At 45.6% G+C, this 72,089-nt stretch overlaps 3 pseudogenes; 1 reads left to right on the top strand and 2 right to left on the bottom strand.

Annotated features, from left to right (window-relative positions):
* Positions 1 to 20,451: 20,451 nt before the first annotated feature.
* On the bottom strand, positions 20,452 to 21,126 carry LOC148121826 (glutathione S-transferase Mu 4 pseudogene; annotated as a pseudogene).
* Positions 21,127 to 26,845: 5,719 nt separating this feature from the next.
* On the bottom strand, positions 26,846 to 27,262 carry LOC125403915 (mitochondrial import receptor subunit TOM22 homolog pseudogene; annotated as a pseudogene).
* Positions 27,263 to 30,953: 3,691 nt separating this feature from the next.
* On the top strand, positions 30,954 to 31,136 carry LOC148121825 (Nuclear RNase P; annotated as a pseudogene).
* Positions 31,137 to 72,089: the final 40,953 nt, after the last annotated feature.

Genomic DNA, 72,089 nt, shown 5'->3' with positions numbered 1-72,089 from the left:
AAATTAGTGTTGTTCTTGGGTCCTAAACAGAAGACCCCTAACACTTACATTAGCAGATACAGGAAACGAGCACCCCAAAACACTCACAAGCCCCCCCCCCAGGCAAAGTAAGCATCCACCACAATTTACACACGTCTGGATTCAAATTCCACCTATGCAGCCTCTGTAGACTGAGATCCTTAGGTTTGACTCTCTAGGAAGAAATGGCCCAGGGTATTGCTATTGGTAATGAAATTAAAGAGCACTGTAATAACGCACACTTTCTGGCCTATCAGGTGCATCGATTCTAGAGACAGAAGAGCTAAACTCGGAACACAATGTAGACAGTGGAATATTCACTGCAGAATTGAGAGTGGGCTCTGCAGCCCACCTAGAAAGGCAAGAACGTGAAGGCGTCTTTGCTCCTGGAGCTAAAGAAATTGGCATTGCCTTTCCAAGGCTGTGTGCAGGGAGATGAGTAAGGCCAAGCAATGTGTTACTGTCCCTGAGCATCTGTGTGTTGAGACTTCCCATCACACCTGCACCGTCAGTGATGCACAGAGCCCAGAAGCAAAGATAAGTGGCAAGGTTGAAGGGCACTGCCAAAGGACAGAAATGTGATGTGTCCAGCCGCAGCATGGCAAATGGCCAAGTCTTCCCTGGGCTCCCGGGCTCTTCTTCTCCACTGTGCATGTAAACCCTCATCCTGAAGGGAGTAGGCTGTCAAGAGAATGTGTCTCCCATTAGACAAGAGAATCTGCTCTGGAAGGCAGGGGCAGAGATGGCGAGGCTGCCAGAAAGAGACGAGGGAGATTTAGGCAAGTCTTGCCATAGGATCTGGGCAGTGGTGTGGGAGGGAGACAGAGTCATGTTTTCCTGGAACATGAATTAATGCACCCTACCCTTGAATTCACCACAGTTCTCTCACCTCAGCCTCCTGAGTGCTGGGACTATTGGAATATGTGGCGAAGACAGGCTTCCTGTCAGTTTTTATTAGTTTTACGTGTGTGTGTGTGTGTGTGTGTGTGTGTGTGTGTGTGTGTGTGTGTGAGAGAGAGAGAGAGAGAGAGAGAGAGAGAGAGCATGTGAATGGTCTTCCTATTGTTCTCAGACTGGCCTCTGATTTGCCATCCTCCTACCTCAGCCTCCAGAATGCTGCAATTCCAGCTGTGCTCTGCTAGGCCTAGTTTTTCATTTGTTTTTAAAGTAAAAGCAGCCAGAAGTCAGGTCAAGAACAATACACCGGAACGAATAAACTAGCTTAGATTTAAATAACTGCTTTTCAGAGCTCCTACACCAGAATTGCCCAGGATCATGGGTGGAAATGAAGGTGCTCAACCTCCCTCTTGTCTTGATTTGAAATGTGAGCTGGGAGTCAGTATTTTTATGAGTCTCACACACCCAGGACAGTCCCTTCTAACTTTATATCCAAGGAGATGGTGCAAGGATGGGTCGTCATACCATGTGAAAAAAGAAAAATTAAGACAGGTATCTCAAAGGATAATCGCCAGACAGTGAACTCCAGAGTGTGAATTACTTTGACGTGTGAGAGAAGGGACATGAATCAGGCGTCTCCAAAGGGACTGCTTGCTCCCTGTGTCAAATCCCTGTGCAAGAAGAGAAACCAGAGCTTAGCCTCCTCCCAGTTCTAAATAGGTAGAAATTGGAAACAGGGAAACCTATGCATCTGGATCAAGGAGCGGCAAGCTGGGTGGAGATGGCTGAGGCAGAGGAGTAGCCCTTGTCACTCCAGAAGATCTCAGAATGTACCACCAAGTGGTAAGTTTGGATTTGAGGACGTAGGATATGCGCAGTGCAAGCCCTGAATATCGTTTCTCTCTGCTCACTGTTTTCACATTCCTTTCCTTGTCTCTCATTCACTAGATGCCTTTCTACAGCTGCGTGGACTCATAGAGGACTTTCATGTCTTCTACCTGATGCATCCTTTTAGCACACATATGCTGCAAGTCTGTTATGAGCAGGTATTTTTTTTAAAGGCAATTTGTGGTTTCAGAAAACTTCAAAAAACACAAAACCTTCCTGTGTGCCTAGAACTTAGGTTCTGATGCTGAAAGATGCACATTATACAAGCAAACTAGCCAACTGGATATATCTAGTATATCCAGTTATGTCCGGTCATTGAACTGCTGAGTTATGCACACAGACGAAAGGGTCCGCTGATGAGGAAAGTGTGAGAGAGAACTCCAGAAATCATAGAAGACAGTGACCTGAAGGGAGGACTCTGCCTGGTCTGCTTGAAGATGAAGAAGGTGATTTGGGCTGTGGAAGAGGGACCTGCTTAGGAGGAGAGGCATAAGGCAGAACTATGCAGATGGGCAGATGCCTGCAGCACAGAACTATGCCCCGTTCCGTGTAGGTCTGGAATCTGAGGGTGATGGTGTGATGTAGGAGGGTCATCTGTCTATTTTCTTTCATTGATTAATTATTTACTTTCATTGGTTAATAAAGAAACTGCCTTGGCTTTTGATAGGACAGCAGCCTGACTTCTTGTTCTATTCTTGCCTCTAGATTCCTGCCTTGACTTCCCTTCACGGTAGACTATCAGATGTAATAAACCCTTTCCTCTCTGAGTTGCTTTTGGCCCCGGAGTTTTATCAAAACAAGAGAAAAACAAACTAACACTTATTTCATTTCATGTCTGTAGATGGAGTCCAGTGTCGAGAAATCAGTTTGAGATTGGTTTCTTTGTATATAACATTTAAAATCCTGAGAATAAGTGAGACCAAGAGAATGAGTTGGAAGAAAATAAGTCCAAGGATTAAGTTTTTGAATATTTCAAATGTTCAGGCTCAGAGCAATGCAGAGAAACTACTAAAGAGAACTCAGAAGGAATGGAAGGGGCGGGAGGTCCAGCAGACTTGCCTGCCTGGATGGTACAGCAACAGAAGCCCTGGGCTGATGGCTGTGTGCAGCTCAAGTTGCTAACCACTGCCATCTTCGCTTCCCTTTTCCTTCATTCCACGTGTCTGTTTGTTCTTGACAAGGAACATGTTTTCTTGTGTCCTGCTGAGGATGCTTAGCATATTTTTTTAAATTTTACTAATATTTCTTCCCAATTATTAATGATAATGCCTCCTTTTCCTGGATCTTTATTCTTCCCCCAAACCCAATTCATGTATTCTGCCAACTTTGAGCATTAGCTGTGCCTCAGACTTGGGCCACAGTCTTCTTGGTTTCACAGACCCACAGTTGCATGTGAGTTAATAACATCTGGTTCAATTTTGAAGGGTCTAGCAAGATTTCCCCTGGTGAACCGCCATTCTACTGAGGTGAAATTTTCCAGTTCGTGTTGCCTCGCTCTACGGTATGGATGGTAAATTAAATTTAATCTCTGTGGACAAGTCTGATTTGTTGGTTAGTCTCTGCCTGCGGTAGACACATAAGAGATGTGTGATGCTGTGAGTGAAGGCCAGCAGTATAGTGTGAAAACAGTTAGGACAACTGCCATTGGTAAGAGGAGGCATCCGCTGACCTTGCTATGGCCAGCAGAGGATATGAAGATGTCCCAGCCATACGGTGCATTTTCTCCAGCTTCTTTCTGCTCCTGGCTGGTTGTAGGTGCCCCGTGTGGAAGTAGAAATGGGAAGAATTTAGGGGAAGGACCACCTGCAGGCAGGTCACCAAGAAGTCATTTCTTTTCTTGTCCTCCTCTGAGATTTAGTCTCTGTTTATTAATGCGTGTGTCCGCATGCATGTGTCCACATGTGTCTACAGGCCCTTGGAGACCTTGTGAGCCACCTGACATGGGCGCTGGGGATCAAACTTGGGTCCTCAGGAAGAGCAAGAAATGTTCTTGCCTGCTGAGCCTCCTCTCAAGGGCCAACCCTGAATCTCAAGATTGTGGCAACTGCTCTGGTCACGTGACTCCTTTCTTCCCTCCACTCTAATGCTATCTCCCTTTTACCCCAGGTAGGAACTTCAGGCCTGAGAATACATGTGTGCAGAAGGGAAAAATAAGCATGTCAACGACCTTGCCTATACTTAAGAATGGCAGACTTTCTGGGGATGTCCTTAAATAAAGTCGGCCAAGGACGCTTGCTCTGCCCACTTCCACTGCACTATTAGACTCAGAGAACTTCTGCATGATGCTTTGGATCACTCTTTCTTCCTCTTCAGCATGTTTGTAAATTTTCATTATGTAATAGGAATTCTTTTCCTCTAGCTTCCAGCTACCAAAGCACACTAAGTTTTCTCTGGATGCCCCACCAGCCACAACTACTCCCCTGCCATGCCATTATCTTGAGCTGACATCAGATCTGCCCTGTTTCTGTCCTCACTTCTATCCATTCTTCTCAATGACCATCTGCCAGAGAGACTTTTTAAAAACAGAGAGCACATAATACCCTCTCTGCACACACACACATGCATGTACACACATGAATATGTGCACACAAACATTGCATTAGTCACACTTCCACGAATAAAAAGGCCGATAAGACTCACATATGTAAGAGGAGATTTATTGTGGTAATTGATTTCTGGAAATGTTGATGATTGGCTGTGAAGGAGCTGAATAATCTAGCAAGCTGGTGGGGTAAATCAGTATATGTCTAAGACTGAGAACCAAGGAAACCAATGGTGTTGAGTGGCAGACCAAGGGCAGAGGCCCAAACGCTGGAGATAGTAAGTCTGTGAGCAGAAAGATTTGAACGTTCTTACGCAGACTAGCGAGTAGAAATTTACCCTCCTCTGTCCTTCTGTTCTGATTAGATGGGTCCATCCCTACTGGGAAGGCAAACATCCCAAAGCCATGTCCCAGAAGACTGGCTTCTTGCATCTTTTAATGCAATTGAAGTGGCAAATGCACTCAGCCGGCATATGCACACACCCTGCGTCACATTTGAAATCTTCCATTTTTCCACCCTTCTTGAACAAAATTCAGGCTTCTTAACCTGGCACATAAAACTCATACTGCTGAGGTCTGATCACATGCCCAGAGCTCATCAGCACCGCCCGCCCTCTCCAGTTTTCCATCTTCATGCCCTCTGCCTTATCCTCTCTTGTATGAAATCCCCAACCCATTCTCTCCTCAAGACATTTTGCTTGTTGTTGTCATTATGTCTGAGACAGAAGAGTCTGTGGTCGGCATGATTATTGTCCTCGTTTTGGCTTAACTGTCAGTTCCCCAGAGAAGACGTCTCATTCCACTGTGCTGATAGAGGTCCCCGTCACCAAAGCATATGTCCTGTTGGCATCAGCATCTGCAGAGAGTGCTTGTCACCAGACATTTTTCTTGTATGCTTACATGGGTTGGTTTGGTTTTATTCTCTATCTTAGCACATTGGATTTTTTTTCTTGATTAAAACATTGTGTGTCTTCTTCATCACTTAATTTCCAGAATTTATAGCCCATCAGGAATAAAATATCATTCAATCAAATATTTGATGAATGTCATGAGAGATAAAAGAAATGGATGATAGGTAGATGGAGAAAGGGATAGAATTGTGATAAATGAGTGGAGGTGTATGTAAATGGATACTTATATGACTTATGGTAGATGGATGGATGGATGGATGGATGGATGGATGGATGGATGGATGGATGGATGGAGAAATGGGTGGGTGGGAGGGCAGATGGATGGATGGATGGATGGATGGATGGATGGATGGATGATGGATGACTGGTGGTACATGTGGGTATGGTATATTTGTGTATGGATGGATATATAGGAGGTAAATGATCAGATAGATGAATGGGTGAAGACTGATAGATTTGGCAACATCTATCTCACAGCACTTTGTCCAGGTGCCATTTCAAAGCAAATCTATTAGTCAAAATTTTTTAAGCTGAGTTATTATTCTATTGTGATAGTTTGGATACTTTGTGTTTCTAGTATATAGTATACTGCATTTCCTTTTATTTAGATTACACCTGATGCTTAAACCCCAGTATCGTTTAAATTTTAACAAATATTGTTCTCACCATTTTGATATTATCATCAGACAAAGCGACTGGTACTTTGTAGGGGATGATGACCAGGGATTTAAGCTTGAGTAACATTAACTAGTCAGTTCGTCTTTATTAAACATCTACAAGGATCTCAGTACTATGAAAAAAATCATCAGATTCAAAAGAAGTTAAAAATACATGCACTTACACTGATCCATCCAGCCTAATTGTGTGGAGTTAGAAGGTCAATGAGGAAAAAATGTACAAACTACCAAAATTTGGAAGACAGATTAGTGTGAAGGTACATGTCGGCCTCAAAGATGATCCAGTGTGGGCTGAATAGGCTGGGAAAGGAGCCAGTGCAACTGGACTTAGAAGATGAGAAATTAGGAAGGAAGGAAATGTATCCAAGGGCAACCATTCAAGTACAAAGACAAATATCTTCTCCCTATCACTGATTGCCTATACCAGCAGTCGCTGATAAAAGATTACTCTGCTGTCCTTCAGTTAATTCCATTCTACAAAGATATTCCACAGCCCAGGGCATGAAGTTACAGAGAAACACCGTGACTGGATCACCCCTGAGCCTGGCATGCTGCCACTCAAAGGTCAGTTTCTCAGCTTAGTTTCTGGCATCAGGTAAGGGCTATGTGTATTAACCCAACCTCTCAGGGATGTCACAGACGGACCAGTGAAGCTCCCAAGAGTCTCCACAGCAGAATAGGAGTTAACCACCTGTACCTAGAGGCTGATAGCCCTGTCCTGATTCTCTGTGTGGTTGGGGCTTTGTAGATCTGTGCTTAAGAAAAAGTCACGTGCTATGTGGAACATCTCAGACACACACCCAAGGTCTAATGCTCTTTCTACCTGCCTCATTTTCTTCCATGCCTGAGCTAGGTCACATCTCCTAACTGAAACTCTCATGTGTGGGGAGTATACAGTTTATACCTCTGAATACACAGAATACACATCTCATCCAGTGTTTGATCAGGTGTCTACTCTTAACTACATTACTGAGGCTTTTACTCGGCTCACTAGTCACCCGCTGAACTTCAGGCTCTGTCAAGTAAAGCCAAATGCTACTCATGTTAATTTACATGACAAGTTAGCACATGCAGAGGGTCAGCCGCCCCTGTGGTCTGTCTGCACAGTCCTGTCTGGGCACTGGCCATGCCCTGTCAGTAGGCTTTCGGAGAATGGAAGTGGTATGTGACTTATTTCCCTGGTGTGTCTGGCATGTGTCCTCAGATGCCTGGAATTCGGAGAGCGGGGTGATTATGGTGCAACCGGTTCACTCCTCCAAGGAAACCCTACTGGACACAGAGACACACCCAGAGACAGCTGTGTACACAGGGCACAGAAGTTCATGGACAGAGGCACACATTAAGAATCACACCACCTCCAAAGAGCAACAGAGGTGCTTTCAGAGGGACTTGACGAGATAATGTTCTGATTTTGACAGCCCAACAGAAGTCCTGTTTTAGCTGAACAGGCATCCCAGTTACTCAGGAGGTTGAGTCAAGAGACTTGGGAGTTAAAAGTCAACCTTGGCTACAGAGTGAGTTCAAATCCACTCTGTGCAATTTAGTGAGACCGTGTTTTATAATTTAAATAAATAAAAAGATGACTGGGGGTGTCCAGGTCGAGTGCTCTAGGTTCAACACCTAGCACCAAAATGTAAAGGTACGTACCTCGCGATCACAACGCCTGGTGAAATTCCTCCTGAGAAACATTTTTATAAGTATAAGCTGCAAACAAAAGGTAAGTGAAAAGCCTGGCTCCACAGCACAGCTAAGAACCTGCATCCCTGAAGTCCGAGGCATCAAATGATAGGCAGTGAGTTTAACCCTTTCCTTTCCTAAAGGAGAACTGTTGTGTGGGAGTCAGGTAGAAGGAAGAGCTACATGAACATTTGTGAGCACAGAGTGCTCACAAGTGAGCTTCATAGGACAAATGAGAAAATGTCCTCCTGGGTCTTGGGGATGCTGCATAGGTGGGAGCCTGTCTCACAGAGGGGAACTGAGAACTAAAACAAGCTCCGACGCTCCCTTCACCTCCTCTTTCACAGGTCTCCTGAGCTCCACCACATGTTTGGCTGTGAGTCTATGCATCTGCCTCCATCAGTTGCTGGATGGTACCTCTCAGATGGTGATCGGACCAGGTACTAACCTGGTCACGGGAGTTGACCAACTCGGGCTACTTATCTGCTATTGCTAGGAGTCTCAACTGTAGATTCCTGCACTGGGTTTCCACCTGACCCCAACATGTACCCGCAGCAGACCCCCTCAGCACTCTCCTCTTCTGTGCCCCACAACCTGATCACTCATGTTTCCATCTCTACCTGCCCTCAATCCACTCAAGAAATTGATTCATCTAGAAATTGATGGAAATAGAAGCAGACCCAGAGCCAAATATTAGGCAGAGTTTAGGGAATCATGCAGAAGAGGGAGAAAAGCGATTGTTGGAGCAAGTGTGCTCAAGGAATCCATAAGAAAACTCACAGACTTGACTAACCCGGATTGGATAGAAGGTAGTAATCAACAAATTCTTTGAGGATTATTATCTACATCCTTTGATTTTTCTGTTTTTTGCTTTGTCTGTGTTGCATGTTATACACTCATGTGGGTTTGAGGGTGTGCGTACTCACATGCATGAGTGTAGAAGCCATAGAAGAATGCTGGATGGCTTTCCTCTATTGCTCCCTACAATTTTTTTTTTAAAGATCTGGTCTCTCTTACTGACCTAGAAGCTCTCCATTTGGCCCATGCTGACTGGCCTATGAGCTTTGGGGATCTGTCAATCTCCACCCTCCAACTCTGGAATTACAGACATGTACAGCCACGCCCAACTTCTACATGGTGCTAGAGATTGAACCCAATTACTCATGCTGGCTTACACAGTGAGTACTCTTATCTACTGAGTCATCTCCTCATCCACATCCTTGGAAATGTCTTAAGAACCCAAGTAAATGTCACACCACATTCAGAGAAAGCTGCTTTTCTACCCAAGGGCTTTTTTTTTCTTATTTTTTTCTGAGAACTTACCATGCATTGCTTTTCCTAGAATTCAGATCATTCTTTGGGGAAGAGGAAAAAAAAAAAGAAAGAGAGCCTTATGAAACAGCTAAAGAACGCATCACCACCTGAAGAACCACTCAAGCTGCTCCCCCATTCTCCAAACTCTTAAGACCATATCAGGCCTCACTCTGAACCAGGCAGACCCCCAGAGGATTCCCCCCCGCGCTCACCTGGGTTTGTTCAGTCCTCCACTGGGAGACAGATGGTTAGGATAGCTAGGGAGCTTTCTGCACAGACCTGTCCACACCGCCTCCTCTGTAATTGCTTCTTCCGTCGGATTCTCACTTTATTTTCAGGGGCTGCTTGCCATCTCCAGATGTCAGATTTACGGAGCATCTCAGCACCATAATTGGTCATGGTGGCTCTGTTCACGCACCCAGTCTCAGAATTTTCTAGGGACATTCTTTCCAATGAAATGAAGCTGAAATATGTTGGGTGGCACAAGGGGCTTCTTGAATGGATGGCGTGAGGCAGGTTTCCTGCTCAGGTAAAAGATAACAAGGTGGCCTTCCCCACCTGTACGCCCCGAGTGGTTTTTATGATTTTTCCCTTCGTCTTTTTTTCCCCCCACTTTATTAACCACTAAAGCACTTGACAAAACACCCAATTACTAAGCCGTGCTGACAACGCGGTGTGGTACAAAAATCACCTGTCATTTAAGGGCTCCTTGTTTGGTGTGTGCCTACAGGGACCACGACCTCGTACAGGTGTTGAAAGCTAGAGCTTGAAGCTGTAATCCATGTTACCTTTTATGTTTCTTTCTTAACAGCCTCGGCTATCATAAAAATCTATCTCCCAGGGATTGCACATCCCAGTCCCCTGGGCTCTTGCAGGAACACAGGCTGCTTCTGTGCTTCCAAAGGCTGGACCACCTGTGCGCTAGGACATCTTGACCTTGGCCCTGACGGTTCGTCCAGCAGCATCCAGCCACAGCCTCCTCTGCCTTGGTTGCATAGAACTTCCCGAGGGTCTCTGAATATTCAGGGGAGCTAGCATTTCGTGATTGCGCATGCCCGGTTCTTCCTAAAGATATTTTTGCTCTAGCATTCCTTGCACCTCCTGTGTCTCTTTCAGAACCAATCACCACCTGTGAAGCACCTGTAACAGGCTGTGACTCGGGGCTCAGTCATCCTGCTTGTAGACCTTAGCTCTGCGTAAGGTCTCTGAGACTGAGGTCTCATTCACTGCCTCTTGTCTGATCCCTAAACGGGACCTCATGTCTGCAGATGGTAACCGCAGAAGTAGCTCCGAGACCAATTAGAGTCCCTGCCATGGGAGAGGAGCATTCATTGACAGAATCTCCAGCCTTCATTTGGGAAGGGCCATCTCCAGCAGAGGCACAGGCCACTTCTCAATGCCAGTGAAAGGATACGATTTGCCTCAAACCTATCGGTCACGGCCCTCCTCTAGTAGAGCTTGAACCCAGGCACCATGGACGTCTACTCTGATGACCTGACCTGGGTTGAGTTCTATCCCTAACGCTATCTCTAAACTACACATACAGCCGACAAACAGATTTTTTTTTTTTTTTGAGAATGAAGAGAGTGAGTGAATTCATGCTGGGCAGAGAGGACAGAATGCTGTTGATAAAGAAAGAGCGGCCTCCTCCATCCACGAAAGAAGGGCCATGTGAAGAATTAAAGGCTTCACTTAGTTGATCTTTGCTACCCATAACTTGGACTACCATGGTCAACCAACTCTATCTCCGGTTCTTTGAAAATGATCTCTACTGTGAATTTTTTCTTAGTTTTACAGGCCAGTCTGTGAAGCCTAAGAATGGTGCAGACTTGAACATGGGCTGAGACTGAAATGTCTTTCTGTGATGTGCAGAGTCCATATCCCACCTCCCTTTATACCTGGCTTGCTCTATGTCAGCTCAGAACATCTCTCTTCCGCTTCCCACTAGTGCCCAGCATATCCTACCACCTTGGTCCTGTAAAATCCCCTGGCCTTCCTCAGCTTTTCCCATGTGTCATTTTTCCTCCCTTGTGACGGAACTAACTGATTTCCTTTAACATCTTATTCAGTGAGGCCAGAACTTTTCAAGGGGTCATTCTGGAATCTCAACCAGAAATCTATGACTCTGACTACCATACTATTGGACACATTCGTCCCCTCAGGGGTCTTGAATAGTTAGGAGAACACAAACATGACCTTCAGAGCTGTGGCATTCCTAAACATATTTAGTATGAGTAAGTCACTTATAACAGATAATAATAAACCATAAAACTGAAGAGAGACATACTTTCGGCAAAAGTGATGTTTGAATAACTGACCCCTGGGAACTGATAAAGTGACATGATGTTAGGATTTGGGCACAGACCACAGCGGGAGTCCTGTCAGCCTCCTGAATCTTGTCTTCACAAAGGGATCCAAGCCACACAGAGTCTGATTTCCTCTGTAAACTGGGAAAACAAATTACTATTATAGTAAGCCCATTAACTTTCTTGATAGTTGGAAGAATGAGCAAAAATCCCACATCTGTATAACCTGTTGGACACTCAGATATTGTGCATGATCCAGAAGTGTTAGTTGAGTGAATGTGTTTTATCTATTTTGGAGAAATTATTACTCCTAATTTATATCTTATAAGTCACCAGTAATATCAGTTTTTGATAAACTGCCATAAGTTCCTTTATCTGACACAAAGAATTGAGATTTGCTCCCCTACTCCCTGCCCTGCTGACATGCCGCCAGCACCCCCACACTCTGATTTTCTGCACAAGTGCTTAGTGATCGTAAAACATGTTCTTAGCTTACTAATGACATCTGGAACTCGGGAAAAGCCCCGGCTCATCCCTCCGTGGGCTATCTAGTAGACTCCCAGATCTATGCAGCTTTTGGAAATCCCATTTCACCTAGATCAACCTCTACATTTACTGGAAGTATATTGGAGAGAAATGGTCCACGCATAACTGAGAGCCTGAGGGCATCTGGTAAGCGCTCTATTGATTCTGCCTGAATGTCCTGTGGTTTGACCATCTCCTCCTAGGTGATCAGAAAGCCTGACTACCTGGCACTGCTTGATTCTCCCTTTATGCAGTTTTACCCATAAAGAGCTAAGAGTGGCCCCATGACAAGTTTTAAGATATATTATGTCTTCCCTACACACAAGGGCGGGCCCTGCAAACCAACAGATAAAAGGCTGGATGCCTTCCCTCACACAGGACAGGAAATTGGAAGTACCTACCTGTTTCCATGTGGTTGTGATTGTCTTGAGGTCGACAACTCACTTGGTTAGTTTTTGCATTCCCCTAACTTAGCTAGTGATACTGTGTGAGCAAGAAAAAACAATAATTTGTCTTCGAATCTAATTGATATTTGATATGCATGTAGTGTATTCCAGAATTAGTAAGGCACAAAGTCATGTGATTATTCCATTCAAACATTTCAGAACCTATAGAAGGTAGAGTAAGTGTTCTCCATTGACTGAGCACAACCTGGAAATAGTAAGAAGTTCCCATATCATCGCATCGAAATGCCTTAGGTTCAACCTCTCCTCGTTCACACACAGGTGTGGTGGTTCTAAGTGTCCCTCGTGGACATCAACACTGATTTGACTATATGGAAAACTAAACTCTCTTCCATTTTATTTCAGATCTTTCATCTCTAAATAACAAAGTAATGAGTTAGGATTTCTCTTATTTCTCTGGTTCTTGTCTCGGGAGCTTCTACAGAGCCGAGGGATACTAAATTATTAACAAGAATTATTGGCCTACTTTTTTTTCTTTATTTCATTGTGTCTTTGCAGCCAGTGCTTATACAAAGGAACTCTTTTTTCCTTGTTTCCCTCACCACAGGCGGACTATTTGCTCTGCTGCTTAACTCGGGCCACAAGCATTCCAAGTTCGTTCCCAGGGGTGATCTCTGGTCACATCATTCCTGGGGAGATTTGCATCCTCCACCTACATATTCCCTCCTGTGAGTCAGTGTGGGGCTGTACACTTGGTGAAGAGTGGTGGGAACAGCTTTGCCCTAGACAGACATCACCGAGACGGATGTCCTCTGACCCTGCATGATGGTGAACTGTTCTCCACAGATCTCTCACCTAGGAGAAGCAGTGATGAGGTTGTGGTCTCTCAGGACCCTTCTGCTCTGTGATCCCATGGTGTTTGCCTGATCCTTTAGCCTCCACCTGTGCTCACTGGAAAGGTTTCCGGAGTCATCCCTGGGGCGTGACCTCAGCCTGAACCTGGGCCACAACCACTACCCTCTAACCGTAGCCACAGAATGAGCCCTCTTCTGCCCAGGTCTGCATGCTAAGTAGAGACTTCTTCCACTTCAGTGCGATGCAACCGTTTCCTCACCTGAATGCATCACTATTTGTATTTTTCTGAGATGATCACATTTGATTGACACAAGGAGAAGAACCTTAGCAATTGTCAACCTAGAATTTTCCCATTTCCTGTCTTCCGGTCTCCTCCAGCCTCTAGCTAAGCATGTTCTCATGTTGTTTCGTCCCTCCTGTCCTCCTTTCTTCCTCTCCTCCCCTCTGGTTACACCATTCATCCTTCCTCCCATTCCTCTTAAGTAGAGGGCTCCCTCTTTTCCAATGGGCAAGTTCATTGGTCGGGAACCTATGCTGTTATAGATGCCTTATATTCAAGTATAAGTATACTTATGCAACTTAAAGATAATATATTATATATATGTATGATAGATATAGATTTTCCTTATGCCCACATCTACAAGTTCAGCTACCTCTGTCATTCCTTTCAGAGTTCCAACTACTTAGACCACTACTTTCTAGCTTGGTATCATTCTTTCAGCCCCTCCCTGTGCATTTAAGAAATTCTAGAGGAGCAGAAAAGTGGGATTAGAAATTGTTCTTATCCAGCCTGCAGGCGGAACCTGCTGCCACAGAGGGAAATAAATGCAGGGCATTAATTTGTCTACACAATCTAGTTGACTGACGTGTACAAGAATGAATTCAAGAACACACACACAAAGCAAACATTGGAAATGTCCTGGGCTTTGTCTGATTTCTGTACCCCAGTGCTAACTTCCCCATGGTTGACAGGGACAGAATCACACAAATTTACAAAGCAGTAGAGATTAGCTAGTTCAAGGAGAAAAATAAAGTTTCCCTTATTAGTTAGTTTGTTTGTTTTAAAATTTCGTTCTGAACGAATGAAGGCCAAAAAGCCAGGGTGGAGGGACAGAGCCTGGTTCCCTCCAGCTCTGCTGAGAGCTGTGCCGCTTCCTGCCGATCAGCAGTGGGAGGGGATGGAAATGGTATGGCAAGCTCTGCCTCTTGAACGCTTTGATCTGAAAGAAAGACACCTGCTTCTAGGAGGGTCCGACAGGAGACCTCACAGTTCCGTGGTCACAGGCAGCTGCCACAGGCTCCGGGGCATAGTGAGCCTGCCCAACAATCAGAGAAACCAAGCTCAGGGAGAACTCTTTGGCCCTCTGCCAACAGGCATTGTTGGGTGTGTACACAGATACAACCAAATAAATGTCATTGGCGATCCCCAATGGCCAGTGCGCAATGGTGAAGCGGAATTAGAATAAGACCCAGGCATCTGCCCTTTGAAGTGGGAATGGTCTTGAAATGCTGTTGTCAACTGTAAGAATATCAGGTTTCAGGATTGAAGCCTGGTTTTTATTACAACAATTTTCCATACCTAAGCCCTGCCTTGTCATTTATCCAGAATCTTTTTTATGTATTCTGTTTTGTCCTCCTTCATTGGGTGTATTGGAGGGAATCCATACATTCACACAACTGGACACCCATGGTCCCCCCGGGCTCCCTCCTGGCTCCCAGATCAGTGCTGAGGTCACACCCAAGCTAGGCAGCTGCGCATCTTTGGTGTGAAATATGAAGAGAGAAAGGAGGAGATGAAAGAATAAAAGAAGGAGAAAATGTGTAATTATGAAACCTTGGAATCCATGGCGACCAGGGAAGCGCACCGCTGAGAGGAGTCTGTGAACTGGCAGCGCTATCGAAACCACACATTATCTGTTAGGATTTTAAACACTGAAGCCCTGACAAAATGTCATTTTTATTCTTCTTTACAAATGGGGAAAGATTTTTTTTAGGGATTCTTTAAGTGGCAGAAATAGCAGGAGGGACTGGGGAGGGGGGAACCAGCAGCAAATGGACTGCAGGTTAATGAAGAGAAAGCTGGCGCCCCACCAGCTGGTTGCCAAGGCAACCATGAGCTGGACAGCACCGGCTCCTCTTTCTCCCTCATCACAGCCTAGAAGAGGAGGGCAAGGATGATGGAAACCCGCCTCGCTCCATATTGTCAGCGCTGTTCACAAGTACAAGGAAGGGTGCTTTGTAGCTGGCTCCCTCTGCCACCAGGCTGGGCCTCCTGGGATGTTTGGGACCCATGAGATTGAAGGAAAGAGTTCCAGCTAGAGACAGGAAGCGCTAGGAGCACTGTCAGGAAAGCAACACAGCTAGAGATAGGCCAGAAGTGGCCATCATCATGTCATTGTTTACAACCTTTCATGAGTCATCAAGGTCAAAGCAGGGGTCTGGTCTTGAGTCTATGGCTGAGAACCCAAAGCAGGGTCAAAGTTAGGAGTTTAAAAGCAACTTATGGGAAACCTAGGTGGGAACTGACAGCCAAGGTAGGAGATCTTAGAGAAAGCAGAGGGACCAAAGACAGGATAAGCAATTAAAAGCATAAAAATCCTACAGATAAAACATGCCAAGGTTGTGAAACAGAGCTGTGACCCCGAGAATAGAAAAGGGTGGGGCTAAGGAAATCTACAGAACTATCTATCATGTGTCTGGCAGTCACAACAGCTTTGGAGACTGTTGATTAAAAAAAATATTTTTTAAGTTTAAGACTCATGACACCCAGAATTGATCTCTGACTACTACACGCTTGTGCACTTACACACACACACACACACACACACACACACACACACACAGAGTAGAGTTAAGGTAATGTGACAAATGATTTTGCACAAGGAACATTTTTGGTGTCGGCACTAGGAAGCCAGTTTTAAGGAAAGAGTCTTAGTTTCCTCAAAGATGGGAGGCTCTGACTCCTGATTCCAACCTCTGCTTTCCAGTGTCTTTGTCAAAAGGCTCTCAAAGAAGCCAGCAGGCTCAAGCCAGGATGGCAAACACCTGTCTATAACCCCAGGCCTCTAGAGGGAATTCTGAGTTCAAGACCAGCCTGAACATAGTAGTTTTAGTACATAGTAGTTTTAGGGCAACCACAGGCTGCAGAGTGAGATCCCCTCTAAAGAAAATAAAGAAAGCAGGAGACTAAGAAAAGTTCTCACAGAAGCAAGATCCATGTTTGTATGAAGTTTGGTGACCTGGCACAAATTTGCCAAAGCTCAACCTAAATATGCCCTCTATCTTTTCCCGTGGAACATATCTCTGTGCTGAGAGTTTCTCTGTTTGAGTTTTTGGTTTGTTCCCTTTCTTTTCCAAGAAGTTCCAATCTGTCCAAATTCAATCACAGATTTGATCTTTAAAAATGCTGGGGTGGAAGGCAAATATGCTCTGAAAAGATGGACCAGAGAAGGGCGTGCTTGCCCAGCAAGCATAAGAATCAGAGTTCAAACTCCAGCATCCTTGTTAAATCTGGGCCTGGTTACACTGGCCTTCAAACCCAGGGTGAGGAGGTGGAGGCAGAAGTTCCCTAGGGGTTGCTGGCCTATGGCCTTATCTAAATCAGTAAGAAGAGGTCCAAAGGAGACTCTGTCTCAAAAAACAAAGAGAAGGACTAAGGAAGACATGCAGAGTTGACCTCTGACACGTGTGTGCGCTCACAAACAACACCACACATACAGGTATGCACATACACACGCACATATGAGAGAGAGAGACAAAAGGCGCAATGATCAAGGGCTTGATATTTGAATAATTTTGACGTTCTTCTGGTTGTTAGCTTTTGGTTGCTTAAAAAGGACTTACAGATATGAGGAAAGGCTTCAATGACTCTCTGTGTCCCCCGCTCACCTCTGTAAGGATTTCTGCAACCACTTGAGAGACTGTGATTACAAAGGACGATATTGCTGGGCCCCATCTTTGAACATACGCTAATTAACAGGATGGGACCTCACAAGGCTGCGCTGAGATTCAAACATCCATTGATGATCTTAAGGTTTCAATTCTCCTAGTAGGTAGCCCCAAATCCTGTGGGAAAACACCATCATCTTCCACAACTCTACCAAGCATGTAGGGAGTGCAGCTGTCAGCTCCAGCTGAGACCCAGAGAGTTTTACAATCTTCTCTTGCTAAAGGGCATCAGCGCTCCAGCCTACAACCATTGGCATGTCTTCCCTAAGCTGACAAAGGTGTGCTGGGCTCTTTAGCTCCTCTGGTCATCAGACCAGAATGTGATATAATTCCATCCGCTGTGCTCGGACGTTGTGTCTGTACCCCCAAACAGGGCACTTTTGAAAGTGGCCCCCTATCCCCATAACCTTTGTTTCAGAACAAATTACCTGTTTCAAAAATAAAATTATATAAATATCATCTTGTTGGGCTTTTTTTTTTTACAGTTTTGTTTAATTATGCTTTCTGGATATAAATATCCAATACACTGTAGGCATTACAAATTAAAATTGAAATAAATATTTAATTAAAAGGAAGGAAGAAATAAAGGAAGGAAGGAAAAGGAAGGGAGGGAGACAGAAGAGAAGGAAGAGAGGGTAGGAGGGACAGAGGAAGAAGGGAGAGCTGGGAAAACGGCTCAAACTGTGAACTATTTTGAAAACCTCGCTTCCAATCCCCAGCTCCCACAGAAAAAGCCGGGTGTGACAGTCACACCCGGACATGGGGAGACCGAGACAGGGGGTTTCTTGGGACACGTTGGCTTAGCTGGATCCGTGAGTTTAATGAGGGACCCTGTCTCCAAAAAACAAGAGTAAAGTAACTGAGAAAGGTAATTCACACATGTGCACCCCGCAGGCACAGGCAATGAAGAAAAATAGAAGGAGGGAGAGAGGAGGAGGGAGGAAGGGAGGGATGGATAGAGGGAAGGAGGGAGGGAGGAAGGGAGGAAGGGAGGGAAGGAGGGTGGAGGGAGGGAGGAAAAGGAGTCCTCTAGAGAAAGTGCTGTTAAAGTCCTTCCTTCCTGGGTGACCTGTTGGAGGGCTGGCCTCAGCTTCTCCTGTCGCCAACACACATCTCATCAGGACAACTCAGTAGCCAAGACTGACACCTGGCTGAGCGGCAGATCATTGAGGAGGAAGAGACAGAGCTTCCTGGAAAAGATGCGGTGTCCACTGCGGTGACCAGCCTGGTCTGGGAACTGCAATGATTAGAATCCCAACATGAGCACTATGGCTCCTATCCACCTCATCCACAAGCTCCATCCGAGTAGAGATCATGGCACCCAACATTTTTTTTTTTACCACAACAGTGTGGCCCCTCTGTATAGAGAAAGCTCACAGGCTGTGTTTCCCAAGGCAGTGCGCTTTGATGACATTCTTTTTTAATGAATATAACATTTAATGCATTTAATTTTTCACTTCATTTGTGCCTTTATTTCTTGGTACCTATTATAGTTCCCCTGACAAAACACTCAGTGTAATAAGCTAGGAAAATAAAGAAAAGCATGAAGAAGAAATTTCTAACCCCCTGCAATTGCACATTCTGAAAACAACGGCCATTGACATTTGTGGCTGCCTTTCAGAGTTATTGACACCTAACGGGAACCGTCAGACTAGGATTTTGCCTCCTACCCTTTTATTTTTATTTTAGTATAAATTCTTCCATGTTATTATTATAAACTCATTAAAGGTATTACTTTAATGGCCACACAAATGTGTTCCATCATTTACTCAGCTAATACCCTATTGGTATGCTCTTAAACTATCTCAGATTTCTCCTTTTATAGAAAATATAGCAATGGGTTATAGAGAAGATGGTGATAAATATTTATATGGTGTCTTCAGTAGTGCAGATTCTTAGGATGATTCCAGGTCCTGACACTAACTGCCAAAATGCCGTCCACCATGACTGCATCATGAACGCAGTTCGTGTAAAGAATTTCTGTATCTAAAATATATAACTTTGAATATTCATTCTGGGTCAAATGTGAATCCTGATTATTATTGTGGAGATTGTTTGCTTCCAGCATTTCACGGATTGGATTTATTGTATGCCTTTTCCAAAGAAAAAGACTTTCATGTGTTCCTGAATGTATAAATGCTTCCAACAGAAAAAATATTAGTGGGTCATTCATATTATCCTGACTAAAGGCACAACTCTGCACCTAACATAATTAGGTATCAGAATCCTATTAGATCAAGTGCCCCGCTTTGAGGAAAGCCACTCAGGGGTTCACCTACTTACCTGCTCAGTCATTAGACTGATGTAGCTAGCTGCTACAAGAAATGATCTACGGGCGGATATGAAGACAGCCAGACCATAGCCTCCAGGGCAGCCGCACCAGAAGTTCATTGAGTGACTGTAGCATCCATCTGTGGGAGCAGAGTGACAGCTTCTACAGAGAGGCTCCTAACAAAGGGGATGGGCTCACCGGGTTCTACAGGTGGGATCCGCACAAGCTTCCAGTGAAAGGGGTCAGTGTGCAGGGAAGAATCTCAAATCTACATAAAACTGACCAGGAAAAATGCAAACAGGCTTAAAAATTAGAGGGACTGGTTATGTGACAGTAGGAGAATGCTTGTTTAGTATAGCGCTTATGTATATTTGGTAATGCCTTAGGTTTGATTCTTGGCACAGTGAAATATTAATTAATTAATAGATGCCAGCAGGTAGAATCCAATTTAGGAATAACAGGAATAGTAAGATTACCAGACAAAGCTTTTATTTTTTTTTTTTAAAGCATGAAGAAATTTATTTCACAGGGGCTCACAGAGAGGTGGGATTAACCAGGTTGGTTCCCATCCCTGGTGACCCAGACAGGAAACTCCAGAGGCATCAGGGACAGAGGGGTCAAGATCCTGGTGACACATAGATATTATTGTGACATACTAATGGGGGGCAGAGAGGATTGCGGCTTACTGCTGGATATTCCCCCCAGCCTGGGTCCTCACCTCTGAAACCTTTATGAAGCCCAAGTAGTGCTAGAGTACAGGCGATCCCAAGCCCCTAAAGGCTCCTTTTGAGCTCCAGAGCCTCCTGCAGCTGCCTGGTGAGAGGCTCTCAGATGGCCTCAGGAAGTCCAACCCCTGCTTATCCAACCAGAGTCCCTGCAAACTCTGCCAGGTCGAGAGGCAGTCTATGGAGGCAGCAGGGAAAGCTGGCAGTGCAACCCAGGGCCAGGGTGGATCAGGCCTAACAGTGGTACCCAACATAGACCAGCACAGACCTCAGACATCAAGCATCTCTAGACTACTAGCACCCTAGGAAGCCCAGGCTGAGCTCTGAGGGAAGAGTCCCAACTCTCATGACATCACAACTGATAGGCAAGACAGTCTGTCAAGTGGGTGCAGAGAGCCACACTAGAAGGGCACTTTGCTGAATAAAACTTAAGACCCAGGCTTTAAAGGCTAGAAAGAGCCGAGAATGGGTAAAAGAAAAGAGGACCCAAGACATTCTGAGGTCAACAAGGGAACAGAAAGAAGGAAATGCCAGGGCTACAGGAAGTTCAACTGCTGCCAGAGCCCCAGGTCCCTCATTTCCACCTCCTGCCCTGTCAAGGCCCTACTTATTCCCCCACGTGGCCACCTTTGTATACAGAGGTGTTGGGAGGAAGCGGCTACTCTTCATGTAGGCAGAGATCTTCTTCAGTCCCTCGAAGCGGGCCACGAAGTTCTTCAGGTTTGGGAATGCGTCCAGGCACTTGGGTTCGAATATACGGTGTAGGTCCAGGATATCATAAGCAAGGAAATCCACAAAAGTTATCTTTTCACCGACAAACCATGTCTGCTTCCCCAGGAACTGTGAGAAGAGCTTCATCATCCCTGGGAGCTGCTCCAAGTATTCTCCCTTCAGTTTCTCAAAGTCTGGGCTGTAGCAGACTCTAGCCAGCTCATTGGAGACATCCATAGCCTGGTTCTCCAAAATGTCCACACGAATCTTTTCTTCCTCTGTCTCTCCACACAGGTTGTGCTTGCGGCCAAGGTAGCGCAGGATGGCGTTGCTCTGAGTGATCTTGTGGGGCCCGTCAATTAAGTAGGGCAGCGTCGCCCATGACGTATCTCTTCTCCTCATAGCTTGAGTCTGTGTATTCCAGGAGCAGGCGAATAGCATGAGCCAGCTGTAGAGATAGGTCAGGAAAGGGGCCCTGGGATTTCCATGTGACCTCACCTCCCGCCAAGTAAGTACACACAGGCACACATAGCAGCAGCCATGTGCAAAGGCCAGAAAAGGTTTTAAAAGTTACAAATATACACCACGGTTTAGAATGACACAGAAACATGAAAAAATGACTTGAAGACACCAAGAAGAAAAGTATGAAGTTCTTTCAAATAAAATAGCCCCTTTCTGGAATAAATATCAGAAGAAAGACAGTAAAACAAATAATCAGTGGGATTGAATTCACTGAAAGGAAAAGACGCAAATGCCAGCGAGCAAAGCTCTCACATTCCATAGGATTATATCAAACAAATGCTGAGCATCTATACTGAGCCCCAAAATTCAGGCATTCATCTCGAGATGCCTGGGGTCCAGTTGCTTAGAGTCACTGGGATAAAACATTTTCTTGAGAAACTGATGGTTACAACTGTCTGTATCTGTAAGTAAGCTGATCGAGTCAGGAAACACATGCTACACAAAGAGAAGCTACAGGTAATAACCCTCTATGACAGGTGGACTAGGTACCAATCTGGCCTCAGGAGACAGCTCGTTCAGGCTACTTACCTGCCATTGCTAGGAACCTACAGGGGTCACCTTGGCAGATTCCTGGGAGAATCCCTTGTACCAGATTTTTACCTGACCCCGAAATACCCCCTTTCCAGCAGTCCCTTTCAGTACTCTCCTCCCCAGCCCCCTCCCCCAATCTGATCGCTCATTTCCCATCTCCATCTGCCCTCAGTCCACTCGAGAAATCAATCCAGCCAGCAACTGACAGAAATGTGCCGACCGACAACCAAAGATCATGTGGAGTTTGAGAATCCTGCAGAAGAGGGGGAGAAATGCTTGTAGGAGCCAAAGGGGTCAAGGACACCACAAGAAAACTCATAGAATAAACCAATCTGGGTTCATAGGGGCTCATGGAGACTCAACCACATGGGACTGACCTAGGCCTTCTGCATATATGTGACAGTTGTGTAGCTTTGTCTTCTTGTGGAACTCCTAACAGTGGAATGGGGCTGTCTCTGACTCTTTTACTGTTTTGGGGGGAGGGACGCTATTAAGACCTTGCCCAGCCTTAATACAGGGGTAGGTTCTTAGTCCTACTATAACTTGGTATGCCATATTTTTCAATATCCATGGTAGGTATTCTATTTTCTGAATAGAAATGGAGGATAGAAGGGGGGGTGTCACAAAGGGGAAAGGGGAGGAACTGGGAAGGGGGGGGACTGTGGCTGTGTTGTAAAATTAATTAATTTATTATAAAAGTAAATAAATAAAAGTAAAAATTTCTACAAAATTAAAAAGAGAAAACCCCAACAAGTCAAGCCATAATCAAATTGATCAAAGGAGGTGATTGAAAAGGATCTGAAAAGCAATCCAAACAGAAAGTAAGAGAATCAACAGGCAAAGAAAAGAGAAAGTTCATCACAGGCTTCTACACTGGTTAGCTCTGATATGACCTTGAGTTATCTGAGAGGAAACCCCTTATTGAGGAAGTGATCAGACCAGATTGGGCTGTGGGCATGTCTGTGTGTGACTGCCTTAATTGTTAATGGATACAGGAAGAAACAGCCACTGTAGAGGGCATCACCTCCAGGAGGGTTGTTTCAGGCTGAGTAAGAAAGCTAGAAGCTGGGCGGTGGTGGCACACGCCTTTAATCCCAGCACTTAGGATTGTGCTGGGTCTCTGTGGGTGGGTCTCTGTGAGTTCAATGCCAGTCTGGTCTACAGGGTGAGTGCCAGGACAGTCTTCAAAGCTACAAAAAAAAAAAAAAACCTGTCTTACGAAAACAAAACAAAAACAAAAAGAAAGGAAGGAAGGAAGGAAGGAAGGAAGAAAAGAAGCTAAGTGTGAGCATGCAAATGAGTCACCAAGCAGTATTCCTTAATGACACCCACCTCCAGGCTCCTCTTCCATTAGTGATGGATGTTGACCTGGAAGTATAATTCAATCATGACCTTTTGGTTCTGGTGTGTGTCCACACCAACAGGAGATAAGAGCCACATTTTCAGAGGAATAATACAAGCCAGACAATAATAGGCTGACATCTCTTAAGTATAGAAGAGGAATATCCCATAACTCTCGAGTTCTGCATCTCCTGAAATTGATGACAAAATAAAACTCTCCTGAATCAGGCAACTATGAAGCAAACCATTACTATGAGATCTGCCCCATACAAAACCTCTACTTTTCTAAAGCCAAGCAGGCAATGATACCAGAGAGAAAAATTGATTCATACAGGGAAATAAAATGCAATAGAGATGGTAGATAAGTAGGTAATAATAATCTCATTTTTAATATATTTGAAGAGCTCACTTAAACTTGGAAGTCATCAGAGAAATTGTACTGATGTGTGCGTTTGTAAGAGAGTAACAAAATGGGTGAGGACAGCAGAGTGGGAGGGAAGACAGAGAGGAACGTGGTATGGTCCTCACACTGTAAGAGAAGGGGTGTATTAAATGGAAGCACATCACGAGTCTGCTGAAGCAGGGTCAATCACTTGTTCTCAACGTGCAAGCATGCACGTCTGAGTTTGAGCCCCAGAATGCACATGAGGACAGATGTGGTGGCCTGTATCTATAATAACCGCACCACCTATAGAAAGATGGTCTGTGCAATCTCAAAGACCAGCTAGCCCAGGGAAAGACAAGACTGGCACCTGATATTGGCACACATATGTCCACAACCACACACACACAATCATGCACACATAGCAAACCCATACTATACACATGTATGCAGATAAATAAGCATTATTTTTTTCAAAAAGAAAATAGATAAAGCCAAGGTCAGGAAAGGGATGCTCCACAGCTTTCAGTGGGAGGAGGGATGATTCCCTCAGGGTTCATTCACATCTCCTCCCCCTCCATGGCAGTCACAGTGGAATGAAAGCAGGCACAAAGTGCAGAGCAGCCATGCAGACTGCCTGCAGTGGACAAAAAGGCATGGAGCGGATGCTGCTGTCACTTGCATTGAGCAAACACTGTGATGATCAGGGCCCTTTTGCAGACAAAACTATGGCCTTAAAGTCATTTGACAGTTCTAACAAGTAGGTGTGAAAGGCCGTGGCTGTCCCCACTGTGTTAGAGGTAAGGAAGCTACATGGCCGGTGGGTGGCTGAAATGAGATTCAGACCCACCTGCTCATCCTGGACCAGGTCTGATGGTTATCTGATTAGTGTATGAAACTCATGCATTGAACAAGGTCTTTAAGAAATTTTGACAGGAGGTCAGGTGTCTCCAAAGCAACACATGCTATTATGGAACGTGTCAAGGTATTGCTTTCTTGGCCTTCTTCACAATGTAGCAAAGAAAATCTTTGGCAAAAGCCCAATTCAGCAAGAAAGGAAGATCCGCTAAAAGACCATTCCAGAAACGAAAGAAAAATTTGTGTACACACACACAAAGTGTATAGAAGTGTTGCTGACAGCATTGTTCATAGTCAAACCATGGGACAATTCTAATACCATTAATCAGTTGTTGAGAAAATAAGATGAAGGTCTATCCACAGAATGGAATATCATCTCCCTACAGAAAAAGAGGTAGGCCATTGATACATGTGACTACATGAATTGACCTTGAAAATTGACCCTAAGTTATATGACCAAGGTCAGTCTCCAAAGGGCACATGTTGTATGTCATTTGTTTAAAAAGTGTCCAGCATGTCCAAGTCCATAGAAATAGAAAGTAAATAAGCATTTTCCTAGGACTGGGGCTTTGGGGAAGCCCTAATGGGTACATGGCTTCTTCCTGGAGATTCTCAAGTCAGACTTGAGGCATTAAGTTGTTCATTTAACGGAGTGAAGTCCAGGGCATGCAACTTACAACTCAATAAAGCTCTAGTTTTAACATAAAAGAGTCCATTCTGGGAGAGGATGACAGACAAGCCAGGCAGAGCTGCCAGGGTGGATAATCCTTGCTCCTAAGGTCTGCCACAGACCTCCTTTCATAGCTGAGCTGGGTAGCTCTGCTTTGATTCCGATGTCAGCTCCTTCCTTTGGTCCTGCCTTTGCCCATTTTCTGATCCTTGTTCTCCTAGCCATGACAGACCTGGTTTACAGCTGATTAATTTCCTGTCGAGTTCAAACCTGCATCATTGGATCCCATTGGATGCCATCAGATACAGTGCCAGATACAGGTATCAAGAGGGTTTGCAGGTAGCAGGTGCCAGGGAAGAGCAGAAACCAGGAATTGCTGTCGCAGACTGCTCCTCTTAGGTGGAGAATGACCTGATCTTAGGAGAGGACTCTAACAGCGATGCACAGGACAGGTCTGATGGTTATCTTGAATATCAATGTGATTGCAGCAGGGAGTACGTCATGCCATAGTGAGGGATAGAGACTGTCTCTGAGGGCTTTCCCTGAGAGGGTGGATGTGGGTAACACCACACATGGGCTGGAAGTAAACAAAATAATAAGGGGGGAAAGAGAGAGCCAGGTGAGCACTAGAAGTCACTTGTCTCTGGCTCCAGGGCTGAGGCTGTGTGGGCAGGCAGCCACACGGTCCTGATGAGAGCTGTTTGCGACAGTCACACCTTTGCAGTGAGAATGGACTGCACCCTGAAACTGTGAGCCTTCCTCCCCTGAGCCAGGTAGTTAACCAGTAATTATCCGGGCTCTGAGAGAATGATCTGCTGTGGTCAAATCTGCTGCGAAACAGACAGCACACTCATCATGCCAAAGGCAGGATCTTAGTGACCCTGGGCATATAAAAAGCAGGAGTTCCAGTCATCTAAGGCTGCCTAAATACTCTCAGCCACTCTAGTCAGGATCATTCCTGAACAGAACATGAGTTAAACTCGCGTTATTGTGGTGAGAGCCTGGATCAAGCACTGGAGACTTATAACGGGGAGGGTGGAAGAAACCCAAAGGGGTGGACCAGCAAGAACCTAGCAAACTAATCCTGGTACAGCTAATTCAACACACATTGGATTGAATCGGTGTCAGGTTAGGGTACCAGGAGGACATGAGGTCACAGAGCTGAAGTGAGAGTGTGTAAGAGAATATAATACACTCACCTCTGGAAGACTCTCGCTATCCACCCACCTAGGAACTCCTGACTGCATTAAAGATTCCGAGGAACTTCTCTGAGCAGAGTTTCTTTTTTTTTTTTCAGTTGGAGTTCTTTTAATATTTAAATAAAAAAAGTGAGCACTGACTTCTTTTTTACTCAGCACGCAGGTCCAAATATGCAGAGGGATGAGCGCCTGCTCTGGCCACAGTCCCCATCTGGCTAAAGCTGCAGCCAGCCTCCCTCCTCTCCACCACACAGGGATTCCTGCTGACTGCTTTGTAATGGCAGCTATAGTGGATTTTGTCAGTTTCACATTGCTTACATGGCCCAGGCATTCCCATTCTTCTAAAGAAAAAGTCTTTAATGGTCAGGGGGTCAGGGGTGCTTACTTCTTCCCCACAAGGGGCATGTGAGAACTTCGATAGGAGCAGTTTACTACAGGGATAACGCGGATAACCTTCCACATGGCTGTACTCTAGCATCAACTGAGACCAGGAAATAAGTGAGAGCATTATGAAGGGCACAGGTGCAACCGGAGTCTCTCCATGAGAAACGGAGAGAGTTCCCACCAGATTTAAATAGATCGATGCGCCAAAGTTAAAAAAAAAAAAAAGTCCAAACAATCAGCAGTTCAAACACAACTCAATTTCAAAGTCCTCTCACCAGGACAAACAATCTATATCTTTCCAGGAAGTGGAGGTAGAGCCCATGGCATACCTCCTGACAGTCCTGTGTTAGGCCCCAAAAGTGCTGCCGCTGCTGCTGTCGCTCCATTTGCAACTTTTCTGTCTCAAAGACAACAGGAAGAACCAGGATCATAAAGGAGGTGGTCCCAATCCACAAGGCTGCCCTGGAAAATCTGTACATCTTCTGAGCCACGAAGAGCAAGAAATCAAAGTTGGCTCAGGTGGCGGACCGGGACCCTTTCCGGAAACATCTCCGTCAGACCCCAGAGTCTCTCTGACAGGGTCCCATCTAGCTTGTTGTTGTCGTCTTCTTCCAACTCCTCCTCGGCCTTCTCTGCCTTGGCTTTCGGGAGCAATTCGTCTGGAGACGGAGGTTCCCCCACGCCTGCTGCAGCAACGGCGGCCATGGCTGTCTGAACAGGGTTTCTTTACAAGGAAGCCTCTTTGTCTCTTGTGTTAATGTCCCTACTGTCGGTGAATCTCGGGCAGCAGCCAACACTAATGTATTCCAGGTCAACATTCTACAAACACAAACCAAGGAAGATCTCCAGAGCCCCATACTGCGGCAAGCCCTTGCTCATCTCCCAGTTTTCAAGCAATCACAAGAAAACTTACTTGGATCTTCTGAGGACTTCACCTGCCACCCAGCAAAAACTATTTCTAGTCTGAGCAGAACTTTAATCTGCAACTCAGCCATGATGCTTGCTCATATGCTGTCCATGGCTATCTCCCCACTGCAGCGTGGAGTTGAGGACTCCTGACCACACAGCTTGGACAGCCTAAAGTGTTGACTGTCTAACCCTATAGAGAAGACCAGCCAGCCCTGGGCATGGATCAAGGACAGGAGAGTATAATCTTACACCAGGCTGTGTTTATCCCACAGCTGCATAATACAAACTCCAATTTCATAGTGTTATCTAGAAGAGTCGAAAATTCTAAACATTTTATGAGCTCTAGACATAAATGAAATTATCTAAAATCTTATAACAATGTACAGTGTCCCAGTTTTGTGTCTGAATGCCTATTCGTTTGCTTTGTTATTATTTATTTATTTATTTATTTTACAAACCAATCTCAGTTCCCCCGCTCCTCTCCTCCGGCTCCTTCCTCCTTCCCCTCACCCCACCCCATCTGCTCCTCAGAGAGGGTAAGGCCTCCCCTGGGAAGTCAGCGAAGTCTGCCCCATCATCGATTTGCAGAAAGACCAAAGCCCTCCTCCCCCGTGCTCTGACTATGCTGAGCAAGGTGTTCATCCATAGAGAATGGGCTCCACAAAGTCAGTTCATGCACTAGGCTTAGATCCACTGCCACTGGCCCCATATACTGCCCAGGCCCCACCACTGTCCCTGCCTTCACTGGCCTAGTTCGATCCTATGCAGTTTCCCCAGGTGTCAGTTCAGAGTTAGTGAGCTCCCACTAGTTCAGGTCAGCTAATTGCGGGTTCTGCCATCATGGTCTTAACCCCTTTGTTCATATTATTTCTCCTGCTCCACGTCGATTGTACTCCAGGAGCTCGGCTTAGTGGTCAGCTGTGGATCTCTGCATCTGCTTCCATCAGCTTCTGGAGGAGGGTTCTGTGATGTTTATTAAGGTAGTCCTCGATCTGATCACAGGGCAAGGCCAGTTCAGGCACCCTTTCCACAATTGCTTAGGGTTTTTAGCTGGGGTCATCCTTGTGGATTCCTGGAATTTTCCCTAATGCTGGGTTTCTTGTTAACCCCATAAAGGCTCCTTCTATCAAGATATCTCTTTCTCCGTTCTCCTTGTCTATCCTTCTGCCTACTCGACCTTTCCAACCCCTCTTGTTCTTCTTCCCCCTCCTCTTCTCCCCTCCCCACTTCTAACCATAGAACTTATTGAGTTGTATAGATTTTGGGTCTGGTTAACTTTGGCATATGCAATATTTTCATTTATTTGAAAGGTTATTTTTTATGATAAAGTTTATAGATTCACTTCACTTAAGTTTCTCCCATCCAGACAGAAACATTAAAAGAAAATCTCAGCCTTACACAGTGGCAGCATCTCCACAAATTCAGGCAACCTGAAAGGAAGAAAAGGATGATGTCTTCTTCAACAACAACAAAAAAATTGTCTTTGCTTCTAGAAGATGCTGCTGGCCACTTGGGAGTTTGGGATAGCTTTTCCCCAGCCTTGAACCTTGGTTTTATTTTCCATTCTCTTGAAAATAGGAGCATTTTTCAACTTGTTAAGCAAAAAAAATCAGAAATTGGGTCTTGCCGTCATGGTTGTACACCTGCTCAAGTTGTGGCACTCGCCAGTTCTGTCTTTGACGGACACTGGGCATCTGGCAGGGCATGCTTGACTTCCATGACACGCCTGGTCTCACACGCTACTGTGTGGCCCTCAGCCTCATGCGAGGCTTTCATCGGCCCACCAACAGACATCTTGGCGGGTACAGAATTTGGCTGGGGCCTCGTCCTCGTCTGTGTTTTGACAAAAGGCGTGGCGGCAGTGAAGTCATGACGTGAGCCCACAGCAGGCTGAACAATTGCATCTGAAACATGATGAGATCTCACTGTTTTGTTTTTCTAATGATGTGCTCCACCATCGCAGAGTTAGCTCATCACCTGTCAGTGACCACCTGTGCCCAAACATGTTGATGTGATGGGGCATGGACAGGAGGATGGTCACTTCCGGCAGGGTGATCCCAGTGAGATGAATTGTCACCTCTGGGTGGTAGCGGCTGTGTGAGCATCATGGCATTGTCTTAAAAACTACATCATCTTTCAATCAGACATAAAATAACACTGCCTAGTACCTTTTATTCAAGGAAGCCAATGACTCAGAGTTACTCATCTTGGGGACCCGTCACTGTCAAAAATCACAAATGAGTTAAGATTTGACCTATTTCTATGCTACTATGCTGGCCTGTTGTTGGGAGCCACCTGGAGGCACAGGTGGTCCTGCAGTTTGGAGGTAGCCACGTGGAGCTGAGCAACCCTGCCTGCACCCTTGCCTGCACATGCTCAGACCAGCAGAATGGCATTAACCAATCAGGACAGCGTTCAAGCTGCTCCACCGTTTAAAAGCAGATGCCTCGGGACCCTACTTCCTCTCTCTAAGCTTTCTCTCGTCCCTGCTCTATCGTCCCTTCCCCCAATTTTCCTCAAGGGAATGCTCCAAATAAAGATGTGACCAGAGAAGGAATTCTCGTTTTTGGTGGGGTTCATTCCTGCTGGACAGGATGGCGCCCCGCAACTGGTGCTCGAAACTCCGGGACGCTGAGGGACCCTGACAACTACGCCGGGGGACCCTGAGAAAGCCCGGGAGAAAAAGCTGAAATCAGACACCAGCACAGAGAGCCTTGAATTTCAGAACTCTGAGAACGTGGAGCGGTGAGTGACGTCAGTTAATCCTCCAGAAAGGGGGGGAAAAGAATTTCAAAGGATAGGCCTAAAATAGAAAAGAAAATACAAAAAAAAAAAAAAAATCAAAGTTAAGGTATCTGAAAGAAGGTACAAAAAGCAACGGGGAAGAAAAATCCCTTAAGTTCAGTGCAGGTGGAGCTGAGAAAAAGCGAGGTTTACGGTTGGGAGATCCGCGGCTTCCTCCGTGCATACTCGCTGATAGAGACTGGAGGCAACAGTCTCGTAGGGAGGCGAACTTGATCACTGCCTTCCCTGTTCTTAAAGAGCCACAGAGCTTTTGGAGGTGATTTTCGCCTAATTTTGATAAGAGAGCTCAGTCTCTGGCTCTCACGTACAAAAAACTTTAATTTTTGACTGAGAAAGACAAGCTGCTTGATCGTGCTGAGAGTGCTGGCGGCAGCCGGCCCGCCTTTGAGCGGTAATGCCTGATTAGAAACACGGAAGTGGGCCAGGCACGGTGGTGCACACCTGTGATCCCAGCTACTCAGGAGGGAGACGCAACCAGTTGCTGGCGGGGAGTTTGCTGGAGGCCTACGAACAGCCAGGTCACCATGGCGACGGGCGGGCTAAAGTCCGTGTGACATCAGAGGCCTTCTGGCGGGGCTATGGTTTTTGGAGGACTTTTTCAGCACCTGAGCGGACTCGCCTGACTGAGGCGGAAGCTGCGTGGTGAGCAGCGGCGCCATAGAAGGCAAAGAGGAGCTGAATCGGCTCTGCGGAAAAACTGTGTTTCCATAGCAACATGGGCGAGCGGGGAGGTGAGTTCCCAGAGAACGGGGCGCGGGCGGACCGGGCAGGAGAAGCCCCTCCACGGGTGGGCGGATGCCCCCCCTTGCCGGAGCTTGGAAAAGGCTCACAGCCGGCGGTGCGAGTTCATTGCCTGAGGTGAAACGGCGAGCCCGCGCACGGCCCGGGGCGGAGCCATGCCTTTGGGCCATGCGGAGCGCGCCATTATGGGCTTCAGAGGCGGAGCTGTGGCAGCCGCCGCTGTCCGCTGCTGCCGCCGCCCTCAGCCAAGGTCGCCAAGAATTTAGTCAGATAAAAACATTTGTCGCCAAAAATTCAGTCAGATAAAAACATTTATCCCCCAAACATCGCCCCTTTGTCAGCAGGAAGTAGCCAGATGATCGACGTCCATTCTCCCTCAAAGAACTGGTCCTAATTATCATAATAAAGGCGCGTCAACCTGGTTATCATTACCTATTGCCCCTGGCAACGGGTGAAATAAAAAATGCTACCTAGAGGTTTTTTCCATCTGAATGGGGGAGCTGGAGAGATGGCTCAGAGGTTAAGAGCACTGACTGCTCTTCCAAAGGTCCTGAGTTCAATTCCCAGTGACAACTGCTTTGGTTTTTAAACAATAGAGGGGGACTACACTACCAGTGACAGCTTCCCCCAGAGAAAGGATTTCTCTTGCATTCTATACACTTAATTTTTAATTCAAAATTTTGCTGGTACAGGCAAACAAGATTTGCTTTTTGAAACAGAGACCTGCAGATCTCTAAGTTCAAAACCAGCCTACTTCCAGTACTGATTGTGCTGAATTTTTACACTGAGAGTTTTTAGTACTCTTAAATGTTAATTTGGGAGGAGAGTTTTGTTTATGTTTTTCTAGGAATGCTGACATACATCTGGATGCCAGCGAGACCGACCAGAGAGATAAAGAAGACGACCCAGTGGATGCTGAGTGTCCTGCTGTGGAAGATTCATGCGGAGACAGCAGAGATGACCTTCTGGGCGGTGCCAAGAGCAGCTGTTTCACACCATCGACTTGAGCAACACCCTGTGCAACCTCTTATCTCTTAACAATTTTCTGACTGACTCTATTCTGCCTTTCTCCCTCCTTGGAGATGGGTGGGAGCAGAGATATCCTTGGCATGCTGCGTCTAGGTGGGGACCAGATTGGAAAATAGTTTTGCCTTATTGCTCTTAAAGACAATAATTAGGGGGAGATGTTGGGAGCCACCTGGAGGCACAGGTGGTCCTGCAGTTTGGAGGTAGCCACGTGGAGCTGAGCAACCCTGCCTGCACCCTTGCCTGCACATGCTCAGACCAGCAGAATGGCATTAACCAATCAGGACAGCGTTCAAGCTGCTCCACCGTTTAAAAGCAGATGCCTCGGGACCCTACTTCCTCTCTCTAAGCTTTCTCTCGTCCCTGCTCTATCGTCCCTTCCCCCAATTTTCCTCAAGGGAATGCTCCAAATAAAGATGTGACCAGAGAAGGAATTCTCGTTTTTGGTGGGGTTCATTCCTGCTGGACAGGATGGCGCCCCGCAGCCTGTCATAGGTTCTTGACTATGGATAGAAGATGCAGACTCATATATCTGAAGCAAACAACTTACTCAAACCACATAAATCAACATGATTTTCATTGAACTTCCTTACTGCCGGCCACATACCACAAGGCCTAGGCCATGATGGCAACCAGACCCCACATTATGGAAACCAACTTCCACAATCTGTCCTTTGACCTCCACCTGCACCCCTTACTGTGCGCACACCCGTATACAGCACATGCATACACATGCACACACATGCATGGATATACACGCACAATATATAAAGTACCAAAATGCTATGATATGAATGATTATGTGACACATTGCACCTTACCTGTCTACTAAGTACACACTTCAAAGATGACCACACTCTTGGCCCGTGCCACATTTATTTAAGTCGAAGTCATCTGGCATCTATTTTGTTCCCCACTGAAAGATTCTTCGTCCTCCTTTTCCTTTAAGTGCCCTCTTTTTTGCTTACATCTTTCAAATCAATTTCCTTAATCAATTGATTATATAAACAGAGTTTAAATTCTCCCTGTGCCTATTGATTTCTTTTCTTCAATCTTCAACCCATTGATCAAACCATGCCAAAAAAAAAAATGGAATTAAAGTGGCCAGTATTACTTACCATGTTCCACAGCCAGTGATGCTTGAAGGGGAAGAAGGGAGCTGCTTCTTTTTGTTCTCCAAACGATGACAGCCTTGGGTGAAGCCTTGGATGAACACATCAATATTCCCCCAAAAGCCTTCCTACCTGTTTCCTAGACTGTATCTGGGGCGCAGAAGCATAACTGGCTAGGAAATTAAATTAAAATACTGTTCTATTGACACAGATAAAGTACTCCGTGTTGTGTGTAGCAAGATCAGCCTGTAGCCGTTCCTCCTGCTCTTCTGGGTGTCAATCATGCTGGATCACGCCGGTGTTCTTGCTCCATTAACTTGGTGCTCGCTGCAGAGTTGGTCTGTGTTACAGAATGCTGGGTGTATGTCCAAAGGAAGTAGACATGGAAGGAAGGAAGGAACAGTGACAGAGGAAGGAAAGATTCCTCATCCACTTACAGCAGCTGCCCCCATCGGGGCACATCTGAGTGCCTGAAGGGGTAGAAAAATAAATATCTTAAATATGACCTCACCAGGCCAGTCACCATTCCAGCGTGGATCGGGAGGGTGCACAAGCCCCCACCCAAGCTGAGCTGGTGGCTGTCTGGGCAGGGAGAGTCAGTTTTCTTTAAGGATGTGGCCTCTGATAAATCCGCCAATCTCCATGGATGGTCCTGCAACAGAGTACATATGGACGGCACAAATTAGACTCAGTGGGTCGTAAGGAAGGAAAAAAGAAAACAAAGTTTGGAAGGGCAAGGGCTTAAGGGGTGGATCTGGAAGAGCATGACTTAGCGTGGATATGGGAAGGCATAAGGGCTGGAGTAGGCAATCAATATGACCCAAATACACGGACTCTATGTATGGAATTCTCAGGAAATTCATGAAAAATATATTAAAATGGCCCCCTGAAGTTATTAGTATTAAAATACTTTCTTTGATTCTGTCACGCCCTCTTACAGAAGAGCACTTCTCTGAATAGATATCAGGCAGATATACAGAGGCTGCCCACCAAAGTGGGCTCCTAACTAGCGTGAGTCTCACAGTCCAGCCATGGAGGTTTTCTCTGTAAGGGAGGCGCAGCAGGCAACTCCCCAGAGGTACCTCTTCTGACCTCACACGACCGTGAATCCCGGGATTCTCCACAGAAGACAGAACTGTGCGGACGCCCAGGGGACTCCTCCCCGGAGCAACACCTTCCAGTCCCAGCTCCTGAGTCACCTCGGCTCTATCTGCTCGCTTCCAGGCTGAGCTTGCTGGGATGGGAAGGCCCGCATCCCTGCTTATTCTGGAGACAACAGTTTGACTCCTTCACCTTTCCAGTAAACCCTAACTAAATGTCTGGTTACACGCCACTGCGTAGAGAATAAAAGATGCAAAAGCTCATACTTCTCATAGTTTATATTCCAGAAGGAAAGAGTCGATGAACGAATATGTGCAATGCTAGACACCCATCACTTCTGCCAAGCAAGTAAGAAAACAGAGAAAGCAAGCACAATAACCCACGGTAGTAAAACAGATGGGTACCTCTTCCGTAGTGCATTCATTTGCTGTGCAGATACACGTAAGATTTAACTGTTCATGAAAATAAAACATGATATAACATACAGCATATTCAACACATTATGATGACATACAGGAAGTAGATGATAAGCTTATAATGTTTGCTAGGAGAGATGAAGGCTACAGATATAATAATACATTATTATATATTATGTTATACATACCTGTTATATAAATGTGTATTATATAGTAAGATAGTAATGTACCATACATTCTATATGAATTCAACATGTGGGTGCTGTGAGTCCCTGCTCCTTCCGCACGCACCCAACACGGCACCCTGCAGGGAAGCCTTCCCACATGCTGCTCTGACCCTATTGGAACACTCCACAACTATGTCTGTCCCAGTCTGCCTATCTGTTGATATGATAAACACCATGACCAAAAGGAACTTCAGGAAGAGAGGGTTTATTTGGCTTACACGTCAAGGTACCATTCCGTCATTGAGAAGAGTCAGGACAGGAACTCAGGGCAGGAGCTTGAAGCAAAGACCATGGAGGAATGCTGCTTACTGACTTGCTCTCTGGCTAAGTCTTACAGAACCCAGGATCACTTGTGAAGGATTGCACACTCCTAGGTCAATTAGCAATCAAGAAAATGTTCCCAGGACATGCCCACAGGCCAGTATGATGGAGACAGTTCAATTGAGGTTCCTTCTTCTCAGACACGTCAAGTTGACAACCAGGATTAGCCATCCCAGCAATCCTCACAGTAAAAGAAAATGTGACCAAGCTCTCCTCTCTAGGAATCCCAGATGGAAAAAGAACACACACACACACACACACACACACACACACCCCAGTGTGCAGATTACACAGAGCTATTTAGGGCACCTTACTTTACCCAGTGATCATCCAAGTCTAACAAATTCTCAGATTCAAGACCATAAGGACCCAGAAACATCAGACCTTCAGGCAAAGCCTCTAGATCAGTGGTTCTCAACCTTCCTAATGCTGTGACCCTTTAATACAGTTTCTCATGTTTTGGGGACCCCCCAACCATAAAATTATTTTTATTGCTACTTCCTAACTTTAATTTTACTACTGTTACGAATCATAATGTAAGTATCTTCTATGCAGATGGTCTTAGGCGACCCCATGAAAAGGTCATTTGACCCCAAAGGGACAGAGACCCATTGGCTGAGATGAGAACGGCTTCTCTAGATGTTACTAACCCTGAGGAAGTGACACAGCAGTAATGGGCTCTCAGCTAAAGTTTCTTTATTTGAACAGTTCTAACCCACCAAGCAATCAACTCAAGATTGCTTTCTGTGAGGGCAGCCTCCATGATTTTTAGTATAACGTGTGATGTACTCGTGACTGATGTTACATGACGGGGAGACGCTGAGGGGACGACAGCCTCCCTTATCCTCCAGGGAATATTGGTGAGGAGGTGATTGCCTTTATTGTTGCTAGGGTTCACACAGCAGGATGGATTTAGGTCACATTCAGTCAATACAATTTTCCTGCTGTGGGCATGGTCATGGTCACTGGGAATTGGCATATGCACTTCTTAGCAAGGGCCATCCCCGTCATCTGAATGCACAAATAAAATATTCATGCCTGTGTTCTGGTGACACGCATCTGCCTCAGTTATTCTATAAACACGTCTCACTACATCTTCCCAGACTATATCCTCTGCTGGATGCTGAGGGAACCACTGGAACTGAGCAGTCTTGGCCTTAAACCTTTGAGGATGAGGAAAGCAATATTTTCAAACGACCCACAGATACACACACAGCTTGCCTGTGGTCTGACTCTGTGACTAACCCTAGCCAAGAACTCTCAGGAGTGATCCTGGATCGCTAGGTATAAAATGAAGGAAAGAAATCTTTCTCAAGTTCGTGGTATTTGTCTATTATGAATATGCTCATAAATATGAACATGTCCACACGTGTTTGTACATGTGAAAGCTGGTCAGCGACATTGTTCTCTTCCTGAATGGCTCTCCGCCTTATTTTCTGACAGTCTGTGGCTAGATCCAAGACTCCTTGCTTTAGCCAGAATAGGTAACCAGTAAGTCCCAGGAGCTCTCTTGCCTCTGCATCCTAATGGCAGAATTGCATGGAAGTGATGCCACACCCTGCTTTGTGTTTGTTCTGGAGGGACTGAACTCAAGTCCTCATGCCGGCACACTAAGCTGTGGACCAATGACATCGTTTTCTCAGCCGCTTGGAGTTGTCTTTGTTGTGACATAATTTAAATTATTATGTGCTCCAGAAAAAAAATATCCTAATATGTGATTTCATGTGATTTCTAGTGTTTTGTTGGTACAGTCTGCTACTCCCTGAGTCCATTCAGGTCTTTTTTCTTAAACACCTTCCGCCTGTCCCCCAGCTCTGCCTACTCTCCCATCTTCCCTCTCCCGGCACCCATACGACCACAAGCCCTGCTCCATCCTCCCGAGTCATCCAGTACTCACTGAGCTTGCGGACACCTGTCCTTAATGCTTGTACCACCGACCTCATTGTGATAGTATCCTTCCAGTCCCCATTCTGCCTTTACCTGCTGCACCATGATCTCCTGAAAGCCTAGATGATAGCCTATTTTGTCTGAGTGTCTTTATTGCCTAGACGGCGTATAATAAGCTGCACAATAAATGAACCTGATTAAATGGATGAAGCCAGCACATGCGCACCTGTCTATGAAGGTGTTTAATCTACAAGTCAACTAAGATTAAATCATGAGATGCTTAAGATATCAAGAGGAAGAGAGATTGAGTGTGGTGGCGCAATGTCCCTTGTCAGCTTGGCTCAGGTGTTCAGGCTCTGATGCTGTGATTTCCATCACGAAACACAGTGGGGAGGTCTGTTGTGCAATGTCACGGGATTGGTTTCTCACACCTCAAGACAATGCCTTCACCTTGTCTTTCTGAGGTAGTCTGAGACTTTTATAAATAATGACCAGATGCTTTATGCCCTGGTGGCATTTTAAAATGAGGTGGTGTCTACACACCTCTGAAATTGCATATTGCAATCTTGCAGTCTTTCATAGAAAATAGTACATGCATAGAAAACATATCATACATACTATCCTGAACTGATATTCAGAATAATAGTTAAACAAACCACCTTGAGAATGGATAGCACAGATCTGGAGAAGTGAGGTTTTCCTTACGGTTTTCAGCATGTTATTGCCACCCCTGGTCACAAAGCCCATCATCCCTTAGGACCATGGTGGTGCCCTAACAACCAGATTTCAACTCCTTACTATTCCTCAACTATTTACTGCTTTCTCTTCTTCTGAGCCCCCTTATGTAGTGCTTAATTTAACATTCTTGGTTGATTCTGCCATTTGGATTATCCTGAGAGTTGTACTTTTAACTCAAAGTGAAGAAGTGTGTCTGTGTGTGTGTGCGTGTGCACATGTGTTCACATGTGTGGAACTATGTGAATACATACTCAGCTTCCAGAATCTTTCTTCAGGTACCACCAATAATAATTTTTATTTTATACATTATACATATGTACATGTGCATGTCATGATTAGGTGTACAGATGCTTGTGCACATGTGTGCACATGAATATGGACACCAGAGGTTGCTGGGGAAGTCTCTCATTGGACCTGGGACTGCCAATTCTGCTAGTCTGGCTAGCCAACTTGCCTTGGGAATCCCTTGTCTCCTCCTCCCGAGTGTTTGAATTAGGGGTAGTTTGCTGTTTGCTACACTCACCTAAATTGTTTTTTGTGAGATTGACTTTTTATTTTTAATTATTCGCATTTGTATGTACACAGAAGGGCAAGATCTAGAGGAGACGAGCAGGGGGCACTGGCTATTGGATCCTTTGGAACTGGGATTATAGGTGATTGTTAGCCTCTTCTCATGGGTGCTGGGAATGGAACACTTAACAGTGGATTCATCTCTCTAGCCCCACACCTAACCTTTTATGTGGGTGCTAAAAATCCAAACAGCAAAGACCTTGTCCCTGAGCCATCTCCGCAGTCCAGCCTTCTTGTTTCTTGATTCAGGATTCCACCGGATTGAGTTCCATGGCTTTGGAACTCACCGCATAGGATGACCCACAAATGACCCCCAGGGATCTGCATCCACCACACCCACTTTTAGTACAAGAGATTCTGGGGACTGAATTTCATAGTAGAGGGTTGCTCTGTTTTTCTGATGTACACTATTTCTGTTTGGTGAGGACAGCACACTGAGTTGATGACATATGCCCTTCCTCGTTCTTGCTCAGGTTTCCTTGGTACACAGGCAAGGGTTTCTATCTACGTAAAGGAATCGCTGGATCTGCCCTCAGTAGGCAAGTCCAAAGCCCTCCTGTTATGGCGGTCTCAAGGTGTGCCCACGGCAAGGGAGTAAGCCACCCCACCCCAGAGCCTCTCTGTACACAGCATCAGTGCAGGTGAGCAAGGGCATCCTACCACGTGCATGGAAGAGTCACTTCTGTGCCCTGAGCTTGGATCAGTAGCATCTTTCTGTCATTGGATTCATAAGAGGGGCATAGGAACTAACGGGAAGCTGACAGGAGTTTGCTGGAGCTTGGCTTCTGACAAGCGGCCTCAGACAAGCCAAGTTTTCTGTTCTTCCTAGAGTGAGAAACTTCCAATGAAGATGAGAATTCTGCTTTGCAAGATGACTGTGTGTAGTAAATGCTGTGTGGCCAAACACAAGGCTTGCGGCAAGGGTTCAAAGATGGCAGTCTTCATTTCTGTTCATCACTGGGTCTTCTGTCCCCCCATGTCTGTCCATTTTGCCATCCCGGGACCTGTGTTGTCAATGTCCAGGACTCTGTCCATTCTGATACCAAGGATTTCAGCATTTAGAGATTTACCTGCTCAGTCACAGGCTGGGCTTCCTAAGTAATCCTTTGACAGAGGACTGTTAGGTCAGTTTCCAGGTTCCCCTGGCTCTCAGGAAGCATATCAGAGGCAAATGGCAATAAGAACGTGTCAGAAACTCAAATTGAGAAGATGAGGATGGGTGTCTGCCTTGTCTCACCCAGGTCCCACAGAGGTCTACAATCCACTCCAACTCAAAAATGATGAGGCCCTCGCTAGACTAAAGGCAATGTCATGGGAACTCTGGACAGGAGCTTATGATCTAGAATGTCAGACCAAAGGGAGTAGAGTGGGACAGAGGTCACAGACTATCGCAGAGGACAGGAGATCATGTCTATCAGAGACGGTTGTCAAAGCTGACTTCCCTAGGAGTGACCAATCATTTTTAGCAGGATTCGTGAGTGAGAGGGGTGGCTCTAACGTCAGCTAGAAAACGCCAAGTGCTGCCATGGAAACAGACATTATGTCGCTGTCCTCTGCTGGCACTCAGGGTCTAACAGAGGACCTCAGTGACAAGGGAATCACAAGGAACAGCGGCACAGCCATTCATGGTCACACAAAGTGACAGAGCGCAATGATCCTGAGGAATACGGAAGGAAGACAGTGGCTCTAGTGGCCTTTCTAAGAACGAGCAGGAAGAAGTCAAGTGCACAGAGCATTCCAGGAAGAGGCCACTAGCAGCAGGCATGGTAGAGGAAATGAAAACAGTGTGGGTGGAGGACAGACAGAAGAGGGGCACAGTGTTCCAGGAGACAACAGAGGCCAGGGCACACAGCCCAGAAGGCAGGTCAAGACATCTTGGCCTGTACTCCAAGAGCAAAGGGGACACACTCATGATTTGGTAGTGTGGCCTTCATGGGCAGGGTGTAGAAAACAGAGCAGGGTCTGTGATGATTCTGACATGGTACAGCCCTGAGAGTTGATTTTATTTTCTATTCAAAACTATTTCACATTATTCTATAACCGTCAGGGCCATAAATACAATCATGTGCAAGTTTTTAAATGACAACATGAGTCAAATGCAAAGCTGTGATTTGGGGTAATAAAAGAGAGAGCTTCAATTGTACTATTAGTAACACTGAACATAGTAATACATTTCGCATGTTCTATGCCACCATTCATAACTGGTGCACTGAACTTCTTCAATGCCTGACTCTTACAGGCATGCTCAGAACCCAGTCACCGACACAGATAGATAGGCGTAATGGATCCCTGCAGGCTTATCTTCCATATCCTAACAGGGAGGATAAATGCCACCACTCCTGCTGCGGTTGTGGAGAAAAGGGGGATGGGACAAGTGATAGGCAGAGGAGATCGCATTAGGTGGGATTCCAGGGCCCGTGGATTCTATTATGTAGTCTTAAGGATGGAGGTAAAAGAGAATGGATTCGGGACTAGAGAGATGGCTCAGTGGTTAAGAGCACTGACTGCTCTTCCAAAGGACCCGGGTTTGATTCCCAGCATCAACATGACAGCTCACAGTGTCTGTAACTCCAGTTCCAGGGAACCTGACACTTTCACACCAATGCACATAAAATAAAGTTAAATAAATTGAGAGGGAGAGAGAGAGAGAGAGAGAGAGAGAGAGAGAGAGAGAGATATTTATAACTGGTTCAGAATGATAACCTTCACTCATGCCCATTCAACATCTATGAAAATTTGACTAGAAAGACAGGTCCTTTCAGTCAGCCTTTAGCTGGGAAGTCAGGGTGGTTAAATGGTTGTGGGAATCTATGGAAAGGCATCTTCTGCATTCCAACCTAACTCAGCAGCATCTTCCAATAGCTGTTGGTAGCACACCCTCTTGGAAAGATCCTTGTGAAACATCAGTCATTCCCGATTCCAGGCACTTGGCTTTCCTTGACGGTGAGAGCAAGCAACTTTACCATCAAGGAAGGCCTGAGTGGTATTAATAAAGGACTGGGCCAGAGCAACGGGCTCTGGAGTCAACAGATAGGGACAAGCATGACCTTAATAAAAGAAAGGTGTAGGACTGACCTTCATAGAGTCAAAACAAGGCACAAAATAAGAGGGCTGGGTTGTACAGAACGCAGAGAAACAGGATGGCAGTGGCATACAATGGAAAGAATTTGGTTTAAGATAGATTCCTGCGGAAGTCAAGCAAGCCTGGTCTACACTGCTAATGAACAATTTTGCGGGTCCACAACCTGGAAACATCCAGGGGTAAAAGGAAACCAAAGAATTGCCTTCATCAGATTACCCCATAAGCAAGTCTTTGCTGATGATTGATGTGGGAGGGAGCAGTCCACTGTGGATGATGCCACCCCTGGACTTGTGGTCCTGAGCTGTATAAGAAAGTGGACTGGGGATGGAAGTCCATTAGCAGCCCTCCTCCGTGACCTCTGTTTCTGTTCTACACTCCAGGTTCTTGCCTTAAGCTCCTACCCTTATTTCCCTGGATGATGGGCTTTGCTATTTTCAACTATCATGCTGGCTTTCTTTTAAATTGTGTGTGTGTGTGTGTGTGTGTGTGTGTGTGTGTGTGTATACATGTTTGTGAGGATGAATCTGTATGCACATGGAAGCCAGAGGTTGAAACTAGGTGTTTTTTTCCAATCATGTCTTCATCTTATTTTTGAAATAGGATCTTTCTGAACCTGGAGCGCAAGCCAGCTAGCTAACTAGCTAGCTTGAGATTCTCCTGTCTCTAGCCCCCAGTACCGGGGTTACAGATGTCTTTAAGAAATGTGACCTATTGCAATGCACCTATGACCTAATGCAATTCCAGAAAAAAGGACGGAAAGAAGAAGCTTCAGAAAGGTAAGTCAGGTTAACTGAACAGAAACAACTCAAACAAGGCAGGTATCACATGCCTGAGGGACGTGGAGGAAAGGGAGTGGGACCCGGGATCACGGGCAGACATATGTAGTGTTCCTCTAGTATAATGATAGCATCCCCTACTGACCTAATCATTATAATAGCTACACGATTTGAGGAAAGAAATGTAGGAGAATATTGAGGGATTTCATTTATCAAGTTGCTCTGTGGGCGTGCCTGTAAGGGGTTGTCCTGATTATTCACAAATGTAGGAAGAGCCAGCACACTGTGGGTCGCATCATTCCCTAGATAGGGGTCCTGAACCTATATCCGAGAGGAGAAAGCTAGATGCTCGTGATCGGACACCATGAGTGCATGCATTTCTCGCTACTCTTGGCTGGATGGGATGGGACAAGGTGCTTGGGTTCCTGTCTTGAGTTCCCTGAAATTAGGGAAGGTAACCTGGAATTGTAAGCCGGACAAACCCTTTCCTCCCCCTTAACTGCTTTGGTCAGGGTGTTTCAGAAACGAAAAAGGACAATGAACGCCAGAAGGGAAGCACTAAGCACACAACGCAGAGAATCCAAAACAAAAAAGTTGACAATGATTGCCTCTGATGACAGGAACAAGGGAAAATAGTCAGTGAAAACTTGTATGAATTGTGAGCCCAAACAGCCCTTTAATCGTAAAAGCTAAAAGAAAGTGCCGAAGATCCCAGATCCCAAGGCCAAGGCCTGTAATGTCCAGTTGTGGGTGCTGGATGACTGCCTTTTATCGGCCCACGGTCTCAGGCCAAAAAAACAGTGGACTGGGTTCTACTTCTCATTCTCACTGCACAGTTGGGCTTCTACTGTTTTGCCACAGTGTAGAATTCACTAGAATGAGCAGCTGGACCAGACCTCAGCCAGAACCTAGCGTATTTGGCTTCTATTTTATTTTTCTTTTCAATGGTTAACACAAGGACATGAGGTCACACACGGTTTCCACCTTTGGATTGGCCCATCCAGCTGCATAAAGCCTCAGAAAGTCCCTGTGATCCCGAACAGCTGCCTGAGTCCTTTCTCAATCTGCACTGTGGGGTAGTGGGTGGGCGTCTAGCTTGCACTCCCTTTTAGGCATGTTCCCAAACACTGAGAAACTCAAGAGAAGAAACTGTTTGGTTTCTGAGACCAGGGTAGTTTTGATAGTGATTTTGTCTGCAGAATAAGGAGAGTAGGGTGGGAGATGTCTCCGTTGCTGAAGTACTTGTCAGGAAAGCGTGAGAACTGAGTTCGAATCCCAATACCAAATGTGTCAGCATACAAACCAAGACTCTGGACTCAGAGGAGGCAGACTCAGGAGGATCTGGGGCTTGCTGACCAGGGTGTCTGACAAAATAAGCAAGCTCGAGGTTCAGTGAGAGACCAGCTCTCAAAGACTAAGGTGGAGAGTGAGCGAAGAAGACATTGGCATCACCTTCTGGCCTCCACAAACAAACACACACCTCACATGAGAGAGAGAGAGAGAGAGAGAGAGAGAGAGAGAGAGAGAGAGAGAGAGAGAGAGAAGACGGAAGAAAGGAAGGAAATTAGAAGTCTTGAAATGGATATCACACATTCAAAAGTGTATGTGTGTGTGTATGTTCATGTTTCCTGTTGTACCCGATTCTCAAATTCTTACTTTAGAAAGGCATGTGTCCTGTATGTTTTCATCTCCTTTGAGAGAGAAAAGTTACAGTTAAGTTTCTAAGCCCACTCAGAACAGACCTGAGGCTTTGATTTTATGCTGTCTGTTGTTGTTTCAAAATTTTTAAATGACACTCATAGCCTTCAAAATTGACTCAACAGAGCAGGACACAGCTTGGGCAATGAGGACACATGTACACTTTCCATGCCCACCTGCAGGGGGGGTCTTCAGCCTTCCCAGGGATAGACCCAGTGCCACCCCCACTGCATCTCACCACTCCTCCAGTCTCCCTAAATAAGGTGACCTTTGTTCTGGTCTTCCAGCTTTGCCATCTCTTCCAGGGGACCTTCATATAACCTGTGGGGGAACCTGTAGTCCAGACTGGTGGGTAGCTGTTGAGATTAGGTGTGTGGGGGTAGTATGGGTACCATGGATGCTTGCAAGGCTGAAAGATAAGATCCACCGGGCTGGCACCTCCTGCTTCAGGCCCAAAGGATGCCTTGATTCAGAGCTGAAGACAGCTGTGTGTGGTCTTTTCCTGTGGGGATCCGTGACCTGTGCTGAAAGACAGATTTCCACACAGTGATGGGCGTGGTGCTACCAACACAGAAAGGGTCTCAAAAGCTTTTAAACAGCAACGAGAGTACCAAGGAGGATTCCATACCCGATGTACTTCATGTCCGTAACTGGTGTCTTCTGCATTCTCTTTTGACAGCTACTCTGGTGAGAGCATCTAATGTCCCTTCATAGCACCGACATCGAATTGTGCTCACAGGTTTATCTGTAATTTTTTTTTTATTGAATGCATGTCTTCCATATTAACCAGAAAGCTATGTAAGAGCAAGAACGGTGCCCGTGTAACCATCTTGAGTAATGCCAAGACTGGCCCGGTGCCTGACCCAGTCATGGCAATATTGCTAAATGTAAGAATGTGGAAAGAGACTTATGAACTCCTTCTTTCTAGTGGAAAAGCACCTTTTCCAGCCTCAGGATTTTAAATCTAATTACTAGGACTAGGAATTAAACATTCAATCACACAGAATTACTTTGTTAGGAGACAATCATAAAGCGGTGATTAATGGGGGCTACCAACTTTACATGCTCCACAGCTTCATTTTCAATAAATTAAAAGTCTAATTCATTTTCTCAATGTTGGAGCTCACTGTGTACGTAGTCGATGGCATATCAATTGATATCACATTTCTATCCACTGCTACGGTTCACCCAGGCTGATGGAGACTCACAAAATGTGGAATATCCAGAAATGTACCTTGCCTCTGCTGACCTCTACCTAGGCTAATCAAATGATTTATTTAATTGTGGTCAGTCTTGAGAAGGTTTAGATTGCTCCATTCCCACCATGGAGGCCAGCTGTCTCAGAAGCCTGGAAGTCTCTCGTCTGTCTCCTGTCCTTCACATTTTAACCACAGACCATCAGTTCACAACAAGATGACTTCCGTTCCGTGCTGCAGTGCGCGATAGAAAGGGATGATGCCTTGGGGGCCTCTAATGAACCTATCAGACACCACCCAGTAGTTCAGAGTAAAATCATAGTTAATGGAGGTAGACAAGGCTCTTTAGCAGTGATTCACAGGGGCATTGGCCAATCCTCTGGCCTTAGAATGTCACCTTCACCCACACACTGCCTACCTGTAAAAGGAGCGGCGGGCTGTGGCCCGCCACCTGGCTCCCGGCTAGCTTTATCCAAAATAATTACATGTAAACTGTATTCTTTTAAACATTGCTTGGCCCATTATCTGTAGCCTCTTATTGGCTAACTCTTACATATCCTCTCTGCCCCCTCTTTGTCACTCTACCTGCCTTAGTTAGGGTTTCTAGTGCCATAAAGAGACACCATGACCACAACAACTCTTAGAAAGGAGAGCATCTCTTTGGGGCTGAGTTACATTACAATTCAGAGGCTCAGTCTATTATGGTCATGGAGGAAAATATGGTGGCATGCAGGCAGTCAGACAAGCTGCTGGAGAGGTAGCTGAGAGTTCCTCATCTAGATGGGCAGGCAGCAGGAAGGGCGAGGGAGCCAACTGGGCCTGGGGTGTGCTTCTGAAACCTCAAAGCCCTTCCCCAGCGACACACTTCCTCCAATAAGTCCATACACACTCCAACAAGGCCACACCTTCTGATCCTTTCAAATAATGCCACTCCCTATGAGCCTTTAGGGGTCATTTTAATTCCAACTGCCACACTACCCCTACATGTGCCAAACCTCTGAACCCAGTCTGCACTGATAGGAAGGCAGGGACAGAGTGATGGGGTCTCCTCAGGAGCACTTCCCTGAACCAACATGACCCGGGGTGCTCTCCCCACCCAGGGCAAGTCTGATGTTTTCCCAGCTTTGGGTACTGAAACAAACCACAGGCCAGCCAGAGGGGGACATGCTAAAAGACTTCAGGATCCGTGCTGTGAGGTGGCGCTCGTGCTGACATTTTACCTTATTTCAGCTTGCGCTGCTGTTGTGTACGGGTTATGTCGGCTATTTTTCTTGCCGCTGTGACCAAATAGGTGATGTAGAGGAACTTAGAGGGTCAAAGGCTCACTCTGGCACATGGGTTGAAGGTGCTGTCTGTCATGATGGAGAAGGCTTGACACTGGGTCCATGAGGTGACCCGTGACATTGCACTTGTAGCTAAGAAATAGAGAGATGAACACCAATGCCCAGATGCCTTCCTCGGTTTCCCTTCATTTAGTGAGAGGTCCTGGTCCATGGGTAGTGCCATCCACGTTCAGTCTTCTCAGTTAAACCTCTCTAGAGATGCTCCCCACATACACAGGTGTGCCTCTTAGGTGACTTTGAGTCCTGTCAGAGTGACAGCAAAGATGAACCATCACCACAGTAATGTTTATTTCTTTTCAAAGTTAGAATGATTCAACTGGAGGAGACAAAGAGTTGATGTGAACGAGCCCGGAGCACAGGTGGTTATAGTGCAGAAATGAGCCCTGCGGAGGTGTCGGCTTCCAAAGTCCTGCTTCTGGAATCAATCCCTTGGTCCTGCCATTGCGGGAGGTTTACTTGATGGCTGTTAGTCCCTGGCAGGCCAATTAGCATCAATATGGTAACAAGTGGCATTTGTTTATTGACTTGTTGTTCTTGGCAATACTAACTTTTCCAAGAAGGCTCCTGATCCCAGGGGGCTTCAAATATCCAGGCATGTGTCCCCAGGAGCAACACTAGGGTAAGGGGGAAATGCTAGGTCATGGGAAGTTTACAGTGTCAGTCAATCCCAACCCATAGAGTTCCACCCACTCTTCTCACCACGAGCAACACTCGCCTCCTGATACCGATGCAGTTCTGTACAATAATGCTCCATGTCCTCACTACCCTGACAAGACCTGCCAATCACAGTCTGTGAAACTGTAGGTCGTGCAGCAGTTGAATCCTCCCAGAAAGGAGGAAGAGGTTCAGGAGATCCAGAAAGCAAGCAAACAGGCACAGGTCTGAGAAAGCAAAAACTTGTAAAAATTTGGAAAGCACACTCTCCCCAGCTTTACAAAGGGATTAACAACAACTTCTAGGGAGGGGACGGACCAGCTGGGCTACAGAGAGAGGAGATCACTAGTACATGACACCTGCAAGTTCTGTAGACAGCACCTGGGTTGCAGCTTCCAGGAGATGGCACTGGGGTGCGGGGGGGGGGGGGGGGGGTGTCAGATTTAGATGATGCAGATGCTTCTGAGTCATCGCTGCTCCAACCCCTCAGTCATGCTCCTGTTAGAAACCCCCCCCCAAGAGAAGCTCATTGATTCACAGAGTAACAATGTTGCAATCATTGTGCTGTGGTAGACAGCTTTTCCCTTTCTGGGGTAAATGTATATCTCCCTAGGAAAAGCCTCCTATAAAACATTTGGGACAATAACTTAGTGAGCTTTGTCTTGTGTGAGTTTCCCCCAAAAATAGCAATTGAAATATTAAATGGGTAGAGTTAAAAACCAAGCAAACAAAAGCATTGAAATAGAGAGCAACTGCGTAAGCTTCTGTTTTAAGAGATGTGAGAGCATTCAGGTGTCCAGAAACTTCTCCACTCTGGATTCACCTTCCTGATAGCCTGGAAGGCCTGGTGACCACCGTACAGTCTTACATGTACTGATATTGACCCAACACCTCCTCAGATATTCCAGCAATTGCCTGCTGTTCTCCCTGCCTCTTTGCATCTCTTCTCTCTACGCCTTTAAGAGTATTTCTCTCAGAGCTGGAGAGATGGTTCAGATGTTGGGAGCACTGACTGTTCTCTCAGAGGACCCAGGGTCAGTTCCCAGCACCCACATGGCAGCTCACGACGGTCTGTAACTACAGTTTCAAAGCATACGACACCCTCACACAGGCATGAATGCAGACAAAACACCAATACACATAAAATACAATTTTTTCAAAAAGTGTTTCTCTCACTTTTGTGAATAACATTGCTTTAACTTGGTTTTGCCTTGCCTTGTTCCCATAGAAGAGTTGGAAACATTATTGAACTCTAGCTTGACTTGTTAAGATAAATCTATTACTACTTTGAAACGGTTATGTAATTTTTTTTCACATCAATTGTCCCTGATACAAATTCTTCCATTTCTTTGATGGCGATCAGTCTCATCTGATCCTCACATTTGTGTCTGTGGATCTATTTCTGTCTTTATTTATCTTATGGGGGCTACTGATAAGCATCCTAGTCTGAGGAGCCTTCCTTCCATGAAGGAACTTCTAAACCCTTACGTGCAGTAGCACAGCCCTCTAACAATCCCTGCCTTTTCATTTCCATATCCCAGACTCCATTGCCTCCTGTACAGCTCTCATCGTATGTTCTCACCTTCTTCTCTGTAGCTTTGTCTGCTCCTTTCTTTTGTTTTCCATAGACTTATCTTCCAGATCACTAAATCCCTCTTCAGCTGTGTTAACTCTAAGGTTTATTTCACCCTTTGAGTGTTTTGGTTTCAAATTGATTTCAAAAATTCTTTCTTTCTTTCTTTCTTCCTTTCTTCCTTTCTTCCTTTCTTCCTTTCTTCCTTTCTTCCTTTCTTCCTTTCTTCCTTTCTTTCTTTCTTTCTTTCTTTCTTTCTTTCTTTCTTTCTTTCCTTCTGCTTTTTGAGACAGGGTTTCTCTGTAGCTTTGAAGCCTGTCCTGGAACTAGCTCTTATAGACCAGGCTGGCCTTGAACTCACAGAGATCCACCTGCCTCTGCCTCCTGAGTGCTGGAATTAAAGGCATGCACCACCACAGCCTGGCTAAATCAAAAATTCTTTATTTTTAAAAAGTTCTGTTTCTTTTGTCTTCCTGTTTTGGTGAGTATTTCCCTTCCTTTATCCTTGAACAATTTAGCATACTTCAAGATATTTTCGATCATTAAAAAACATTGTTATAGCTATTTGCAGTTTGATCTGGTGAAAATGGATTATTCTGAAAAACTTTGGAGTCCTGAGTTAGTTCTCAACTGGAATTATCCTCACTGGACCCTGCACTGGTCATGTCTTAGTTTCATGACCATGCCTGGGTCTTCTCTTGAGTTACTATAAATTCTGTTTTTTTTTTTCCTTCAAAATTAAACCTCTAGGCAAACAGCACCTCAAGACTCTGCTCTTCCCTCCGTTAAATTTCATTTTCTTAATAAAGCTAACCCAGTCTCATTATCAAACAGATTCCTGTTTCGGTTGCCTTTCTCTAGGACACGATACATTTCTTATAAATCTTTGCAAATTTTAGTCATTTTTCTGATTGTCACTACCTGGAAGGTGATGGGAACGATTGTGTAGGGTCTAAGATGACAACATTTGGACTAGGCACTGGCTCAGTGGTTAAAACTCTTGCCTCACAAGCAAGAAATGTACAGTCTCGGTCCCAGAATCCATACAAATACCAGGTGGGTGTGTTGGGTTTCCTGCCGCTTGAGCTCCTTAAGATGGAGACAGGGGATGCATAGTAAAACATGCTGGTGAGAATGGCCATATGGGCAAGATTTGGGTTTGATTGGGAGACCCTGTCCTATTGAAAAAGGTGCAGTAGCAATTGGGGATGATTCTGGCTATCAGCCTGAGACTATCACATGCATGTGTGCATGCACATATGTGCACACATGCACACATATGCACAAACACACACAAAGAATGTACATATGTACTCTGTAACAGCATCATGCACCAGCATACAGGTACACACATGTACATACATACACACATACCCCACACCCTATGCTATGGTTAAAACAGTTACGACAGAGGGGCCTAGGCACAAACATGTTACCTTGAGTAGGAAAAGCAGCCAGAAGTGTGATGTTGGGTCTGCAGAACCTAAGACCTAATCTGAGTGGCATCAAATCCTTAACAATTGTTTCATTTGGCTCCCTAGTGAGAATTCTGTACCCTTCTCATCCCCTCTGTACAGCACACGTACACACTGTCACCTGTCAGGCCCGTCATGAGATGTACTAGTTGGTAGCATCTGAAAAGAACACAAGAGCACAGAGGTGCTAATGCTCGAGGGAGCTCAGCTCACAGGGAAACACTCTGCACAAACTCAGCCAAGGTCTCGTTACCCAGGGGACCCATGGATGGATGTTTGCAGAGCGAGTGATGGATGAGACGGCACAGGCTGTAGAAGCGATTCCACAGAGAACGGTCTGAGATGGAAGCTGAGCCTAGCTTGGCCATGGATGCTACTTGACTGTGCAGCCAGCTCTGCCAGGACTTAGAATATCGACAGAACCGGTTTTCCTCAGAGTCAGAAATTTCAGGAAATGCTAGCCCCTAATGGTCCCCAGTGACCTCTGATACTGGCAGTCTGCATTTTCTGCCAGACAGAGGAGGGGTTGTGCAAATATTCGGGAGCCTGGTGTTACTTTCTGAGGAACACCTGACTTGTGCCTAGAAATCCCAGTACCCTGTCTCTGCATGTGTGTGTGCACATGTGTGTCTGTATGGACCTTTTCAGGTGTGCACACATGTGTGAAAGACAAAGATCAACCTAAGTACTTTGCTCTGTCCTTCACCTTCTGAAGCAAAGTCTGGGCAAACATAATTGGCTAGTGAACCACAGGGAGGCTCCTGTCTCCGCTTCCACGTGCTGAGATTGTGGGTGCACACCGTCATTCCCAGCTTTGTCATGGACACTGTGGTCCACCGTGTTACACTGTCCCACAGTGCTACCCTGAGTCAGCACCTTCACCTAGTTAGCTTTCCATTGCCTTCCAAACTATGAGCACTCCCAGATAAAAACAATTTTGGGGGAAAAGGTCTGGGTTGTTTCTTTACTTTTTCCCTAGTAATTTGTCTTATATCTTGTGCTTTTAAAAATTCTAGCTCTTTGTCCAGAACTATTTGATATCCAAAAAGCTGTAAAACTAAATATTACAGATACCTGTGAACCGACAAGATCAATAAACATAACACTACAGACAAACAGAAACCCCATATGATTGTTGCCTGTTGTTTTCTTTAATGTGTGTGGGTATGACATATGTAAATATTTGTGTGTGGATACAAAGTGTGCCCATGCGTGTATGTGAGGGGAGCTCCTGTGTGTCACAGTTCATGTGTGGAGGTCATAGGACAATCTCAGGCATTAGTCTTCACCTTATACCTTATGAGACAAGATCTTTTTAAAAGCATGTCATTGCTTATGCTAGCCTGCCTGATCCTTTTTAAGATTCCTCTGCCTCCGCCTCTCATCTCACTGTAAGAGCACAAGGATTGTAGGTGCTCCTGTGCCTGGCGTTGCGTGTGCCCTGGAGACGCAAACTCAGGTCTCACACTTTTAGGGCAGGCACTTTACGCACTGAGCCATGTGCCCAAGTCCTTAGTTTACTTTTGTTACTGTTCTATCATTTTACTCTGACCAGGGCTGAGTGAGTTACTGTCGTCCGCCCATTTAATACAAAGCCTGATACAGAATCACAGTAGTTAGGCACCAAATGAATAAAACCACAATTTATAAAAAGAAAAATAGGCATCCTTAGCATAAATAAGAAGGAAAGAAAAAAGAAAGAAAGAAAGGAAGGAAGAAAGAAAGAAAGAAAGAAAGAAAGAAAGAAAGAAAGAAAGAAAGAATTTGAAAACCAAACAGAATGGCGAACACTTTTCTAGGTTTCAAATTTAAGAGAAAGGTTTCAGGACATTCCAGAGATGTGCGCCATAGAAGGAGATACAAAGATCTTAAACCTCAGCAGACCTGGCTTCATGTACTTGATCAGGGTAAATAGTGTGGAGCTAATGTTCGGGGACATTGGAAAATGTGAGTTTATGAGATTGGATTTGGCCTTCTCTTGAGTCTCTTCCAGCTGTCAGGTTAAGTCATCTTAACTACAAAATCTCTTCTTATTGATATGGTTAGAATTCTCTCTTCTTATTGATATGGTTAGAATTCTCTCTTCTTATTGATATGGTTAGAATTCTCTCTTCTTATTGATATGGTTAGAATTCTCTCTCCTGCCCAAGCACATTTTCTCATATCCGGAAGGGAGGGAAACAGCTGCCGGAAAGACACTCAAGTTCAAATTTTGTCATGGTGTACTTGATAATAAAACTACAGGTGAACTAGAAGCTTCCAGTGCTCATATGTGTCACCAAATACACACACAAATGACTGTCAACGTGTCTGTCTCAGAGTGAACTCAGTCGTTGGGTGACTGGCCCCCCAGGACTGAGTCAGATGTGGAGGTGACCACAGTCATAACAGCGTGTCAGCTCTAGGGCTGAAGCAGAAACAAATGGCACACCTCCACGGGCAGGCTCTCCTGAGGATGCTCCATCCTCCCTCTGAGTCCGCCCTCCCTCTAAGCCCTCCCTGACACTGGCTTCCAGGCACAGTGCCAATCATTATTTTGCAGAAGACAGTGCACCTCTTAGGGGCTCACAGCTGTAGGATGGTTGCTGAAGTCCTCAGATTTCAGGCATATTTTCAAGGGTTGGACAGATGAAAGGGGAGAATTAAGTCACCTGGGGAATGGAAACACGGAGGGAAAGCTCAGACCATCCCACAGAGGGGAATTTTCCAAATGTTTGACACGGGATCCATTGTGTAAGCTCTAGAAGCTTCCAGTGTGTGACGCTTTGCCTTCTGGGTATATTGCAATTCAGGAAAATCCAGCTTAGCTAGTAACACACAGAATGGAAGCCCACCCCCATCCCCATGCCACCCCTGTCCCCAATCCCCCACACCTACACCCCTAAACCAACTCCAGTCTTAACCCTTATCCCCATCTAAACCTCACCCACCTACACCACCAAATCCACACAAACCCCATCCCTACCCCATCTCAACTTCACCTCCCTTCTCTGCCCCAACCCTGACCCCCAACCTGACCTCCCTCATGCTGTTAGAGGCTACTTCTGTGGGGAAGAGGAAGCAAGCCTTGAGAAAAAGGCTAGAGGTCATAGACACAATAGCTGGGTGGGCAGGGGGACGTGTATCCCTACACAGATGACTGGGTACTGACTCTGCTCATCCAAAGCCATACTGAAGCCTTCCCAGAACCTCCATTCCAGTCCTAAGACTCGGCTGCAATTCCAGGATCCAGTCCATCCTAGGGGACATCAACATCATTGAAAACTGTCCTTCCAGGGTCAAAGCATTAAACGCTTGCTGGGGAAGCCTCATCGGTCCAGCGAAACGCCATACCTCAGAATCCTCTTCTCCCCACCCCTTAGCACACCTTTAGTTTAACTGTGTGCACACTAAATGGTGATTGATAATAATAATAATGTAATCTGGGGAGAGAGAATAAGTTGAACTGCATAGACTGAGAATTCTGCTCACTCTCTCTGGGTCCCGGAAAGAGTTACTTTCCTCTATTCTCTTCTTGCAACAAGGAAGAAGGGTGCCCATGTCCAATCTTTTCCCAAGAAACTTTCAGAGCAAAGGGCAGCCACTGCAGCTTTGACTGAATCTTCATCACTAAGTGACGCATGAGCACAGGGATCATCAGGGAGGATACCATAGCCGCTTCTGGACTCTCCAGAGAGCTGCAGAGTCTGGACTGAGGGGTGAGGCTGGGCTGTCTATGGGCCTTCTAGAAGGTTCCTTTGTGTGTGTGTTCATATTTTAGAGGCAGACCATCAAAACCCAATATCTCCTCCCTTAGCTTAAGGACCAGCTGCCTAGGTTCAGAGGGCAGCCTCTTGACCTCTTGTTTGAGGGGAGAAATGCTTCTCTCTCTCTCTCTCTCTCTCTCTCTCTCTCTCTCTCTCTCTCTCTCTCTCTCTGGAACAGGAGAACCCACTAACAAAACCTTAAAGCAAAGAAATAAAGCCTCAGAAAAATAAAGGAATAAAATCCTTAGAGGACTTCCCAAAGTGGCAACAAGACCCTGACTCTCACCCTGCTTCCAGATAACAGATTGCATGGCACCAAAAGCCCCTAGAGAATATAAAGGATTTGTGAAGTCTCCAGAAAAGCCAGTGAATTCAAGCCTTGATTTCAAACTGAGACCCTGCTTCTACCAAGGATCTAACGAACACCTCGGTATCTCATCCCAAAGAGCCTTGGTCCTCACTGGAGAAGGAGGGAGACAACTTCAGCACAGATGAGAGCAAAGAGGGAAGATGCACCACTGGGAAAATGAATCCAAATCAACTCATCCACAAAGAATATAGCCGGGCGGCAGTAGCTCACGCCTTTAATTCCAACACTCAGGAAGCAGAGACAGGCGGATCTTTGAGTTTGAGGCCAGCCTGGTCTACAGAGCAAGTTTTAAGGTGGCCAGAGCTATACAGAAAAACCCTGTCTCAGACCAACAAACAAAATGAAAAACAAACAGAAAAAGAATGATGGGTCAGTGAGAAGGCTCAGAATGGGAAGGAAAGATGCCTACTGACAAGTCTGATGTGTGATCCCCAAACCCTCATCCACATGACAGAAGGAGATAGAACTGCTTCCCACAAGTTGACAGCCCAGCGTACATCATGGCTTGCACACTTTCATGCGTGCATGTGTATGTGTAAATAAGCCATAATAAGCATAACATGGCATAAATATGTGAATAAATAAAATTTTTAAGAAAAAATTAACAAAATGAAATCATGCTTTTTATAGGAAGATTAGTGGGACTGGAGGTTGCCAGTTGAAATAAGACTGATTCAAAAAACAAATATCGCATTTTGTTTCTCTTATATGTAGAACCCATGGAAGCAGAAGAGGGGGCACAGTTCAGAAAGAAGCCGACCACAGCAGAGAAAGGAGAAGAGGACCAAGTGCACACCACACCTGCGTGAGGCCTCGTGATGAAGCCCATCTCTTAGTACAGCAATCACAGCTGACTACTTTAAATATTACCAAGTTATAGATGCATATGGAGCTGAGTCAACCATGCCTGAGGAGTCCCTTCTCTGCCTGTCTGTGTTCTGTCTGACCCTTTATCTCTGCCACAGCTCTACTCCCTTTGCCACAGCTCTGCTAAGGCACACAGGCACACACCACTATGCCGAAAAGACGGGGACTGAGATGGGGGGAGGGAGGAAGGATGGATATGGGATCAGGGAAGAATATATCTCAACTAAGGGAGTCATTTTAGGGTTTACAAGAGACTTGATTATAAATGGGATCCCAGGTCCAAGGAGAGATCCCCAGATTGTTCTCTGGACAGAGGAGAGGGTGTCTGAACCGGCCTTGGCCTATAACCATACTGATGAAGATTTTGCTTATCACCATAGATCCTTCATCCGACGATGGATGGCGATACAGACGGAGACCCCCATTGGAGCACCGGACTGAGCCCACCATGGTCCAAATGAGGAGCAGAAGGAGGAAGAACATGAAAAAAAAACTCAGGACTGCGAGGGGTGCGATCACCCACTGATACAAGGGGACTGATCTAATGAGAATTCACCAAGGCCAGTTGGACTGGGACTGAATGAGCATGTGATCCAACCAGATTTTCTGAATGTGGCCGGATTCTCTGAATGTGGCTGGCCCGGAGCCTTTCTGAAAAGCCATTGACAATGACACTGGGACTTGTTTCCTCTGCATATACTGGATTTTTGGGATCCAGTCTGTTTGGATACTCACCTTCCTGGACCTGGAGGGAGTGGGGAGGAACTTGAACTTCCCACAGGGCTGGAAGCCCTGACTGCTCTTAGGGATGGAGAGGGAGGAGGAGGGGGAGAGGGGAGTGGGAGGGTGTTGGGAGGAGGGGCGGAAATGGAAACTTTCATAATTTAATAAACTTTGGAAAAAAAAAAAAGAAACCAGTAGAAAGGGTTTTAGCAAGCCAAAATGATACATGGGTCTCCACGTTAAAGCAGTTAGTCAATGCTTTAAAGCATGCAAAATACACAGGCAAGAAGAGTCTTAGGCCAACAAGCCCTAATAGAAACAAAAAATATTAAATATTATTTTTAACATCTTTGAGATATTAAATAATATCTCAATGAAAAGTGAAGTCACTCAACAAACCCATCAAATGTCTTGGGGAATGTGATCATTTCTCCTTACCTAACCTTTCTGGTACTAGTCTCTCTCGGATATGAACATTTAGATGCTGCCTGCTCCCCAGGGGAAGCTGCCTACACACTAAGCATTGGCCTCTGAGCTCTTAGGTGCTCCACAAGGGCAGACAGACTATTCCTGCCTCCCTTCCTAGGGGCACATTTCTTAAAACCAAAGCCTAATATTGGCCACCAGCCTCATGTGGAAGCACACAAAGGCTTTAGGCTGGCAGGAACTTCTTTAGGGCCTCCTGGGTCTCACCTTTACCCAGAATCACACATCTGTCTACAATTATGCATACAAAACTATCTTCTCTCCTCAAGCTAATTAGACTTTCAGCAGAGTCTCCCCCACAGCAAGCAACATTGACACTGCCTGGAATTTTCCAAGTGGCTTTTTCTTATTTTACAAAGAACCCAGGCCAGACATGTTTATGTGGTAACCTAGGCTCTGTGCTCATCCCTGCTCTAAACCTACCTAAGCTACCGAAAGTTTCTGTTTTTAGAATAAAGGAATTTCACTTCTCAGGTCAGCTGTCCATTCTTTCTTCAGTTTTATTATCTAAACAAATGCCTGGCTTCCATCTATGCATTTTCTCATACCAGACACTCCCTCCACAGACCCACTGTGCTGGAGATTGAAGGCAGATCTTGGGGCACGCTAGGCAAGTTCTCTGCGGCTGGAGCTACAGCCCGGCCCATACCAGTTGCCACGAACAGGTTCTCAGGGAGACACTATGCAAGCAGAGAGCCTCACTCAGTTCACCAGGGGATGGCGGCCTATCTGCATGTTGCATTCCCACAGAGTTCGCATAGCAGACATCCTGCATATCAGAGATTTACCTTATAATTCATAACAGTAGCAAAACTACAATCATAAAGTAGCAATCAAATAATTTTATGGTTGGGGGTCACTACAACATGAGAACTATCTGAAAGGGTTGCAACATTAGGAAGGCTGAGAACCAGTGACGTAAGGGAAGTTTCAATTTTATGTATCAGACAAACTCAATACTCATTAATTCTGGAACTATTTATCAAGGACCTATTTGGTGCTGTGGGATTCAATGACTATTTTCTATATGTTGAGAAGGATTGGCAACTTCTTTGGAATATCCAGGTCAAGCCCATCGCCTCCCATTCGTACGGTGTGTTTGCATTTCATTCTGCTTTCCAAGGTTTCATTTCATTTGAAAACACACACTTCCTCTGATCAAGGAGAGGTTAAGTGACTTGCCTGATGGGCAAAATTCAGGATTAAATATAACTCTCTAATCTCTCCAGCTGCAAATATTACAGATAATCATTGTTAACCACAGGCTGTGTGCTCTTGGTCCCCATGAAGAATGAGCACTCTGTCTTCTAATCCAGCGTATTTGCCTCTAACGTCTTCTACCGTGCCCAGGTTGTTCTGTGCCAGTCATCAGAGCTAGCAAGGTGCCAGCTATTGTCGGTCAGTCATGCTCATCACCCTTCTCTGAGGACATTGACTAACTGGGTCTTGCTTTTCCTAAGATACAAAATAAAGTCAATACTAGACCCAATTCAAGAATTGAAGTGACTTTTATGTAGATTTATATGGTACCTAGGATATCATTCACACTACATAATAAAACAAAACAGAAAACATTAACTTCCTATGTCCTTCCAGAGACTCAGTATGTCCCAGGTGTTGAGAGCTCTGCCTAACTGGTACTGAGACTGAAATTCAGTCCCCAGCTGATCGCAGCAAGCCAGAATCTGGGGCCTTGACTCAGATCTCATCGCTTGTTAAGTGGAACAAAATTCATTTAAATTAATGCATTCAAATAAACCAATAAGCTCTTTACAACACCATGTGCCTTGGAAGGAAGAATTATATAAGATAAAATGTTCCGTGCAGAAATCCTAAGGATGGAAGTACCACAGAAGAGGGCGTGGACTCCATCTCCTCTCACACATCAGATAGCTGCTCTTTTAGCATGAATTGCGTCAGTCATTGTAAGTAGACAATTCTCAGATGACAGCTGCAAGGGTACCCGGGTGTTCTGGTCTTCTTTCTAGTTGATGGGATAAAATAACCTGACAACACGCAACTCAGGGAAGAAAGGTTTATCTTCGCTCTGAGGGTCAGGGTACTTCTCATAGCCGAGAAGCCAAGGCAACAGGACCTAAAAATGCAATTGATGTTTGCCAGGCTCACTCCACTCTGTCTTCACCCATGCGGCCCCAGTCACCACCTTCGTCAGCATCCCCCTCCGGCTCAGTCCCTCCAGGCCTGTACACACACGTTTCCCTCTGCTCGGTTCCCACTTTACCCCAAGGACCAGTTGCATGGATGAGACTTTCCCTGCAGAGCACCTGTCAGGCAGCCTGCAGCCTGCCCTGGGTGCATCCTCCAGATTAATAGCAATTGGCACTGACGGGATGACGGGAGGAATCTCCCAGGAAGAGAGAGGTGTTTTACTAATTACAGCAATCCCTTGGCCCACCAATCTGAGAACCAATCCAGAAAGTCTCCATCTTACGTTTTACGCAGACTTTAGTTTATAGTTTTGTTGAAGTTGTGGTTGGTTAAATCTTCAAAGTTTGGGCAAATCCACAGTGGTAAAAGGAGGCCACGACCACCAGCAGCAAGGACAATGGAAGGTGGGCATCCCGAAAGATATCCTCCCCCAACCTGTGTGGTCTGCTCACACATGTGTACACATGCATGCCGAGCACAGGACTTGGTGTCAGGTGCCTTCCTTCATTGCTCTCCGCCTTATGTTTTTCGAGGCAGAGTTTCTCATTCAATCTGGAGCTCGCGGGCTAGGCTGGACTGTCTGGACAACTTGCCCCAAGGATCCTGCAGTCTCTGATTCCTCAGGACTAGAGTTTCAAACACACTGCTATGCCCAGCTTTTCTCCTAGGTTTTCAGGAGTATCTGACGGGCAATCTCTACAGTTTCTAAATATGTCTTAAACATTGATGAGCTTTCTTCCAACTTGAAGGAGATAAGAGACAGAGTGAGACAGAGACACAGAAGTGTGACGTCACCCCAACACCTCAAAAAGCATAGTTACCACCTATTTAAAAGTAAGACAGAGCACTTCTTTGAGTCTCTAAATTTTGCATTAGAGTTAAAAACTCCAACCTAAGAAACAGTCCTACAGCAGCTGAAAACACACACTATTTGTAAGTGTCCCCAAACATGGAGCCCTTGACATACATTTGCTATCCCAAGCTGTTTTCTACCCTGTGTTCTTGCAGGAATTCCCAGAAGCCCTGACGGGAGGTTGTGGTGATACCTCTTAGGAGAGAGACACACAGAGAATCTCCTTGTTTTCCTCCAGGGCCCTGCACCAGAACAATGAGGACGCTTCTTTCATCGCTATAGTAAGTTTACATGATTTTTGTCCAGTGAGTTTTGTATTTATTTATAATTTATGAAAAAGCATTTTTAATGAGGAAAAAGTTGTAAAACATGAAGCTGTCAAGCTCTTTCCTGTTCAGCTCGTGTAGGGGACACTGGATTTCCCGTTTCCATGGGGTAGACTGCAAAGGTGGTCGCTGTATCTGAAGGACTTTCTGTAAGAAATGTGGCAAGCATCAGCTTCACAAAGTGATCCAGTATAAGAAAGCAAGGCTTCCCTGTCTGCCCAAGGAAAGCGGCGCTACAACCGGAAGCAGAGCAGTTACGGTGGACCTCTATAGCCAGTTTTCTGAAAGATGGTCAAAACCACAGAAAAGATTGTGCTCAGACTTGAGCATGTAGAACCCAGCTGCAGATGCAAGAAGATGCTGGCCATTACGAGACACAAGCATTTTGAACTGGGAGGAGACACAAAAGGAAAGGGTCAAGTGATCCAGTTCTAAAACTTGTGTTTTAGAAAACACAAGGAAAAAAACATTTAGGAAAATGAGGAAAATGCTGAAGCAGCAGGAAAATTACCTGCTAGAAAATAAAGTTATTGTTATTGTTACTGATACTTTAAAAGAAAAGATGTTGAGCTGGGAGTGTGGTGTGTGCCTCCTGGCAGAGCACTTAGCCAACATTTGTCAGGACTTGGCTTCCACTCCCAGCATCAGGAAGAAAGAAAGAGGGGTGGGCACAAAATGTTGATATTCAACTCTTATGCCACAAAATTGAAAAAAAAAAATCAATGATGACTCAAGACCCAAGAGCTCTGATAAACCATCCTCTTCCCAGGGAATCTGTGTGCCCAGCCCTGGCCTCCTGTCTTTCCAAGTAGATAAGATTTACCATGGGGTGGGGGCAGGGAAGGAAAATGCTAGGTCTATTGATTGCAATTAACTTTGCCACTGACGGCTATGTGACTGCAGGGGAGCCACTGTGATTTAGCAAACAGGGTGAGACTCTCAAGGAGATTGATGGCCCTTGTCAATAGGATGGAGGACTCCGGCCCAGAGGGTCACATAACTCCATTTTTCCCACTTTGAAAGTAAAATTCTCAGAGAGACGGAGAGAGCCCTGCTATGAGAAAAGCAGGTGAGAGAGATCAATGCTTCTGATCGGATTCCTGTCCCTCCGTGCCTCCTCTGAGCCCAGTAGACAAAGCAAAGCTCCTTCATGGGCATTTAACGTGCTGCACAACCTAGATGCCTTCGTGAGGAAACAAAGTTGGAGGTTCTGCTTGCTTCCTGCTTGGTGCCCTAATTTCTGGCTTCTGCCTTTGCTCACAAAAGGAGGTACCTCTGCAGGGTGCTCTGGGTGCCCTTTGCATTTCAGTTCTATCCGGTCCAACGGATCGAGGACTCCTCTCCTGAAAAAGAGGGCAGAATCAGGGAACAGAAGATAATCGTGGATCCCTCTCCCTCCTCCACACCTCTCTCTGGCTCTGAGTAACAAATTTCTTCCTATCGATCGATCAGCTCGTGTGAAGGGTTTTCTCTTTATGCTGATTGAGGGATGAGAAGTCAGGGGCACGATAGCAAGGAATGACAACAAAATACTAGTGTTGCAAAGGTGGGTGTACACAAAGGGTGACAACGGGAAGCCTCGCAAGGTCGATGAATTCACCCTAACTCCAGTCAGCTCATCGGAATTCCCCCCTAAGAAGTCTGTGTAGCAGGGCTCGGGAGTCCCGAGAAATCAATATGTTTTCTCAGGGACTTCAGTGCGCTCATAAATCATCATTTACATGACATATTTGTGCTAATAAATCTACCTTGAGAAGAGGCAAAGAAAGGAAACTGGTTAACAATGAACCAGGGATCTAAGGGGTGGGGAGAAGAGAGAAGCCTGGGTTTCTATGGACACACAAATTTGCGTGTCTGCAGTCAGATTAGTAGGATCATCTTTTCCCCTGGGTGGCTGCGGCTGCTGGTTTTCTGCACAGATCTGCTGGAATGCAACTTCCTTTCTGACCAGCAACACTACGGGATGCTCACATGACAGAAGAGGAGAAGGCAGGGTGTAAGAGGGTTGTCTGTGGGTTCATTTGTTTTGAATTCTTTTCAATTACTTTTCCTAAAAGGACAAATGTAGGGCAAGTTTATTTAGTGGTTTGGATCAGAAAAAAGAAGTAGATGACTCAGTGAGTGAAATTAAAAAGGAAAAAAGTGTCCTCTGTCTCTGTTAGGCTCAACAGCCAGAAGTGACTCTCACATCTGCACAGGGGACAGCAGCCAAGAGTCTAATGAGCTGTTGACATTTAAAAGCATGACTGTAGTTGAGTATGGTGGTACACAGCTGTCATTCCAGCACTCAAGATGCAGAGGCAGGAGGATGGCAAGTTGAGTGCCAGCCTGGGCTTACATCGTGAGATGCTGGTTTTTTGTTTGTTTGTTTGTTTTTGTTAGTGGTGTTTAAAAAAAACAAACAAAACTAAGGGTTAGGTACTGGAGAGATGACTTACCAGGAAGTCATAAAATCTTGGCATGGTGGTCTGCATGGGTAATACCGGGGTTGGGGTGACAGAAACAGAAGAGTCCTGGGCTGTTCTGGCCATCTCTCTGTTCTTAGCTGTGGGTGTGATTTGTCCCCTCCCTCAGGCTCCTACTGCTGTGACTTCCTCACTATATCTGTTTTATGGTTTTTGTTTGTTTGTTTGTTTGGAAAGGTTGTTTGTTTGTGACAGTGTTTCTCTGTGTAGTCCTGGGTGTCTTAGAACTTGCTCTGTAGACCAGGCTGGCCTCAAGATCCAGCTGCATCAGCTTCCCCACTGCTAGGATTAAAGGTGTGTACCACCACTGCCCGTCTTATTTAATTATGTATTTATTATTTACTTATTCATTCATTTCTTTTTTAATCACAGCAACATGTTTACCTAAGAAAAACTTTCTCATAGCCAAACATTTGGAAATTTCAAAAAAAAAAAAGGAATATAAATGAAAGAGTCATTGTTAAATGTCTTTTCTTTGGGCACAGGTATTATTCTTTAGCATAGAAAACATTATGTTCAACTGTATCCATGTGTGCGAGACATACGACCTTCATGTGATGCAACAGAGACAAGCCAAAGTCATTTCCGGTTTGGAGTGCAGGGGACCCCCACGCTGGTCCCCTACGCTGGTCCCCTACGCTGGTCCCCTACGCTGGTCCCCTACGCTGGTCCCCTACGCTGGTCCCCTACGCTGGTCCCCTACTCTGGTCCCCTACTCTGGTCCCCTACACCTGTCCCTTTCTGACAGGTCATCTCTCAGACATGGTGACCAAACTTTCACACGGGCACAAGAAAACGATTATCCCTTCCACAGACCCAGAGCAGAGGCTGTGGTTGGCTAAGTACACTATTTGCCAAACTTTGTGCTAAGTTTGGGATTAATAAAGTTTTCAACTGAACTATTATTTTGTTATATGGTGGAAAATATGCATTGATACCATTTGCTCACGTGTTTAAATTGTTTGATCCCATAAAAAGCCAGTTTTTAAAATAAGAACATTTGGCAAGCAGAATCCCTTGATAAAAAGCATGTGCTAAAAAGAGCAAAACTGGAGTGGGAGGACATGTTTTCACTCCGGAACTAAGGACAAATAATCTATCTTCAACCGTAATGTAAATCGAGTCCTTATATTACCACATTTACCTGAAGAGAGCTGAGCTTGATCTTAGAAAATTAGAGGAAAAGGTCAGACAATTAGATATAACCCTAGGCTTTATATATGTACACGTACATTCAGGAAAGTATGTGTCAGTATTCAGTAGGTAAATGTGGATGAGTATTACAATATACATTTATATTGGGGGAGGTTCGTGAATGTGTGTTTGAGAGGGTAGAGAGAAAGAGATCTGATCTGCCCATAGAAGACAACATTGACCACTGCGGCTGCTCCAAGTCCCTTTCTCTTGATAAAACATCAAGAAAATAAAGATGTCCGGAGGAGATAGACATTTGTACCCTATGGCGTAACCCTAATTCACACAAAAATCCCAATCTATAGAGCTTGTCCTAATTAACTTCATTGTACACAGGACAAACCACTCAGAAAAAGAACTCAGTAAAGAACTCAGTGGGGCTGAGGTTGGCAGGAACTAAAGTCAGCTCTGTGTAAACCCGAGAATTCCACTCTTTCCTCTTCACTGTTTCTCCTTCTCGGAATTTTGACTCTTGACTGGAAGGGAGAGGAAGCCAGGAGACTGACACAGAATGAGCAGAAGCTTTGGACTTGAAATGGCTATGAACTAAGGCTCCTCCCAGGAGCTATGCACAGAAACTCCAGGGAAGAGTGACCCAGGATGCCAAGAACAGTAGAGGAGCTACCGTGACTTCTTCCTGCCAGCCATGCTGTGCGTGCATGTAGAGTACTCAGTACCCAAGAGGACATTCTTCAGCAGCCTGCCCCCAAAGTGACAAGGTTAGCCTCAATATCTATCCTGCAGCAACCAGTAATAACTATTGCCTCCTAGATCCATCTGTCCATTTAAAATGAACAGCGGATTTAAATAGAAAAAATGAGTTTTAACTATAGACATATATCTTCAGTAAAAGATTGTATGTAAGAAATAAAACCTGGGCATGTAGCTCAGTCGGTAGAGGGCTTGCTTGGCATGCATGAGGCCCTGGGCATATTCTGCCACACGCAGAAAGTGGGGCATGTCGGTGCAAGTCTTTAATCTCAGCATGAAGAACTTGGGATGTAGAGGCAGAAAGATCAGAAGTTCAAGGTCATCGTCAGCAGCTCAATGAGTTTAAAGATACCCTTGGCTACAAGAGATTAAGGAAAAATGAAGAAGAAAAAGGAAGGAAATGAAAAAAATGAAAGCAGGGAAAGAAAGAGAGGGCATTTACCAAACAAAAGTGTCGCACCTCTCAGTTTCTCCACTTTAAATCTCATGCACAAACAGGATGCTCGCACAGAGCGACAGAAACAAAGGAATCTCCCGTCCATCACATCCTATTTCCGAACGCTGTGACAGCATCTAAATTTGAAGCTGATTCTGCTACAAGCAGGAGTGTCCTGAACGGAAAAGGCCAGATTTGGAACAATCAAAGCCTGCTCAGTGAATGTGTGAAGCCCAGGGGCACAAGACAGCACAAGGGCCTCAGACCTTTGCTGGCCACTCCTTCCACGGTCCATGCTGTCTGTCCTTGTCCCAGTTTCCCCTTGTTAGCTGCAACTCACAAAATGTATAGAGAGAAAAGCATCTGCCACTGGCAACACCGGAACAGCTGTCCTCACAGGGATGTGTTTGGGTGTTTTAATTTTGGGGACTCTTCTCTTAGCTGTCATGTTACTGGGGTGATGTGGCAGGCCCAAGCCTCAGTCCAAGGACTTGGGGGTCAAGACTGAACCACAAGCATTGTCTGGTTCCAACACCCATGCCTGTGACTTCACTGAACCCTTCAGGTACCCACTGCAAGGCAGGAGCCCTCCGATGGGATGAAGTCAAGCTCTGAAGAGGCTGCACAGCCGATGTAGCTAGGACCATGTTAGAGAGAGGCTAATGGGGCAGAAGAATGGGACTTCCAAAGAAGGTCAAAGTTCAAGGAAGATCAGAGCATCAAGGAGACAAAAAATGATAAGAAGGGAAGCCACTGGGAGGGTGGGCAGGTAAGCTTTCATGGGAGTCTCTAAAAGAATAATGGATATTATTTTCCCCCAAAGAAAGATAAATATTATTGTCATAGACAGAAACTGTTCTAGGCAATCCAAAGACACTATGAGTGTCTCCCACACCTTACTGTACTGTTCACCCACACCTGATTTTTTTTGTGGTTTACAGGAAGGAAGAAAGAAAGGAAAGAAGGAAGGAAGGAAAGAACAAGCCGGTGAGAGTCTTATTTGCTGAGCAATCTCTGTTGATCATCTGGGGTAGAGTGGCTTAGCTCTAATGAGCACGCCATGCTGAAGGCTATGTGAAGCTGCAGGGACCAACTCTTGGTTCTGCGAGAAAGACTCACCTGCGTGGTTCCCGAGTTCCCCAGCCCACGCTGCACATTCAGGTTACAGTTTTATGTGGATTATTTCTTGTTTCTGCATGGTCTGTATTTGCCAAAAGGATTCTTTGCTTAATTAGGGAAACAGGTTTAGGGGATAAAATTGCATGAGCCGACAGAAAATAATTGCATGTGAGATGCAGGGCTTTCTGAGCATCATCTGCTCAGGCTCTCTCTGGTTTTCTACCTCTTACAGCCCCTGCCAATATGTGTGTCTGCTGGGAAGGATATTTTCAAAGACGGAGAGTAATTAAGACATTTTTGGCATCGGGTGGAAGCTCCTCATGAGTTTCATAGTCCAGCAGATCTGAAAGCATCCCACGTGGGCTACAGACACGCTACAACCACCTACCTAGTAAGCTCAAAAGCCAGGTTAAAATTGCAAGGGAAATATCAGAATCTTATAGGGTACTCCCAAACTAACCAGAGCTTAATCCCGCCATTTGCAGGTGTGCCTCTCTGTACGTGCGTCCGGTTCCTGAGTGCAGGTGCACATAATGCCTGCAGCTGGGTGGGAGCCATAGGTCATTAATCAAACACCACGCGCCTTGTTTTTTTCAAAATTGGGTCTCTCTACAAGCAGTGGTTGTACAGGCCTTCACTCCCAACACTTGGGAGGCAGAGGCAGGCACATCTGAGTTTGCGGCCAGCCTGGTCTACAGAGTGAGCTCCAGGACAGCCAGGGCTACACAGAGGAACCCTATTTCTAATAAAATAAAATATAAAACAAGCAAAAAGATCAGGTCTCTCACTGGCCTCTAACTAACAAATGAAACCAGGTTGACTGGCTAGAGAGTGTCAGGGGTCTCCTTGTCTCTCCTCCCCAAACCTGGGGCTACCACTGAAAACCAACATGCTTGACATTTTTTAGTTTTGTAAGATGTGTTTATTCAGTTTTCTGTATATTGGTGTTTTGCCTGCATGTGTGTGTATGTCTACCATGGGCATACCTCATGCCCTCAGAGAACAAACAAGGGAGTTGGGTATGCTGGAAATGGAGTCACAGATGGTTTTGAGCCTCAGTGAAATTCTAGGAACTGAACCCCGGTCCTCTGGAAGAGTGGCCAGTGCTCTTAACCACTGAGCCATCTCTGCAGCCCCTAATTTTTTTTAAATATCGGTTCTGAAGATAGAATTTAGATCCTTATGCTATCATAACAAGCACTACCCACTGAGCCAACTCTCCAGTCTACGGGTAAACCAAGGCTGCAGAGATCAGCTGAGGAGACACACAGGGAGGTGAGATGGAACCTAGCTTCCAAAGTCAACCATTGCTCAATTAGACAGGGAAACCACTGTAATTTTCCTTAGAGGGTGGAAGGTGATTATGTATATAGAAACATAATGTGCTTATATAGCTGTACATACACGTGTGCATTTATGTATGTATATAATTAATATACACAAAACATGCTTAAATGTTTAACAAAAATTTTAATTATTGACGTGCTTATGCCCATAAAATCACAATGATAATTAATGTGATAATAAGCTGACTTAACAAGAAACAAAAGCAATTGAAAACTGAAGAGGAAAAATAAGGAAGAAAAAACCCTGAAGAATGTAGAGCCACTTCAGCCATCCCTGTGTTTATTTATTCAACAAACACAGACCTCCCATCAGGCTTCAGTTTGTTGACCATGAGGTAAGGACAGATAAAACAGAGCTAAGCCCACATTTAAGCCAGGGAAACCCAACACAAAAACAAAGTGCCATGAGGGACAGGAACCGTGATGATTTTGTCTGTCCACAAAATGCTCAGCTACTGAGAAAAAAAGACTAGTCCCCCAGCGGCATCCTGGGATATAAAGATGACTCACACACCTACTCTTGGCCGTGTCCTAAGCCTGGAATCCACCGGGTGCTCCATCCTTCTCCCTGGAGAGGGATGTGTAGTCCTAGAGAATTAAGAACTGCTCCTGCTTGGTGCCACAGCCACCCTGGGGCTTGGAGAACATGAAGGAGATCAAAGAGACCATGCAGGCTGCTTCCCCGAGGAGAATGAAGGAACCTAGAGACGCAACACTTTCAGAAAAGAGGTTGAGAAGATGAGGGGGCCACGTCAAGCCGTATAGTCCTTCCTAAGGATCATCCAGGTCATCCAAAGTTTCAAGCAAACGTACAGGCATGTGTCTTAATGGGGTCATAGAGTTGGGAGTCAAGATAGCTTTCAAGGCGAGAGCTTGTGGATGAGTAAATATCTAACTTAGAACATGTCCAGAGAGGTGGGCAGGGGTGATCTTAGTTCTGACATATGGATTTGGAGTCAAGACAGGATGCTCTACCTCATATCCCCCTCACTCTAGCAGTTAAACACATGCTTGTGTCATCAGCTCAGAAGGGGGAAACACAATCATGAGTTTTGGAGCTGGGATGAAGGGTTTAATGATTGAGTCAGGCTCCAGAATAATATTGATGATTCAACGAAAGGAAGTGTTTGTGACGTTAACCGTTCTGTCCACCCTCCATGAAGAATTACTGTCCAGAGTGGTGAGGTTAGTGCATAGTTTCCCTAGATTTTAAGCGTCATCTTTTGCCAAATATCCCCTAAAAGTGTTCAGTTTCCATGGATGGTAATGTTGTCCTTTAAATGTATCATCGCTAATGAGAACTCAGCGAGAAGAGTCAGCACCCACAGTGCAGATTTCTCTAATTTTACGTGGTTTCATACTCTAAAGTTCGGTAAAATCACACTTCCGTCAACAGGCTGCACTTGGAAGGGGAATCACAAATGTCCCTATTAGGACCTCATCTTGCCCCCTCATTTTTCATGCTCAAGTCTCAGAGACAGGGGGAAAAGAACAGACTAGAAATTACAGATCTTTCTGAAGGACACCAGAATATTCCAGGGTGTGTGGCTCATTGTCCTCTCAGCACCCCCACCCCCAACCCTTGGTTGCCACACTCCTTTCTCATCTCTGCTGATGTTTCTCCCCAAACCCCAAAGTCTCAGAGTGGTCACTGGGCTTTGAGGGACCTGTTCTCAAACTGAGCAGATGTCCATCATCCCAGGACTCAGAAAACTGAGGCAACAGAGGCTAAGGCCATCTTTGATTACATAACAACGAGGTCAGCCAGATCACTTGAGATGCTATCTCCAAGTTAACTAATTAATTCATTAAAGGTGGTTCTGGGAAGATAACTCAGTGGAGAAAGCACTCGCATGGTAAGAACAAGGACCTGAGTTTGATTTCCCCAGAACCCACATAAAAATCGTGGTGCAAGCTGCAACCCTGGAGCTAGAAGGCAGAGTCAGGAGGATCTCTGACGCTAGCTAGCCAGCAAGCCTAGCCGAATTGGTAAGCTCTGAGTCAATGAGAGACCCTGTCTCACTGGACATGAATGGAGTTCCTGGGGATGGCACGGAAGGCGGCCCTCTACACAACGTCACAAAAACTTGCACATATATGAACAACATGTACAGAAACATGCTTGCACATATAAGCATTAAAAAATGTGAGGAACATGCTTCCTCAGGTGCTCACCCTACTGTGGCTCTGTTCAGGTCATACTTCTAAGACTTTGCTGGGCAGCGGTGGTGCATGCCTTTAATCCTAGCACTCAGGAGGCAGAGGCAGTCGGATCCCTGTGAGTTCGAGACCAGCCTGATCTATAAGAGCTAGTTCCAGGACAGACTCCAAAGCTACAGAGAAACCCTGTCTTGAAAAAACAAAAAAAAACAAAAAAACAAAACAAAAAAAAACAACAAAAAAAGACTTTGTCCGCAGCTTGGTTTTCCTTCACCCATCAGTTCTCCATCCATCCCCACCTGAGCTCGCTCTCCCCTGCCAGCCAGGGCTTTGCTGAGAAGAGCTACCTCTTCCTGGGCCAGGAGTCACAATGAATCACCGGCCCAGTGGAGCCCTGGAGCTTCGTAGGCCACACCAAACAAAATGAAATGAACTTAGCGTGAAAAAACACCATACCCAAAGGAACTTGGGGAGGAAGGGGTTTATTTCACTCACGGTTCCATATGACAGTTCATCATCAAAAGCAGTCCGGGCAGGAACTCAACCAGGGCAGGAGCCTGGAAGCAGGAGCTGATGCAGAGGCCATGGAAAGGTGCTGCTTACTGACTTGCTCTCCGTGGCTTGCTCAGCCTGCTTTCTTATAGAACCCAGGACCAGTAGCCCAGGGATGGCCCCACCACCATGGCTGAGCCCTCCACCATTAATCACTAATTAAGAAAATGCCTTACAGCGGGATCTTATGGAGGCATTTTCTCCACTGAGGCTTCCTCCTCTCTGATGACTTTAGCTTGTGTCAGAGGCAATCTGACAAAACCCTCCAGTATACCACTATGCAAGGCTGTCTTGCTAACCTGAGTTACAGCTCTCTTAGACTCAAGCCTCCCTCCCTCCCTCCCACAGATTTTACTCAGAATCCCCCACGCAATATAGCCACTAAGCGTTGTTAGGACTCATGTCTTCCTTCCCCCTCAGCACACTCTGGAGCTTCTGACTCTTGTCTGTGTCATTCAGCCACAGTACTGCTTCTCTGTGACTCTCTTCTTTCTAAAGACCTCCTGTGAGGTCACAAGACATAATCCCTCGCAGGAAGGCTGCCTCTCAAAGCGGTGGCTTCATCAATACAGATGGACCGTGTGCACAGTAGTGAGGCTAAAGATCCCCACAGATGATAAATGTTTGCAGATTATACGAAGAACTTGAGAGTTCACAGGTAGCTTCCAAGGCCATTGCGTCCCCGACTTTGTCAGTGAGGTCGTGTTTCTCAGCTCCCTCAAAGCACGAGAGCTAAAGTTCCTCAAACTGTCGGTGTTTGGCAAAGAGAAGCCCGTATCAGATTGTCTCAATTCAGCCTAGGGGTCACTTGTTTCTGGTATTACCGGCTGAAGTGGCATTGCAAAGTCATCCCATTAGGTCCTGAGCGGTGGGTCTCCTGGCCAGGCCCGCCCAGGAAGTCTCAGAACCCACAGGTCAAAATCTGCCGGGGTCAGCGAGAGTCCTCGGAAAGCAGCCTGACCACACAGTCAGGACACACCAGATAAAAGGACGTGTTGTTTGAAATAAAGACTTGTGTCTGATGGCACAGCAGTTGTGCGCTGGTGCCCCTCTTAATCACCACGTGCTGCTAATAGAGACCCTCAGAGTTTGAGGTTGGGGCAAGCTCACGCAGCTTTACTAAAACATGTTCTGATTCTATCTTCATATTTTCCCAATTCCTTCTCAGTTGTGAAACCTAATTTTCCCACTCCTTCCCGTCTTAGGATAGTTCCCCGGCCAGCCCTTTACAAAACCATTTTTTTCCTAAAACCATTTCTCAATCCAGGGGAATGTGGGTGGCAAGATAGATATTTCTTTAAGTCCTAAATTTGTTTTGACTTTTACCCTCACTGACTTCAGATACATTGCATACATCCTTTGGAAGGGAAGTGGTAGGTCAGGCTTTGGAGCGAGCCAAGCACAGCTGACTTGACAGAGAGAGTTCAACATCTTAATTTACAGAGTGATTGGCCAGGTGAGAGGATGTGAATTTTCTCTCTGGGTTTCTTTCATCCTTAGACCTCCTAGAAACAAGTTGTTCTGTCTCAACTAGGTTCCGCTCCCAAATTCCATTACTATGTGTTTAAGTCGCTGTGCGCCTGTTCACGGGGTCTTTTTACAGCTTACTGTGAAGGATTTTAGCTGTCATCTCAATCCTCTTCCGAGTCTTTCCATTCCTGAGTCCAAGGTTTAAAAGTGACTTTAAGAGCCAAAGGAAAACACAGCTAAGTCAAGATGAAAGAAAGGGCGAGATAGGGCTCTATAAACGTAAGGAACCTCCAGACTGATGCTGGCAGGGCTGGCTTCACTTTACAGCCTCGCTGAAGGAGGGGAGCATCCAGCATTCGGCCACTAGAAACTTACAGTCTTCAGCTTCCCAGGAAGTGTCATTCATGCCTGGCTACATGCAACACTATGCTGAGAAGTCACTGGAGTGTGACCTGACAGGATAGTGTGTGTGTGTGTGTGTGTGTGTGTGTGTGTGTGTGCATGTGCGTGTGTGTATGTGTGTGTTGTGTATATGAACATGCAAGTGTGTATGTGTATATATTTGTGTACATGGATATACAAATGTATACATATATGTGTGTGTTTTATTTGTACGTGCATGTATATATGTGTGTCTGTATATACATGTGTGTATGTGTGTGTGTTCACATGTGCCCTGCCTATATGCATGTATGTTTGTGAATGCATGTATGTACATGTGTAGGTATTACATTTATTTATATGTTTGTGCCTGCCCACATGTATGTTTGCAGGTATTGTATGGGCATGCATGTGTACCCATGTGTTATGTGCACGGGAAGGCATGTGGGAAAGACACTGCACTCCACTCTTATCAAATTGTCTTTGAGCATGCATTGCTTACTGCATA

Source organism: Myodes glareolus, chromosome 6 (genome assembly GCF_982192425.1).
Source record: "Myodes glareolus chromosome 6, mMyoGla1.1, whole genome shotgun sequence".
In the NCBI taxonomy this organism is placed as follows: Eukaryota; Metazoa; Chordata; class Mammalia; order Rodentia; family Cricetidae; genus Myodes; species Myodes glareolus.
This window is presented reverse-complemented; position numbering and strand designations above follow the sequence as displayed.